Below are 60,948 nucleotides of genomic sequence, written 5' to 3'. Positions count from 1 at the left end.
GAGCTGCACCGTCGTCAAAGCAACTCACCAGTCCCGCGGCCCTCCGGCACGTCGCCGAGGCCAGGGGACATGCCCTCCGGCCCTGCACGCCTGCTTCAGTGTCGCAGGGCAGGGGGGCGTGTCCCCAGGCCTTGGCGACGTGCCAGAGGGCCAGGGACAATGTAAGTGAAGGGAGGGAGTGGGGGGGAAAGCAGCTGGAAGCCGCTGCTGTTCGCATGGCAGCGGCTCCAAGCCGGCGTTTCCAGGAAAGTGCGCTTCCAAGCGCACTCTGGAAACACCGGCTTGGCGCCGGTCAGGTGGCGCGAGGGTGGCGCGGCTGCGCAGCAGCTGCGCCCCCTGTGCGAATGGCTCCCTGGGGACGGCGTTTTTGCCATCCCCAGGGTGCCATACAATGCCCGTGCGGAAAGGGCCTCTGTCTCAGCTGCCACAGATGTGGAAATCATGGGTGCCATAATCACTGAGTCAGACTTAGGCAAGGGAGGATAAATTTTTGGCATGGGATACAGGGGCAGACACCCTTTCTCCCTCCCTTCAACCTCCTCTATCTCTCCCCGCCCTGCCCTGGAGCACACGGCTTCAAATTCTGAGCTACAATCCTGCTTTTATCATCACAATTAAACATCACACATTTTCCTACACATAGGGGGTCATTTATCAATGCATGAAAACGAGCAAGGTAATTCTGTTCCTTATACTTACATGCCTGCCGACAAAAAAACCCCATTCAGTTTAAGAATTAAATTGCAATCTAAAGAACCTTCTGCTGCCTATTGAACTCCTCCCTCCAATGCATACATGGCCAGTTCACTTGATAAAGTTTAGAAAGTTTTTCTTTGTTCGGAGAAGAACATCCCAAAACACATTGCAAAGAAGTGAGTAGTTCCTGCTGCCTTGCTGCCTGATTCCCCATGGCCCAAAAGACCTTTTTTATTTTTCAAGTGTCCTTGAAAAGAGCTTCCTGCAGATCAGCCCGCTGCTAACCTCGGGGACCTTGGGTCCCCCCACACCCCCAGATCAAAAGCTTACCTTTACAACAACCTTATTCTTCAACCAGACTTTTAGAGGCTTGGAGGGGGTGATGAAGCAATTTTTTTATAGACAAAATGCAGCAGTGGCGGAGGAGGTTAAGAGCTCATGTATCTAATCGGGAGGAACTGGGTTTGATTCCCAGCTCTGCTGCCTGAGCTGTGGAGGCTTATCTGGGGAATTCAGATTAGCCTGTGCACTCCCACACATGCCAGCTGGGTGACCTTGGGCTAGTCACAGCTTCTCGGAGCTCTCTCAGCCCCACCTTCCTCACAGGGTGTTTGTTGTGAGGGGGGAAGGGCAAGGAGATTGTCAGCCCCTTTGAGTCTCCTGCAGGAGAGAAAGGGGGGATATAAATCCAAACTCTTCTTCTTCTATGTGCGCCAGTGGCGTAGCGCCAACGGGGCCCAGTTCCCTTTTGCTCCACCTCTGCGTGCTTTTTAATTACTCCAATTTTACCTCCAGCCTTTTGAAGGTCCAAATTTCTTTAAAAGAGGCTGGACTGAAACTCAGATCAAGGTTACTTTAGTTTCAAAGGGTTCCCTCTTGGTCACCAAGAACTGTGGGACTAGAACATCTATTTAGTCCCGCTCAGTTATGTTTAGAAAGACTTTCTTTAAGAGAAAAGAAATATTTTTACTGCGTAGAATTAATATCTCCCACAGGGTGGTCTCTCTAAGAGTCACACCCAGTCAGACAAAGACCTTCATCTTTTATAGATACAAACTTAAAAAATGGAAAATTAGAAAAATCATACATTACAGTCCATCTAATCTGCAGGCTTTCCCCTCAGTGATGTAAGCCCATCGTCATAATGACCCCTTCTCTATCATGATCATATTTCTCCCATATATGCCTTCATTCCTTTACCTTAAAATCAAATTGGTTAGTCTGACCCTCCTTACACAAAAGTTGGAATGTTCCCTCCTCCTCTGCCCAAAGCTGCATGTCCCCCTGCCATAGGCAAAGGGGCAGTGAACTGAGCTCAGTGTTTCTGGCTCCTATCAAGATAGACAGTTCCCTGGATTCCCAAGGGAGGGGTGTACCAAAAAGGGACATCTTCTGTGTAAAAAAAGATTTCACAAAGATACAGTTTATTCATTTAAAAGGTATAACAATTCCTATAATATGTGATTTTACTAAAATACATTTCATGCATACTTTACATATATTTCACTATCATTTCAGTGTTCATTAAAATATAGAAAAACACAATTTCAATGATCTCATTAGCTCCATCTTTCCTCTGACTCTGTACCATGCTGTACCACACATTCTTTAGTGATGTGATCTTCCCTGCATGTAACTGATGACCGGTTGGCCTAGAGAGAGAAAACTATCTTGAATCTTTGGTCATATTGGTTATATAATAATATTTAATAATATTTAATATCAAATACAATTTTCAGGCCTAATCTCCTGTCCCACATACCCCATTACATTAAAGAATGCAACTCACAAGTCGTACCGACGACGAATCACATGCAAAGTATGGGGGTTGGGCTCTAAATGTTGCTGAATGATTTAAATAGACTGCGCTGTATTCCGCAGCTCACATTTACATGGAATCATGTCAAAATACTGCAGAATGGGTTTTTCAGACATTCTTCTGGCAAAATGGGACAGGTAATAGGGAAGTTTAGGCAGTCTTTCACTGGATTATAAGCAGCACCATGGGGTGCCGAGCCTTTGATTCAGTCAGAATGGGACTTAGAATAACCAGATATTTGGGGACTGAGACATTATTGTGAGTAGAGGTTGAAAAACTGAATCTGCCTTCCCATAGCCTCTGATGAGCCTGTTTGGTCTTCTCCTTTCTTCTCAGATCAACTTCTAACATAAACTGTCGAGATGGCATCCCGCATCGACATGGCTCTTGGTACCCTAGTTGCTGCTTTTCACGACTATGCGAAGAAACACAATGACGGGACCACCATCAACAAGAAGGAGTTGAAGGAACTGATTGAGAAGGAGGTGTCCCTTGGACAGGTGAGTATCATGAAAAGCAAATTGAGAACCATGCGAGTTCCTGCTTTTGGCTACATCTGGGGGTCCCCAACATCGTGCCCAACTGGGAACGGCAGCAGCCAACACATTTCCGGCACCTGCTGAGTGTTTTTGAAAAGTTGGTGGGGCCAGATGCGTTTTTTGGCCAGCAGACCTTCTGACGGGCCATTGGACATTTGATTGGCTTGTCAAAAATGTTGTATTGGCAACAGCTGTCTCTACAACACGAAGACGCTGCAGCAGTCATTTTGTGAATGGTTCCATTTCTTGAGCCAGCCATTTTTTGGCTGCGCTGACAGGTCAGTGTCAGATTTCCAAAGGTGCCCACAGTGCAGCCGCCATTTGAGAATCAAATCAAATGGTGGATGGAGGGGGGGGGGGATTGGATGCTTCTTGCAGCCATCATTTACACAAGCAAGAAAGAAGCATTGGAATCCTGGGATTTTGCAAAAAGATCACTCGTTAATTTTGTAAAACCTGGGTTGCAATAAATATAACAGGCTGAGCCAGTTTTGGGGAAAAAAAGCTGTGCAAAGTTCTTCCCCGAAACAGGATATTTTCGCTCCTCAGCCCCTTATATTTGTGCTGTGTGGAATCCACCCGGGTCAAAATGGTTGAGGACCTCTGGGTTACACGATAAGCCGTTGCCTGTCCCTTTCCCCCGCCTTGATTTTTCCCCCCACAGAGAATGAAAAGCATTCTTGGAAGCCTGCAACTGGGAGTGTAAAGCCATTTTTCCACGGGCCAAATACAGCGCCTTAGGGACGGTAAAAACACTGTCCCTGGGGCATTTTTCATACAGCTGCCACTGCTACAGTGCAGCAGCGCCGTGCTCATGTAACCTCAGCTTGTGGGTTCTGTGGGGCAGAACCTGGAAGGAGTTTGCAACAACAAATTTTTAAAAACAAAATGGTTTACTTTCTTAACACATAACATATAACATCAACATTTAACATCACATTTCAAGGTCCTGTTCAGGTTGCATTTTCAAGTCCTTATATTTACAGTCTACTGATACTGCCAAGTCCAATTCTTCTTGGCAAGTGGGTTGGCTCCTGAAGACTCCAAGGGCTTGGTGAACAGGATTCAACATGGTGAAGGTTTCCAGGAGAACTCTCACCCATTACAACCACAAAAAGAAACCCTGAAACAATAAACTCCAACATTTACAACATAGCAAAAATAAACAACTACCTTCCCAGTAGTTCCCAACAATATTGCAGTTTACCTTAACAAGGTGTTAAGGGCTTATAGAAATCAAGGTCCGAGTCTGGTAGCCTTGTCTCCTCCAACTACATGAGGTCTGCTGCTTCGTGCTGCTCTGAGTCTCCACCCCTTACTGGGTCAACCCATTCTGAGCATGGGGGTTACACTCACACCCCCAAACGGCAGGAAAATGCTCCTTTCCTAACTTACTCAATGAGCAAGTTATTTGGAAAGCGGCGTCTTCCCGCCGGCGCCGTGCGAAGCGTCAGAGGGCAGTGTGGCCGTGTCCCTCCCTCCCTCCCTCCCTCCCTCCCTCCCTCCCTCCCTCCCTCCCTCCCTCCCAAGCTTTGGGAAGAAAAGGTAAACACATGGAGCTGCCTCTGTGGCTTGGAGCGGCTTCCGGGCTGCCCACATGGTCCCGTGCGAACAGTCCCGTGGCTCCTGCCGGTGGCCAGCTGCTTCTGCTGCCAGTGCAGAAATTGCCTAAGATTGACTAAGTGTGGAAACTGGCAATAATTGTTTCCAAGGAGCAGCAGTTTCGGCCACAGGGGGGAGGGAGGAAGGCAGCAGCCTAGGCTTCCCCTCCTCCTATCCAAACCACTTTCTTCCAGACTGGCTGGCAGCCGTTCTTCCTCCCTCACCTGAAGGCCTGTTACCTTGTAGCCCCTCCCAGGCCTCAGAACAATAGTGGCCATTCCTCCTCATTACACCCACCTGCAGCCATCTCAACGCCTCTTTCAGGGCTACCAGTGACAGGGACCTGCCTATATTGCTTTCACATCCTGCACGGGAGCTCCCAAAGGCACCTGGTGGGCCACTGCGAGTAGCAGAGTGCTGGACTAGATGGACTCTGGTCTGATCCAGCAGGCTAGTTCTTATGTTCTTATGTTCTTATGCAGTGTTGCTGCCTTACACTGGAGAGGCAGTGATAGTGGAGTTCTGGCTCTTCTCTGCGTGCCACCCCAGCCCATCAAGGGAAGGAAGAGTAGTAGACTCTAGTAAGAGTGTAGTAGTAAGAGTGTACCACTGTGTAGTGGTAAAGAGTAGCGGACTCTAGTAAGAACATAAGAACGAGCCAGCTGGATCAGACCAGAGTCCATCTAGTCCAGCTCTCTGCTACTCGCAGTGGCCCACCAGGTGCCTTTGGGAGCTCACGTGCAGGATGTGAAAGCAATGGCCTTCTGCTGCTGCTGCTGCTCCCGAGCACCTGGTCTGCTAAGGCATTTGCAATCTCAGATCAAGAAGGATCAAGACTGGTAGCCAGAGATTGACTTCTCCTCCATCAATCTGTCCAAGCCCCCTTTAAAGCTATCCAGGTTAGTGGCCATCACCACCTCCTGTGGCAGCATAAGCATATTCCAAACACCAATCACACGTTGCGTGAAGAAGTATTTCCTTTTATTAGTCCTAATTGGAGAACCAGGTTTGATTCCCCACTCTTCCACATGAACAGGCTGCAGACTCTTACCTGGTGAACCAGATTTGTTTCCCTACTCCTACATTCTTGCTGGGTGACCTTGGGCTAGTCACAGTTCTTTCAGAACTCTCTCAGCCTCACCTACCTCACATCTCACAGGAAACCTTCCTACTTTTTATTTGGCCCAATCCTGTGGGTTTAAGTATCCGCAGATCAAGGCACAGTTGGCTATTAGGTATGTGTTGTGCACTTGGTGTTGTTTCAGCTGTATTTCTCATACACACACACAAAATGGCACTGTGGTAAGGATAGTTTTCTTTGCAGTGACTCTGCCCCCACCCCCAATGAACGTGAATTGCTGAGTTTTTAAAAGGAAAGGAATGACCCAGAATGGGACCTCCTTTTCTGAACATTGTGTCTTGCCGTTGGTATTTTTCAAAGGATGCTAATGGGTTATTTTTTTGGGGGTGTTCCTGTTTCTATCCTAGAAAGTCAATGATAAAGAGATTCAAGGTCTGATGGGTGATCTGGATCGCAACGGAGACGAGAAGCTGGACTTCAAGGAATATCTGACCCTCCTGGGTCGTTTGGCAGTGCATTACAATGAGGGACTGAAAGGCGCCCACTGAGCCCAGCCAGACCAAGGCCACGCGGAGGATCAAGAAATGCCTCTGTAAGAAATGTGATGCCTAATTAAAAAAACGATTTTAATGACGTCAGGATGGAGTCTGTAACTTGTATTTTTTTTGGGGGGGGGAGGGGGACCCAGGAAGGAATTAATGCAAAGATTTATGTGAATCTTGGTAAGACGAGATGCCCCTCCCCATTTGTCTGCACCTTCTGGTACTGAGGTACACTGCTTCTGTTCACGGAGGTTCCGTGTAGTTTTTTTTCCTGGCTAAAAGCCGTTGGTAGGTCTATCAATCATGAGCTTGGCAAATTCAGAAATAAAGGCAGGTCTAGTCGGACTTCCTGTTTCCAGCCGTGGCCACTCAGATGCTTGCGGAAAGTTCACAAACACGAGAGGAAGGCAACGGCCCTCCCTTTCTCTTGTCAGTTTGGTATTCACAGGTGCTCTGCCTCTGAAGATGGAGGTTCCACTCAGCTCTCACTGCTAATAGCCATTCAAAGTCTCCTCCATGAACTGACCTTGTGAGCAACTGACAGGACCGAATACTCGCCCACATAAAGGACGCCATCTTTGATTTGGGAAATCCCTGGAGCTCTGGAGATGGAACCAGGGGAGGGTGGGGTTTGGGAATGAGATGGAGCTCACTGGGGTTTGGCGAAGCCGGATGGCTGCTGAGGTGTTGTTAGATCTCTGCTGGCGTTTGATATGATGCGATCCGCGACCTTTTGACCCACCGCCTGGCCGCTTCCGGGGTTTGGGGCACTGTCCTTCAGTGGATTGCCTCGTTCCTCCGGGGGCGTAGTCAGCAAGTGTGGTGTGGGGACAAAGCTTCAGGTGCGAAGCTTCATTGGGTGCCTCAGAGGCATTGCTGTCCCCACTGTTATTTAACATCTATATCGACCACTTGCTCAGCTGGTACAGAGCTTTGGGCTGATCTCTGCCATCAGTTGCTAATGGCCTCCAGGACATTCTGTTGATGGAGAAGTGCGCTGCCTACAGCTCTACAGCAATATTTGGAGGCGGTGGCTGGTTGGTTACAACAAGGCAGGTTAAAACTTAATCCATCGAGAAGGCGGAGATCGCTTTGGCTTAATTAGGTAGAGGGGTGGTTAGGGGATTTCAGCCGCCCGGTGTGGGGAGGGGCCATATTGGCACCCCCCCGGTCGCAGCCTGGGGTCCCACCTGGATTCCGTCTCTTTCTCAATGGAGACCCAGGTAGTATACTCTTTCCAGGTTGCGTTTTTCCATCTTCGACAGGCCCGTCGACTGTTGCCTCTCTCAACACTGGCCTAGCCACTGTGATCCCATGCAGGTCACCTCCAGACTGGACTATTGTAGCACAAGCTCTCCCAGACCTTCCCTTAGCCTGATCCGGAAGCAGAAATTGGTCCAACATCACGGCAGCCCGGTTGCTCACAGAAGTGCCTTCGTGAACACACATCTCCCCTGTGTTAGCGCTGCATTGATTTACCTGTAGAATTCGAATCATGTTCAAGGTGGTAGATTGTTGACCTTTAAGGCCTTCTGTGACCCTAGGGACCCTAGGTATTACGCCGGGACGCATTACCCGCGTAATCGGCAAGTACTCTGCGATCAGCAGAGGCGAATCCTGGAAGATCCTGGCCCTGGTGGCTGGCCAGCCTCCCACGCGGGCCAGGGCCTTCCCACCAACCCTGGCACCAGCCTGGTGGAACACATTTACCACCAGCTATTCGGGCCCCTCGCGGGACAGGAGAAGTTCATAGGGCCTGTCAAAACCAGATTATTCCACGGGCCTTTGGAGAGTCCAGCGCGACCGGCCTGCCCCCTGCTAGTAGGGTCCCTAACATCATTGGGACCCTCCTCATTTGGACGAGGGTGGTAAATGGGTCTCGCGGGCCATATTGTAGGATGTACCTGTTTTAAGATTTTTATGTTTTTTTTGTATGACTTTATGTTGTTCACCGCCCTGAGCCCTCCGGGGATAGGGCGGTATAGCAAGTTTAATAAATAATAATAATAATAATAATAATTCCAGGACATTCCAGCATCCACTTGGAAATCAGGAAACCTATCCATGCGTGCTAGAGGCCATAACTCTATCCAGTGGTGGGATCCACAAATGTTAGTAACAGGTTCCCATGGTGGTGGGATTCAAAACTGTGGCGTAGCGCCAATGGGGCTGGGCAGGGCATGACGGGGGCGTGGTTGGGCATTCAGGGGCGGGGCATTCCTGGGCGGGGCTGTGGCAAGGATGCAGTCGCTGCGCCGGTCCTTGGGCGGGAAACAAATGCACGCAGGCGCAGGCTGCCACGGACGCCGGTGCACCTCCTGCTAAGACTGCTTCAAGTTCTGCATGCTACTGCTGAGAGGAGGGGCGTAACTAAGGCAAAAATCACGTGGCAAAATCACCCATTAGTAACCCCCTCTCGGCACACACAAACAATTAGTTATCTACTCTCGGGAACCTGTGAGAACCTGCTGGATCCCACCTTTGACTCTATCCCATCTCTGTCTCGGGCCTTCTATGCTTCTGTGTGTGGGGATTCTCTTTGCGTGCAGTCACCTGCTACCTAAAGTGGTACAGCCCTGACACTAGTTTGCTGTTCATTAGATCTGGGGCTGGTTCATGGCCTATACCAGCCAGTGGAACCTTGCTGAGCTCATCCTCCACCCTTGTGCTAGTCACAGGCCAACGTAAATGTAATCCTTGGGAATTGAGTGTGAGCAGCCGTCCGTGTGGTAACTGTTCCTTGGATTGTGGGAGATGTGGGAACTGGGTGGAGCCTCATAACACTGAAGGGAAGTTGGGGGTATTGAGGTTCTTGACGAGTAATTCCTGAAATCAACCAGTTGGTGAAAGCATTCTGAAAAGGAAAGCCCTCCAAGCCAGAGGTGGGATCCAGCAGGTTCTCACCAGTTCCCGAGAGTGGGTTACTAATTATTTATGTGTGCCGAGAGGGGGTTACTAATTGGGTCTGCTTTTCCGTTAGAAATTCCATTAGGTCCAAAAATCATAAAGTCCTGTTGTTTCCTATGTGGCTGGTTAGCGAAGGTAGAAAACGGGATAATTCTCCCCGTTGGGCTGTTTTTAAAACATGTTTTAGAAATATGGTCAAGTTCCTTGTTTCAGGAAAGTCTCCTTCTTTTGATTTCTGGAAACAAAATTAAGTATTTGAAAGTATTAAGTATTTGACAGGCAGTCCATTAGAGGAGAAGTAGTTGTTTCTGTTGGCTTGCTATAATGAGTTTAAATTATGGACAGAAAGATACCAGCTTGGAAATTAGGAACTTTTTTTTTACAGTAAGAGTTTTTTACAGTAACAGAGAAATTATTAATGCCCCGCCCCTGGAATGTCCGGCCACGCCCCCGTCGTGCCCCGCCCAGCCCCATTGGCGCTACGCCACTGTTTGAATCCCACCACCATGGGAACCTGTTATTAAATTTTTTGGATCCCACCACTACTCCAAGCACTGAGTGAGCCAGGACAGAGTTACATTGCTGGGGTGAGCTCAGATAGTCTCTGGGTGCCTGGATGCCTCAGGGGGCCAAACTGAATAGCACGTGTGGGTCAGCAGAGCCACTCTACCACAACGATGTGATTGACAGGAAGGAAGTGGTACCTCCAGTGAAGTTCACATCCTTACTCAACTGCCATGTGAGGTTCCCAGTTCCACATGGCAAACGCTGCGCAGAAGCCGGGCTGTGGCCCAGCCTCTTTTGCACTGTGAAGGTGGTCCGTTTCCAGGCGGGGCTTCAAAATGAAGGTTAATTAAGGGTTTCTGCATCAACCAACCAAAACGAGTGTCTTGGGGAAGGGCCGAAGCCCGGTGGCAGAACGTGCAAAAGGCCCACTGCCCGGGTCTCATGAAAACATCATGCAAAAATGGGCACCCACCCCCCACGACTTCAGAGAGCTGCTGATACCATCTATCCGGCGCAGCCTACAATCTTCACAGGACATCCTGTTCAAGCAGGAAAGCAGCACAAACGGTCTGAAAAACGTTAGCAGCGAGACGTTTTCATTGTCGTTCAAATTTAGTTCGCGGGGAATGAGATGCTTTTAATTGAAAAGACTTGGGCAGACGTTGCCAATAACTATCGGACGTAACCAGGCGGCACAACGCAACTCACAAACAAAACCCAATTCCGGTTGCGAATAGATAGCACATTTCTGCTCTGAAACAATCATCCTGTTTTGGTTGGCAGTGCTTTGGTTCAATGGCAGAGTGTCTGCTTGGCTTGTGTAACCCCTCTGTTCAGAATGGGTTGACCCAGAAAGGGGGTGGAGACTCAAAGCAGAAGAAGGCTGCAAAAACTGGTGAAGTTGGAGGAAGCTCTGAGGCTACCAGGCTGGGACGATTTAATTCTTTATAAGCTCTTAACGCCTTGTTTAAGGTAACTGCGAAGTTGTTGGGAACTAGTGGGAAAGGAGTCGTTTATTTTTGCTATAATTGTAAATGTTAGAATTTATTGTTTCAGGGCTTGCTATGTATGTAATTGATGGGAGTTCGTTTGGGGACCTTCATCATCTTGGATCCCGTTCACCAAGCCTCTGAAGTCTTCATAAGCCATCCACCAGCAGGAAGAATTGGACTTGGCATTTATCAGTAGATTGTCAAGATAAGGACTTGAAAGGCAACCTAGAAGGACTGTAAATTGTTAATGTTAAATGTTAATGTTAAAAGTGTTATTTGTTAAGGAAGTAAACCATTTTGTTTTAAAATTTAGTTCAATTCAATTCAATTCAATAAGCCTTTATTGGCACACAGAACATACAATATAAATACAGTTAAAATTACTAGATAAAACTTCACGCTGGATCATAAGTTCAGTTTGCAAACCTCAGCCAGAAACGTTGCCACTGCGAGACAACAGTCAAGCTCATTACAGTTTAAGAGCATATTTACTTTATCAAGCTCTGTCAGGGTTTTCATAGAGTCAATGATTTGTAATAATAAGCTGGATCTTGGATTCTGGTAAAGTGGGCAGTGGAGGAGAATGGGCGCAATGGAATCCAACTGCCCTGGACTGCAGGGGCAAAGCCTCTTATCGTTTGGTAGACCCTTGAGTCTTCCTCTGTGGAGCGGGGATGGCATAATGTTACATCTAGCCAGCATGTAGGCTCTCCTATATATAGGGTTGGCAAGCGCTGCAATATAGTAGGCTGGGTTCCCCTGCACAAATGGAATGGCCACGTTCATTGGCGAGCAGGATTTGTTGGCCAAGCTCTGCAGTTGTTGATAATCCATTGCTAGTAGCCGCTCTTTGATGAGGGCAAAGGTCTCAGTAAGGGTTAGCATGTTCAGAGAGTCACTATCATAGCCCAGTTCCGCAATCTTTGTTATAACTGTTGTGCACCATTTAGAGTGATGGAGTTCTCTCAAGGTGAGTGGCGTCAGTGAGTTGTCGGAGCTTTGATAATGAATATGCAGCCCAAATTTTATGATGTTTAACCAGATAGTGGCCTCTATAGAGTTTTAAAATTTAGTTCTTTGCAACTCCTTCCAAGTTCTGCCCCACAGAACCCACAGTTAGAGGTTGCACTTGCAGACTGGGCCAGGTTCCGTCCCCAACATCTGCAATCAAAAGAACCAGCAGAGGATGATGGGAAAGTCTTCCAGCTGTGGCCCTGGACGTTCGCCGCAATACTGATGTGGGCAATACTGACGCTGATGGACTGAGAGTCATTCAGTATAAAGCAGCTTTCGTGGGTGTTCAACCAAAGAAATATTTCCCAATATTTATTTCAGCAAAAAAACCCAGCTTCTCCGCTTTTCAGTTGCTCCTCCAGCCAAGAAAGGACCCGGGCGTAATGGAGGCCGAGATCAATTGCACTATAACAGGAGGGGCGGATCCAGCTCTAGTGAGAATAAGGGTTTTTTTTGGCAGGTGTCTGTTTTTTAATTGCCATTTGTCAGAGGGAGCGGCAACCGGCGGTGTGGGATGCTGGCTAGAATGGCCTCTTTGTGTGCGAAAGATGCTGGGAGCCTGAGCTAATGATGGAGCAGATGATATGGAATCTGGGCAGGAAGACTGGGAGCGTGGGACTGAGTAAGCGGCAGGTGGAGTGGAGAATATGCAGAGTTGGGGGCCTGGCTTGGAAGCCCCACCCAATCGACCCTCCTCCGGAGAACCGGATTCACCTCCCACCCAGGCCTATAAGAGCTGGCTGCGGGTCTGTTAGCACTTCTCTTCCATCTCCTGGCACTCAACATCTGCCTTTTGATCCTTTCTTGGTAAGTCCTTTACGCCTTCTTCCTGTCTTCTGCAGAGGAATCGACTCCTTGATGCCTGGTGGAACTTTTGAAGTTCTCAACCCCCCCACCCCTCTTCTTCCCAAGGATAGTTCTTAAGGTTGCCAACAGGCCTGGAGAAAAATGTCCTGCCTCTTTAATAGAGCCCTCGTGCTCTATTAAACAACATCTGGTTGATTGCATCCCAGTAACTTCTCTTAAGGGGGCAGGATTCCGCCCCTCCATCCAGGCCGCTGGCAATCATTTCAGAGTCTGGGCTACTGCCTCCCCGGAAAGGGTGAAAAACCCACCTCTCTTCTTGTTCCCTCTTTGACTTCTCTTCTCCCTCTAAGACTGGAGGCTGTCCAGAATCCAGCTGATCAATTACAGCGCCGCAATGAGTGGAGCATGTGCAGAGTGCTTTTCTCCCAACTAAGCCGTGCGACGGAGCGCAGAAGAAAGACTTTCCGTGGAAAAGGGCTGGGGAAACGCTGTGGCTTTCGCCTCGTCTGCCAAAGAGGGCTCATTCCAGTGGAAACTTTTGCCTCGCATCACTCCCTTGACAGATTTCTCCCCGGGTTTTCTTTCTGCAGAGTGGGGGCGGTGGGGGAGATCCGCTGGGCTTAGGAATGTCTTGTAATGGACGGTTTGGGGCAGGAAAAAAACAGGAAAAACGAGAGGAGGGCCCGAGCAGAAGTATCAGGCGATGGGACTGGAAGGGTGGGGCTCTCCTCAGGCGCCAGGCCTAATTACCCTTTCCCAGCAAAATGTGACTTTTGTAATAGCCGAGCCTTCTGCGCTCGGTGCTGACAGCTGGTGGGATTCTGTGATCCTCAGCAAAGATTTGCAGCCGGGATGAGGAGGAGGCGGCATCAAGGGAGCAGGGGCCTGTTTTCATCCTCCTCGCAGGACGTCGGAAAACCGGGTCAAAGGCTCTTCTCTCTTGCTCCCGCATCCCCGGCAAAGGGGGACAAAACTTCACCGGTGGCATTTCTGCCTGTCTGGGGCCACTGTTCCAAACCCAGCAGCTCCAAAACAAGAGAGAGCATCAAAGGGAGCGGGGGGGAGTCTGTTTCCTGCAAGGAATCGGACGGTGCACCCTGGTGCACCGTTAGGAAAGCCACAGAGCTGTTCCAAGGGATGCAACTCATTTCTCAGGCTGTTTGTTAGCTTAAGGGTGGGGCCGGGGTGATGTCGCGGGTTCCGTTGTTCGGACAACTTTTGGAGGATTGGGGATGGAGCCTGGGGAGGTCAGGGACCTCAGTGGGGTACAATTCCACATCCCCCCCCCCAAACATCCATTTTCTCCAGGGAAATTGATCTCTGTAGTCTGGAGTTGAACTGTAATTCTGGGGCATACATGCCCTGTTCCCATCTAGGTCATGTAAGCTGGAAAGGTGGGACCCCCCCCCCCCGGCTTTCCTCTTCCCGAAAGCTCCTGTTTTGGGGGCCAACCTTTTCGGGAACTGGCACCAAGTCTGTTTCCTGGGAGGAAGAAGAAGAGTTTGGATCGATACCCCGCCTTTCTCTCCTGTACGGAGACGCAATGTGTCTTACAAACTCCTTTCCCTCCCGTCCCCACGACAGACACCTTTGTGAGGTAGGTGGGGCTGAGAGAGTTCTGAGAGAACTGTGACTAGCCCAAGGTCACCCAACTGCCTTCCTTCTTGTTTGCACATAAATCTCACCCAGTATTTTTTGCAATGGGTTTGTAGCCCGAATCTTTTGTTGTCCCTTTCTTGGTGGAACAAACAGTACAAATAGTACAATACTGGAACCAGGGGGCATTCACTGAAAATGCTAGGGGGAAGAATTAGGACTAATAAAAGGAAACACTTCTTCACGCAATGCGTGATTGGTGTTTGGAATATGCTGCCACAGGAGGTGGTGATGGCCACTAATCTGGATAGCTTTAAAAGGGGCTTGGACAGATTTATGGAGGAGAAGTCGATCTATAGCAGTGATTCCCAAAGTGGGCGCCACCCCCCCCCCCCCGTGGGTGCTGCAGCGATCCTGGGGGCGGTGATGGCCACAGGTAGAAACATTAATACATATATCTTTCTGTTTATTTGCTATTAAAATTTTTAAACAATTAATTTCCAGGGGGCGCTAAGTAATATTTTTTCTGGAAAGGGGGCGGTAGGCCAAATAAGTTTGGGAACCACTGGTTTATAGCTACCAATCTTGATCCTCCTTGATCTCAGATTGCGAATGCCTTAGCAGACCAGGTGCTCGGGAGCAGCAGCAGCAGCAGAAGGCCATTGCTTTCACATCCTGAACGTGAGCTCCCAAAGGCACCTGGTGGGCCACTGCGAGTAGCAGAGTGCTGGACTAGATGGACTCTGGTCTGATCCAGCAGGCTAGTTCTTATGTTCTTATGTTCTTACAATCGCTCTAACAGAAGCCTCTCCTCAGCAATCAGCAGGGTTAATCCAGACTGCTGTTATATGTGAGGAAAAAAGAGCTTGTTGTCACTTTGAAAAGTCTGTGGAGAACAACGTATAAAATTCTTGTCAGTGTGCGTGTCTGTGCATCTCTCTCTAACCGCGAGACACCCAGCGGTGTCGTATTCAAGGGGAGAATTGCTCTCTCCAACCTGATCAGACATGATCCAACCAAATTCATTTACAGTATTTTAACAAGATGACTCTCATTTAATCCCGTATCCTGTTTCCAGCAGTGGCTAGCTGGGGAAAGGGGAATCCTTCAGGGAAACTCTTTAACCCGTGCAGGAATGTGACAGCTGTGGTTTAAAGATACATTGCCTTGGAATGGGAAGGTTCCATTTATCTATGCCTAATAGCCATTGAAAAACTTCCCAGCTCTGTGAATTTATTTTAAAGCTCTCTAAAAGTGTGCAACTATGGCCATTTTTGCATGGCGATGATGCCCCAGGGATCTTAGGTGCCGCCCTTCCTGTTTCTCCAGTTTTTGACTCTGCATGGCTCCTTGGCTCTTTCTGCGAGTTGAGGCAGAGCCGGTTTTGTAATGCCCCTGCTGTTTCTGCGGGACCCCCAGGGCATGAGGGAGAAACTGTGGATTTTCAACAAGGGGGGGGGGGGGTTGAAAGTGCCCTGAGCAGGAGGGGGACAATTCTCTCAAACACACATGGATTTTAGACGGGTGTGTGTCTGTGTGTTTGAAAAGGCCCCAAATGGGAGGAGAACGATTCCCTGAAACACACATGGATTTTAGACAGGTGTGTGTGTTTGAAAGTGTTCTGAGTGAGTGGGGGGGGGGGGTTCTCTCAAACGCACATGGATTATAGACTGGAGGGTGGGGTGGGGGTCGAAAGTGCCCCGAGAGAGAGGGGGCGATTCTCTCTCACACACATGGATTTTAGACAGGGTGTGTATGTGTATGTGTGTGTGTGTTTGAAAGTGCCCCAGATGGGAGGAGAGCGATTCTCTCAAACGCATGTGGATTTTAGACAGGAGGGTGGGGTGGGGGTCGAAAGTGCCCCAAGAGAGAGGGGGCGATTCTCTCTCACACACATGGATTTTGGACAGGGTGTGTATGTGTGTGTGTGTGAAAGTGCCCCAGATGGGAGGAGAGCGATTCTCTCAAACGCATGTGGATTTTAGACAGGAGGGTGGGGTGGGGGTTGAAAGTGCCTCGAGAGAGAGGGGGGCGATTCTCTCTCTCACACATGGATTTTAGACAGAGTGTGTGTGTGTGTGTGTGTGTGTGTGTGTTTGAAAGTGCCCGAATGGGAGGGGAGTGAGTCCCTCACGCACCCATGGATTTAAGACAAGGGGGGAGTGCGCCGATTCTGTCAAACAGCCATCACCTGTTGATTGGGGGGGGGGGGCAGAGCAGTGAGGCAGGAAAAATGGCCCCGGTTCTGCTGCCGTGGTGTTTTCACGGCAGCAGAACCGCACAGAGCCAAGTGGAGTCACACAGGAGCATTTCAAAAGAATCTTCAATTTGGTGTTTTTCGAAAGCCGTGGGGAGAAAGAAAAATGGTGGTGCTGCGCAGGGGCAGACCCAGCGCAGCTTTGAGGACTGTGAAGAATTCCCTGCAGCACTGGGATGCCCCCATTGCTAACATCAGTACAATTTCACCTTGAAAAAACAGCCTATGAATCCTTTTACAGCACTCTGTTAGAGCCTTAGTCACCCCTGCTTAAACCAAACAGATGGCTTCCCCTAGGCGTCTACGTGCTTTTGATTAAATGGAAATCAGCACCGAATGCGCGTTGTGTATGGAAATATTTGCCATTGATGTAAGTTTGGGCGTCTTGTCCAAGGAAACCAAGCCTGGGTTGGGCAGGTGGGAGGGATCCAGGAGCGGAACGAAAACCAGCGACCTGGGAGGTCTCTGGCAATTTGAATGTTGCCAGATATTAGTTGCATTGGTGTGGCTGTTCGGGCAGTGATGAGTCATGCAACCAGAAAGTGCAAAGACAGAGTCGGGCTTCAAAGCAGCCGTTATGGTTGATGGTCCAAGATAGCCCAGCCGCCCCATTCCAGAAAACCCCTCTCAGAATGCTTTTGAATGCCTTTTTCCCCGGTGGCGTAGAGCAATCACCTTAGCTAGGTGTAATGCTCTGCCTTCCTCCTTTAGCCTTGGACGCCACCTTGGAATCCCACATAAAGAAAGGAAATGCCCGTGTGGCATGGGTTCTGTGGAAACAGTATCTCATATGCTGTTGAATTGTCCTTTTTACGAGATAGGTAGGAAGAAGCACATAATCCCCTTCCTGCATGGAAGTGAAGGCACCACAGATAAACAGAAGGTTATGTATCTTTTCAACAGCCACAACTACGAGCTGTTGGAAGCGGTGGCTACATTTTTAAAGGGTGTTATTTTAACTCGTCAGAAGTTGTAAAGGCTGTTATTATCTTGCAATGTTAATGTTAAACTGTTTATATGCCATGAAAGGGATTCGAAATCGAATGCCTTTTTCTCCCTAGGATCTCTTTTGAGGAGACCGTTTCTTCTGTCAAGTTGCAGTAGATAGGATTTAATCCAGAATCCAGAGGCTTTACACAGCTTCAAAGGGGCTTTTGTTCAGCTGGATCCTTCGGCCACGTTCCTCGTGTTCAGACTGAACGCAAACAGCACACCCCAGGATCAGCTGGAATTAGAGAGTTCTGTGTGCCCCAGGCGGCCGTAGAACTGCATTTGGCTTTGGTGTGTTTCTTCTGACTCCTGCCTTTCCTCACACTTTAAGGGGTGGAGACAATGGTCTGTCACTCAATTCTGCTTTAAGATGGAACACGGAAGAGGTTCTGCGTAGCCTGCAGAGATGAAAATAGCAAGGAAGTACAAGATTTTTTTTAAAAAAGTGAGGTTAAAGGCATATTTGGCTGGATGGCTCCGGCTAGCTGGATCTCATCAGATCTTGGAACCTAACCAGGGTCAATGAAGACAGCTGACAGGAAGAAAGGAGAGTCCTTTGAAATGCGGGGATGGGGGAGAGTGTTTACAGATACCTTTGGGGAGAGATTAGAACACCGTTTGCTGGATTCTTACCAATAACTTTCCTTATTTCATTGGAGGGGTAAGGCCTGTCTTCTTCCTTTTAGGCCCCTTCCGCACATGCAGAATAATGCACTCTCAATCCACTTTCAATGCACTTTGCAACTGGATTTCACTGTGCGGAATAGCAAAATCCACTTGCAAACAATTGTAAAAGTGGATTGAAAGTGCATTATTCTGCATGTGTGGAAGCTGATGGCAGCACATTACATCTTGCAGTAGCCAAGGCTCTCCTCTGGGTGGGATTGATCAGCAGACGAAGATATGCTGCCATAATTCCACGCTCACATGGGATTAATAATGTAGTTGGAGAACAGGTTGTCTTGGCAGCAAGAGTCAAATTATGAAAATCAAGATCCAAGAGCCTATTCTTAACTAGTCTGAAGGCTTCCCCCTTTGTAAGCATAAGGAGTGAGTCCAAGGAGAAACCAATAGCTTCAACCTTTCTAAAGATCAAAGTATACCATTCTGAAATAAAGTGATCTGATAACAGAGAGGGAGTATAGCTATTGGATCCCACTAGAAAATGTATATGCAGCCAATATTTTATGGCCCTTATCCATGCCAAAGTTTCTAGAGTTGTTTGGCCAACTCCATTACACTAGAGAATCCAACGCACAAGTTGTACTAATGACGAAACACATGCAAAGTATGGGGTTGGGCTCTAAATTTACCTGAACGATTTAAATCGATTGGGCTCTATTCCGCAGCTCACATTTCTATGAAATAATGCCAAAATGCTGCAGAATGGGTTTTTCAGACATTCTTCTGGCCAAATGGAACTGGTAATAGCGACGTTTCGGCAGTATTTCGCTAGATTATAAACATCGCCATGGGGTGCTGAGCCTTTGATTCAGTCAAAACGGGACTTAGAATAACCAGATATTTGGGGACTGAAATATTATTGTGAGGTTGGGACCCCTGGCTGAAAAACTGAATCTGCCTGCCCATGGCCTCTGACGAGCCTGTTTGGTTTTCTCCCTTCTCAGATCTTCTAACATAAACTGTCGAGATGGAGCACCCCCTGGATCAAGCTCTCGGTACCCTCGTTGTCATTTTCCACAAGTATTCCTGCAAAGAAGGTGACAAGAACACCCTCAACAAGAAGGAGTTGAAGGAACTGATCCAAAAGGAGCTGACCATCGGGCCAGTGAGTATGATGAAAAGCAATTGAGAACTATGTGAGTTCCTGCTTTTGGCCCCATTTGGGTGACCCCAACATCGTGCCCAGCTGGGCACGGCAGCGGCCAACACATTTCTGGCACCTGCTGAGTGTTTTTCGAAAGTTAGTGGGGCCAGATGTGGTTTTTGCCCAGCAGGCCTTCTGACGGACCATTGGACATTTGATCGGCTTGTCAAAAATGTTGTATTGGCAACAGCTGTCTCCGCAACACAAGACGCTTCACTGTGTGACTAAAGGAAAGTTGCGGCAGCCATTTTGTAGATGGTTCCACCTCCTGCGGCAGCCATTTTGCACTGCGCTGACTGCTCTGTGTCAGAATTTCAAAGGTGTCCACAGGACAGCCACCATTTGAGTGAACTCCAGAAGCGTACCAGGGGTAAATGGCGCCCGGAGACAAATTGTCTCCAGGATGCCCCCCAGGCTCTGACGCCCCCCTCTGCCCCCCACCACCCTAGCTCCACCCCCCTCTGCCCCAGGCTTCACCTCCACTGTCCAAGTCCCCGCCCATGTCACCATGGACATGGGAAAGGTCTAGGGTACCCACCTTCCCCCCCCCACAGACTCCCCCTGCCGGCTGGGCTCCCAGCCGGCAGCCTGCAGTCTCTTCTGATCTCTCCTCTGGGCAGGCCAGAAGAGACTGCAGTTCCGGCCTCGGAGACCTTTTATAAGCACTGAGGCCAGGGGGTGGGGCTTGGGGAGCAGGAAGGGGTGGGACTTCCTGCTCCCCAAGCCCCACCCCCGGCCTCAGTGCTTAAAAAAGAAAGTCTCCGAGGCCAGAACTGCAGTCTCTTCTGGCCTGTCCAGAGGGGAGGTCAGAAGAGATTGCAGGCTGCCAGGTGGGGGCCCAGCTGGCAGGGGGGAAGGGAGGGGGGAGTCCAGGCTGGGGTAGAGGGTGCTTGGAGGGAGCAGGAAGTCCTGCTGCCTCATCATTTTTGCATGCCTCGGATGGGGTTGAGGCACACGAAAACGATGAGACAGCAGGACTTCCTGGTCACGCGGGGAGCTGATTTTGCGCCCCCCACGTGACTAGAAGAGTGGTGCCCGGGGACAAGGGGTACCCCTTGTCCCCAGGCAGATACGCCACTGGTGAACTCTCTAGAGAATCCACACAAATGGTGGATGGAACGGGGGAAATTGGACGCTTCTTGCAGCCATAATTCACACAAGCAAGAAGGAAACATTTGATTTTGTAAAAAGATTGCTAGTTTCATGATCTTTTGTAAAACCTGGGTTGCAATAAATATAACAGACTTGAGCCAGTTTGCGGGGAAGAACTTCACAAAATGGGATATTTTTGCTCCTCAGCCCGATATATTTGTGCTGCGTGGAATCCATTCAGGTCAAAAAGGGTTGGGGACCGATATGTTTCATGATAAGAAGTTGCCTGCCCCTTTCCCCCACCTTCATTTTTTCTTTTACAGACAATGAAAAGTATTCTTGGAAGCCTGCAACTGGGAGTGTAAGATTGACTAAGTAGGAAAAACAGCAATAATTGTTCCCAAACGGCCACTTTTTACATGCCAAATTGTCCCTCCAAGATCATTTTTTCTCCAGAGAATGTGTTGATCACATCCTGGTGATGCCCCAGGAATCTGTACAGCCTCTATGGTCTTTAGCATAAGAAACTGGGGAATTTACACCGACTGTTTTCCCCTCCATTTTTCTACGGTTACTCAAATAATCAAGAACAGATGACTGGGGCTGAGGACAGCTGCTAGCAGCAAACCTACGGAAGGAAAAATGTTGACATTTGAAAATGCACAACTTCCTGTCCAGATTGCTTTCTAATGTCCTCGAGTGGCGCCCTTTATAGAAAGCTGACGAGTTTTTTTTTAAAGAATGCATCAAAGATGGGGAAAGTTTAGAAAGTGAACAATGACAGGCTGTATCCCTAGTGAATGTGCCCCAATTGTGGGAAAGACAGAAAGACGCCCTACAACACAAGCCTTTATTGGCATATAAAACAGGACAAAATTTTAAAACAAAACAAGGTTAAGAAATGCAGTTAGAACTACTAATTTCCAGTATAAAATTTGCAACAGTTTCACAAAAGAGCACATCAGAGCTGTTCAGGAGATTGGGTATCTTATAACACTCTATGCCAGCCTGTAACATTGAAAGAAAATGGGAATTCTTATGTATTTCATGCATATCTTATTGTATTTCAAGTATAGAAAACAAAGAATGGTCAAGTGTTTCGACCGTAGTCATATCCCATGAACAAACTCTTTTAGAACGTTCCGATATTCTGGAAATCTTCCTCCAGCAGAGCTGATGGCAGCACATTACATCCTTGCAGTAGCCAAGGCTCTCCTCTGGGTGGGATTAATCAGCAGATCGGTGATGTTGCCATAATCTCCACGCCGCGATGGGATTAATAATGTAGTTGGAGAACAGGGTTGTCTTGGCACGGCAAGAGTCACCATGAAAAAATCAAGATCCAAGAGCCTATTCTTAACTAGTCTGAAGGCTTCCACCTTTGTGAGCATAAGGAGTAGAAAGACCCCATAGATTTTCCCCCATAGGAGGCAAAACAGCTTGCGGAGGAATCTTGAGTAGAGAAATGGCCAGAGGGGAAGGCAGAAACTCTTGCTTTATAACTGTTCTGGTTCAGAACAGAGATTTTTATTTAGAAATACAACAAAGAACTCAGAAATGATGTGTGGGTCTGTCACAGAACTTCTGTGACAGTGACGGTTCCTCCTTACCTGCCTATCTGCAGTATTGCTATCTTCACTGGAGAGGCAGTGATAGCGGAGTTATGGCTCTTCTCTGCGTGCCACCCCAGCCCATCAAGTGGAGTTGAAGAGCCAGTGAGTTGTAGTGGTTAAGAGTAGTGGATTCTAATCTGGAGAACCAGGTTTGATTCCCCACTTTTCCACACAAACAGGCAACAGACTCTTGCCTGGTAAATCAGATTTGTTTCCCTACTCCTACATTCTTGCTGGTGACCCTAAGTTAGCTTACAAGGTAATTTCAGAACTTGTCAGCCCCACCACCATTGTTGGAAGGGCTTGATTTCGGTGATGGGGCCAAAACAGCAGGAAACAGATGTGAAAATGGTGTAAAAGGGTTTAAAACGGTGTAAGAGGGTTTATACTGTGTTCACACCATTTTCACACTGCTGTTTTTGGCACATGCAGAATCAGCCAAGGTGTCTGTAGTGAGGAGGGGAAGGGAAAGGAATTTGTCAGCCCCTTTGAATCTTCTCACAGGAGCAAAAGGGAGGTATGAATCCAAAATTCTTCTCCTCCTGGGACTTGCAATGGTGGTGGGGTGTGTGAAAGCACAGAGCCATTTGCTGGGGGGGGGGGGAATTTAACCTTCTCATCCAATTTTGGTGAATGTTGAACTTTCCTGTTAACCTGGGGTACCCTCGAGTTCACAGGAATCCTTCCTACTCTTTATTTGGCCCAATCCTGTGGATTTAAGTATCCGCAGATCAAGACACAGTTGGCTGTTAGGTATGTGTTGTGCACTTGGTGTTGTTACAGCCGTGTTTCTCCTAAAAAAAAACCCGGCACTACGTTAAGGATATTTTTCTTTGCAGTGACGCATTAATTGGGTCTCCCACCCAATGTGGGAATGGCCTGCTGAGCTTTTAAAAGAAAAGGAACAACCCAGAATTGGACCTCCTTTTCTGAACTTGGTGACTTGCCATTGGTCTTATTCAAAGGTTGCTAATGTGTTATTTTTTTTGGGGGGGTGTTCTTGTTTCCACCCTAGAAATTGCATGAATCGGAGATTCAAGGTCTGATGGCTGATCTTGATCGCGACGGAGACCATTGTGTGGACTTCAAGGAATATGTGACGTTTTTGGGTGCTATGGCAATGATTTACAATGAGGCTTGACAGGTTCGGCTATGCAAGTGAGCTCCAGCCAGATCAAGGCCGCATGGAGGATCAGGAAGTGCCTCTGTAAGAAATTTGGTGTCTAATAAAAATGATTTTTGTAATGTCAGGATGGAGTATGTAACTTGCATTTTTGGGGGGGAGCAGGGAGGAATTAATGCAAATATTTATGTGAATCTCGGTAAGACAAGACGCCCCTCCCCATTTGTCTGTACCATCTGATACTGAGGTATTATTATTATTTTTATTTATTATTATTTATTTGACTTAATATACCGCCTAAATCCTCGGCTCTTGGGCTCTGGGTACACTGGCAAAATCACATAAAACATCATAAAACATCCATAAGTTGGTACCATAAACAGCAATTATAATATATCAAGGCTGAAGGCCCCAACCCAAACTCTCACCCTTTAACAAGATGGGTAACAACCCATGTAAGGGAACCATAGATCTAATAATGGATCCCTGCTGGCATTGGGATTCCAACCTAGGGGAAGGAAGGGGGCACCCCAGCTGCTGGTTTCTCTAAAAGCCCGGTGGAACAACTCGCCTTGCTACAGGCCCCATGAAATCCCTAAGGCTCCCGCGAGAGGGCCCGGACAGCTGGAGTGAAGAGTGTTCCTACCAGGCAGGCCAGAGCCGTGAAGGCCCTGGCCCGAAAGTGGGAGGCCAGCCGCATCATTGAGGGGCCAGGGGATCTCTAGTAAATTGGCCTCTGCCGAACCCCAGAGGTCGAAAGCTGGGACATATGGCGGGTAATGCGTCCCCGGCGTAACGAGGGTCCCAGGCCGCTGTAGTCTTAAAGGTCAAAACCTGACACCTTTGAAGACGTATTCGAATTCAACTGGGGAGCCAGTGCAGACGGGCGCAACACAGGTTGTGGCTGTGAATCCCGAAGGCTCTGTCCCCAGAGCAGCCGGTGCCGCGCATGCGTTGGACCAGTTTCAGTTTCCGATCAAACGCGAAGGGAAGGCCCGCTGTAGAGCGAAGTTGCTATTAGTCCAAATCTGGAGGTGACCGCTGCATTGATCACAGTGGCCAGGTCCGCGTTGAAAGCGAAGGGAGCCAGCCAGCCGGGCTCCGACGCAGATGGGAAAAAACGAACTCCGGTTATGGCATGGGCCACCTGGGTCTCCATTGAAAGAGACGTAATCCAGTGGACCCCCCCAGGTTGCGGACAGAGGGGTCGGCTCCTAATGAGGCCCTCCCCACACCAGGGCGTGGCTGGAAATCCCCAACCCTCCCCCAATGCCAAGCCAAAGGATTCTCCGCTCTCGGCATGGATTAAAGCTTTTAACCTGCTCTGTTGCAATCCAACCAGCAATCCGCCTTCCAAACAATGCTGCTGTAGAGCTGCAGGGCAGTGACGGCCTCCTCCATCAACAGAATGAGCTCGAGTGTCATCAGCCGCATTTGGTGACAGATCAACCCAAAGTTACTGCACTAAACGTTGAGCAGGTCGCGATATAGATGTTTAAAATAACAATGGGGACAGTATGCCCCCCCGAGGCACACCACATTGAAGTGGGGCACCTCCGGGAGGTTTGGTCCCCTGACTCTATGACACTTGCTGACTTCACCGAAGAAACGAAGTAATCCAATGTTGGAAGGACACTCAAATGGTTTTAATAAGCCAGGAGGTACAATGGATCCAGAGGACAGGGTCGTAGGGTTAACAGCAGCCAAGGCCCTGTCAACAGCGGCTTCGAGAGCAGGGAAAACTGGGTCAAACAAGGACCAGAAGACGGCAAGGGAGCCTCCAGTTCACTTTATTGTAGCCAGCGCGGAAGGTCTCCATGGAGCTGACATGCTGCATTTTATCTGCAAAAGCTCTGGCAAATGCCTCTACAAGCTAATAGTCACCATTGGGAATTTTGTAGTGAACCTTCTGATAAGGAGGTCAAAGTCTCACTATAATGGAATAATTGGTGCCGGCGAGAGCTAGTAGATGCGAGGAGGAGGAGAAGAAAGCCCCCTTCATTTCCTTCGCCGCTTCATCTCATAGGCTTTCATAAACGCCCTCCTATAAGATGTTCAAGCCCAGCTTCGCTTTCACGAAGATTTCCTCCACACTTCGCTTCTTAGCCGGCCTGAGTACAATTCGCTTTCATATGGCGCGAAGCTCCTCGGGTGTACCATGGAGCTTGCCGTGGAAACGGGGCTTACGAGAAAGACGCTGAAGCAACAACCTCGATGGCCTCGAGGAGAGTCGGGAGTTCCAATCCTCCACCTGCTCATCGAAAGTGTGCCGAGGCGCAGGTTCAGGGTCCCGCAGAGCATTCAGGAAACCAAGTGGGATCCATGGAGTCTCCGCTGGCTGGCATAAATCGACCGTTCACGCCTCAGACTGGGAATTGTAGCGCTGGCACGCCCATCCGAACCCCTCAGGGCATAATGGGTCCGGACCATACGGCACTCCTGTCAACAGAGGATAATGCACCAAATTCAACCTCAGGACCGAAGACCAAATCCAGCGCAGTGACCCGGCCTCAGCGAGTGGGGCCAGATTTCAATAAGGAGAGGCTCCATTAAGCGCCGCCATGGATGCCACTCAGGAGTCCAAGCAGTCGCCGTGCAGGTAATTGAGGCGACGACATGGACGCTGAAGTCACCCAGGACAATAAGCCTGGGAAACCCTCAACGCCCAGTCCGGCCACCACCCTCCAGCGCTGTCCCCCCCGGTGTGCGCTTGTATGGCCGGGTACACCAGTAGGACAATAGCTGAGGCACTCTACCCGGGCGCCAACCACTCCAGGCCGGCCACACTCCACATGCCGTGGTGATCTCTCGATCCGGGGACTGCCCTGAAAGGAATAGGAATTCCTCGAACTAACATTGCCACACCGCCCGCCCCGTGTTCGCGACTGGTGAAGGTGCACGCGAAACCAGTTGAGAGTGGCGGCTCCTCGCCTGCTAATGGCGGTCTCACCCTCACGCACCCAGGTCTCGGTGACACAAGCCAGGTCCACTTGCAGTTCCTCGAGAAAGTCCCGAAGAACTGTGGTCTTATTATTTATGGACCTGGCATTGATTAACACTGCTCTTGTTCATGGAGGTGCCATGTAGTTTTTTTCCTGGCTAAAAGGCGTTGGTAGGTCTATCAATCATGAGCTTGGCAAATTCAGAAATAAAGACAGGTCTAGTCGGGCTTCCTGTTTCCAACTGTGGCCGCTCAGATGTTTGTGGAAAGTTCACAAACACGAGAGGAAGGCAATGGCCCTCCCTTTCTCTTGTCAGTTTGGTATTCACAGGTGCCTCTGAAGATGGAGGTTCCACTCAGCTCTCACTGCTAATTGCCATTCAAAGTCTCCTCCATGAACTAACCTTGAGAGCAACTGACAGGACCGAATACTCGCCCACATAAAGGACGCCATCTTTGATTTGGGAAATCCCTGGAGCTTTGGAGGTAGTCCCAGTGTTCGGGAATGAGATGGAGCTCACTGGGGTTTAACACTATCAGTTGTAATTCCAGGACGTTCCAGCATCCACTTGGAAATCAGGAAACCTATCCATACGTGCTAGAGAGGCCATGATTCTATCCCATCTCTCTCTCTCGGGCCTTCTATCCTTCTGTGTGTGGAAATTCTCTTTGCATGGAGTCAACACCTGCTACCTAAAGTGGTACAGTCCTGACACTAGTTTGCTGTCTATTAGATCTGGAGCTGGTTCATGGCCTATACCAGCCAGTGTGGAACATTGCTGCGCTCATCCTCAACCCTTGTGCTAGTCACAGGCAAGTCAACCCTTGTGCTAGTCAATGTAATCCTTGGGAATTGAGTGTGGAGCAAGCTGCATCCAGGTGTGTGGGAGCTCTGTTCCTTTGGATTGTGGGAGATGTGGGGACTGGGTGGAGCCTTATAACATTGAAGGGAAGTTGGGGTATTGAGCTTCTTGTGATCGAAAAATTCCTAAGAAATCAAACCAGTTGGTGGCGGCGATTCTTGGAAGGAGAAATGAAAAGGGAAAGTCCCTCCAAGCTTGTATCCAGAGCATAGAGGCTAACGCATTTGGCGAGGAAACTCACGCTCAGGGTGCACACGCTCCTCGTGCCTCCTGCCGCATGGCGCTGCTCTGTCCCCGCTGGCCCTGCCCCAGCATGCCCTTGTGTAATGCCCCCCCCCCCGCCATCCCCCCACGCCACTCTCCTCGATGGCTCAGCCAGCAGCTTCGCCTACTGCTGCACTCCGGCCATCACCCCAGCCTCATGGGCGCGTAAGCACCACTGGAGCATTGGTGAGTGGCATTTGCCATGGTGACTCCTAGCTAGTCTCTGGGTGCCTAGATACCTCAGAGGGCCAAACTGAGTAGCACTTGTGGGTCAGCAGAGCCATTCTACCACAACTTAGTGATTGACAGGAAGGAAGTGGTACCTCCAGTGGTGTTACATAGATACTCAACTTCTCTGTAGTTTCTTCACTGAATCCACATGATGCGAATCAGGTGGGTGGGATTCAGCCAGTGTCGTTGTAATTCAATTGGTAGAACCGGATACTTCGGTACTCTTTTGTTGTTGAGTTCGGAGAACCAGTTGTTAAAAGTGGCTTTTAGAACCCTGGAGCAACAGGGGCCTCTCAGCAGGTCAGTGAGAGGGGCACACGGTGAAGGGGGGGCGTGTGGCGGGGGTCGCATGGTGGAGGGGGAAACCAGTTGATAAATTGTTAGAATCCCACCGCTGACATTAATCGCTGCCCAGAAGCCAGGCTACGGCCAGGCTCTTTTGCCCTGTGAAGGTGGTCCGTTTCCAGGCGGGGCTTCAAAATGAAGGACCACCAATGGCTTTTCATAAACCAACCAAAACGTGTGTCTCAGGGAAGGGCCACAGCTCGGTGGCAGAACATACGAAAGGCTCCAATCGCTCCCAGGTCTCATAAAAACATCATGCAAAAATATGGACCCGCCCCCAAGACATCAGAGAGCTGCTGGTACCAGTTTACAAGCTTCACAGGACGTCCTGTTCCTGTAAGAAAGAAGCCTGATCTGTCTGGAAAAAAATTAGCATCGAGATGTTTTCATTGTCGTTCAAATTTAGTTTGTGGGGAATAAGATGCTTTTAATGGAAAGGACTTGGGCAGGCGTCGCAAATAAATATCGTACGTAACCTGGCGGCACAAGGCAACTTGCGAAAACCCAATTCCGGTTGTGAATAGATAGCAAATTTCTGCTCTGAAACGGTCTTCCTGTTTTGGTTTGCGGCGCTTTGGCTCAGTGGCAGAGTGTCTGCTCAGCTTGCAGACTGGGCCAGGTGTAGTCCCCGACATTTGCAATCAAAAGAACCAGCCACGGATAATGTGAAAAAGACCTCCAACTGTGGCCCTGGACATTTGTTGTAAATCAGAGAAATGCTGACATTGTATTGTCGAGAAGGCTTTCTACTGGGGTCAGATCATCATGGTTATCCAGGAGCCTAGTTGTAATGCGGCACGGTTACCGCATTGTCTCCTAGTAGGCTTTCCGCCTGCATCTGTGGCTGGCATCTTCAGAGGATCCTTCAGAAGATGCCAGCCACAGATGCAGGCGAAACGTCAGGAGAGAATGCTGCTCGAACACGGCCTTACAGCCCGGAAACCACACAGCACCCCGATGCTGACATTGAGTGGACCGATAGTCATTTGGTATAAAGCAGTTTTGATGGGTGTTCAACAAAAGAAATATTTTCCAATATTTACACACACACACACACACACACACACACACACACACACACACACACACACACACGCACACACAGAGCAACAGCTTCTCTGCTTTTCAGTTGCTACTCCAGCCCGGGAAGGCCATGTGTGTAGTGGAGGCCAAGATTGATCATGTGTTGTGACGGGAGTGGTGGATCCAGCCCTTGAGTGGGAATAAGGGCGCGTTTTTGCAATCCTTAATTGCAATTCGTCTGAGGGCACGGCAACCAGTGGCGTGGGATGCTGGCAAGAATGGCCTCTTTGTGTGCAAAAGGGGCCGGGAGCCAGCGCCGATGATGGAGCAGATTATATCGAATCTGGGCAGGACGACAGGGAGCGTGAGACTGAGTCAACAGCAGCCAACTAAGGTGGAGTGGAGTGTATGCAGAGTTGGGGGGGCCTGGCTTGGAAGCCCCACCCAATCGACCCTCCTCCAGGGAGCCAACTTTAGTCTCCACCCCACCTATAAGAATTGGCTGCAAGTCTGTTAGCTCTTCTCTTCCTTCTCCCGGCACTCAACATCTGCCCCTTGTTCCCTTCTTGGTAAGTCCTTTACGCCTTCTTTCTGTCTTTGCAGAGGAATCGACTCCCTTGATGCCTGCCGTAACTTTGGAAGTTCTCACCCCGCTTTTCCCCCCTCAGGGATGTTTGTGCTGCCTCTTTAATAGAGCCCTGTGCATGACAAATTGGGCAGCTGATGATTTTCTCAGGGTGGAGGTAAACAAAAAACTGGTTGATTGTGTCCCAGCAACTCTCTAAAAGGGGCAGGATTTCCTCCCCGCCCCCCCAGGCAGCTGGCAATCATTTCAGAGTCTGGGCCCAGAAAGGGTGACAAACAAATCTTCCCTCTTTGACGTTTCCTCTTCCTCTAGAGCTGGAGGCTTTCCAGAATTCAGCCGATAAATTACCACACAGCAATTTGTAATGAGTGGAGCATGTGCAGAGTGCTTTTCTCCCAACTAGGCATGGGACGGAGCGCAGAGGAAAGACTTTCCACGGGAAAGTGCTGTGGCTTCCACCTCGTCTGCCAAAGAGGGTTCATTTCAGTGGAAACTTTTGCTCCGCAGCAGGGTTTTCTTAACTTCCTGGACTGATTTCTCCCGAGGCTTACTTTCTGCAGAGTGGGGCTGGCGGTGGGGAGACGGGCGTTGCTTAAGAATGTCTTGTAACAGATGGTTCGGGGCAGTGAAAAACCCCAGGAAAAAGGAAAGGCAGCCCCGAGCAAAAGTTTTAGGGTGTAGGGAGGAGGAAACGAGACTCCGAAAGGGTGGGGCTCTCCCGAGGCGCGAGGCTTAGCTACTCTTTCCCAGCAAAAGTGTGTTGTGTAACAGCCGAGCCTTTTGCGCTCTCTGCTGACACCTGGTGGGACTCTCTGATCCTCAGCAAAGATTTGCAGCTGGCGAGGAGGAGGAGGCGGCATCAAGGGCGCGGCTGCCTGTTTTCATTCTCCTGGCTGGATTGCTGCGCTTTGGAGGACAGTGTCAACGGAGCAGCAGTGGCGTAGGAGGTTAAGAGCTCGTGTATCTAATCTGGAGGAACCGAGTTTGATTCCCCGCTCTGCCGCTTGAGCTGTGGAGGCTTATCTGGGGAATTCAGATTAACCTGTGCACTCCCACACACGCCAGCTGGGTGACCTTGGGCTAGTCACAGTTCTTCGGAGCTCTCTCAGCCCCACCTACCTCACAGGGTGTTTGTTGTGAGTGGGGAAGGGCAAGGAGATTGTAAACCCCTTTGAGTCTCCTACAGGAGAGAAGGGGGGGATATAAATCCAAACTTCTTCTTCTTCTTCTTCTTCTTCTTCTTCTTCTTCTTCTTCTTCTTCTTCTTCTTCTTCTTCTTCTTCTTCTTCTTCTTCTTCTTCTTCTTCTCCTTCTTCTCCTTCTTCTTCTCCTCCTCCTCCTCCTCCTCCTCCTCCTCCTCCTCCTCCTCCTCCTCCTCCGCCTCCTCCTCCTCCTCCTCCTCCTCCTCCTCCTCCTCCTCCTCCTCCTCCTGCATCTTCGGCAAAGGGGGACAGAACTTCACCAATGGCATTTCTGCCTGTCTGGGCTCGACTTTTCCAAACTCAGCAGCTCCAAAACAAGAGAGGGCATCAAAAGAAGGGGGGAGCCTGTTTCCTGCAGGGAATCGGATGGTGCGCCCAGGGGTGCTACTAGGAAAGCAGTAGGGTGGTTCTGCAGGACCCAACTCATTTCAGAGGCAGTTTCTTAGCTTAAGGGTGGGGCCAGGGTGGGGTCGCTAGTGCCGTTGTTTGGACAACCCTTGGAGGTTTGGGGAGCCTGGGGAGATAAGGGACCTTTGAGTGGTACAATTCCACATAGCCCCCCCACCCCTCTAAAGCATCCGTTTGCTCTAGGAGAACTGATCTCTGTAGACTGGGGAGGAGCTGTAATTCTGGGGCACACCCAGTGGTGGGATCCAAAAATGTTAGTAACAGGTTCCCATGGTGGTGGGATTCAAACTGTGGCGTAGCGCCAGTGGGGCTGGGCGGGGCACGACGGGGGTGTGGCCGGGCATTCCGGGGGCGGGGCATTGCTGGGCGGGGCTGTGGCAAGGACAATCACGGGGCAAAATCACCAATTAGTAACCCCCCTCTAGGCACACACAAATAATGAGTAACCTACTCTCGGGAACCTGTGAGAACCTGCTGGATCCCACCTCTGGGCACACCCCATTCCCATCTAGGCCATGTAAACTGGAAGGGTGGACGGGCCTCCCACTTTCTGTCATCCTCCAGGGCTGGAGAGGTGGACCAATTTGATCTGAGGACTAGGTGGACCTTTTAGGCGACTCTGTAAAGCGAGATCCCCATCCTTTTCTGTAGTACATTGTTCTCATTCGGAAACTCAGTTCAGAGGGCTGGGTTTGGAGGAAGGTTGGCAGCCGCCAGTTGGGTCCAGCATCCTCCCAAATCATAACTGGAAAAATACCCCCCCCCCCCGGAAAAAATGGCCACTTTGGTGTGTGGACTTTATGGCATTTCACCCCACTGAATATACATCCCCTGGGACTGCCCCCAAATCTCCAGAAATTCCCTAAACCGAAATCAACCCTAGTTTCCAGTGACTGACATGAAGGTTTCTCAACCCAAGAGGTGTAGCTGTAAGGGGGAGGGGTGGGGATCGGCCCACCAAAATTGCCCCCCACACCCGTCCCCCTTCCCCCCGTGCCCTGCCCTGCCAGAAGATCTTCATTGGGCTACAAAGAGCAGTGGCTACTCTTTGTAGCTGACTGACCTAAGGTAAGTGGGTGGGATGGGGGGCAGATTGCCCCACACCCCTTCCCCTTCCCCTTCCCCCTTGCCCTGCCCCACCAGAAGCGTTTCACGCTGCTGCAAAAAGCAGCCGGCTGCTCTGTGAAGCTGGCTGGACTAAAGCAAGTGGGTGGGGTGGGGCACTCCCGCCCAGTGGTGGGATCCCAATTTTTTTTTTTGAGTTTCAAATAGTTTATTTATAATCAACAGTTTATATGGTTACATTGATAAAAGTACATAGTAAACCAAACCAAACCAGGTAAACCATAATATACATGAGTTGTCATAAAGGCCAATAGTGGTCTTCTTGACCTGGCTATTTACCTTTATCTTGGGTGTATATCCACCCCGTAGTAGTCTCTATTCTTAAATCTTAATAAGTAAAAACTTCTTCACCTAGGGTCGGTCACAAGGTTGACAGACAAAAGAAAAACAAAATTGTGTACTAGTAAGTGAGCTAACATTGTAGTTAATACATTCTAGTTTTACTTGTATTTAAGTAACTATTTACATCCTTATCAGTTGCTTTATCAGATCATACCATTACTGTAACAGATCATATCTATTTACCTCCTTATCCGACATTCAAACATATTGTGAGATAGTTTCCGATCATGCAGGAGAAGGAAAATACATGCAATTCTAATCATCAAACTAGTTAATTAAAACATGACCGGGTAAAATTTCGCACCGGTTTCCTTGTTTAGATAGTCTGTCCATAGTTGCCAATTTTCTAAATATAGTTCAGCTGGTTGGCCTTTAATTTGAAATCCAAAAAATTTAGTAACAGGTTCCCATGGTGGTGGGATTCAAACTGTGGCGTAGCCCCAATGGGGCTGGGCGGGGCACGACGGGGGCGTGGCTGAACATTCCGGGGGCGGGGCGTTAATAATTTCTCTGTTACTGTAAAAAACTCTTACTGTAAAAAAAAGTTCCTAATTTCCAGCTGGTATCTTTCTGTCCATAACTTAAACTCATTACAGCAAGTCCTATCGTCTACTGCCAACAGAAACAACTACTTCTCCTCTAATTGACTGCCTGTCAAATACTTAATACTTTCAAATACTCAATTTTGTTTCTAGAAATCAAAAGAAGGATACTTGCCTCAAACAAGGAACTTGACCATATTTCTAAAACATGTTTTTAAAACAGCCCAACAACAGGGAGAATTATCCCGTTTTCTACCTTCGCTAACCAGCCACATAGGAAACAACAGGACGTTAGGATTTTTGGACCTAATGGAATTTTGAACGGAAAAGCGGACCCAATTATTAACCCCCTCTCGGCACACACAAATAATTAGTAACCCACTCTCGGGAACTGGTGAGAACCTGCTGGATCCCACCTCTGGTTCCATGGGGCCATGGGGGCAGCATCCAGGCACCATTTTCCCCTTGCGCCATTCCCCCCCAGTAGGCCTCTGATCTTGTGCCAACTCAGGGGAGTGGCTAAATTAGGTACATGACAATAAAAAGCCTATTTTCTCTTTGTGCACATTCCACGTTTCCTTCTCTTTGAATGGGCTTGTTCTGGACGAAACTTCCAAGGCTGCCTTCCTAAATGAGTGAGAACCTGCCGCAGAAAACCACGCGGGAGCACAGAGGAGTGTCGTCGGCGTGTCCCCTCCCTGCCCTGTCCAATACTGCAGCTGCTCTCCGTCCTCCCCTCAGTCAAGTGCACATGGCCCAATTTTGGAGATCTGGGATTGACGTTTGAGGAAGGCGGGGTTTGGGGAGGGACCGTAGTGGAATATAACGTCATGAAACGCACTCTCCAAAGCAGCCGTTTCCTTTAGAGGCATCGATGTCTGGAAGTCGGTGCAATTCTGGGCGAGCTCCAGAAGCCGCCTGGAGATTGGCAACCCACTTTTCCGCCTCTCCCCTCCCCTTTCTTAGGCGACCTATCTTGCAAAGCTACATCACGGCTCAGCAGGGAGGAGGAACAAAAAATCCCCATAAAAGTCTACGAGTGGTTGGGGAGAAGAAAGGCAGAGCGTAGCTTGGCCTGTTAGAAGGTGGAGCCTAGCTCCCTCCTCCTGGTGACAGCAGACAGGGTGTCCTCTTGCCTGCATTCCTCCCTCCATTTTGTCCTTTGACCTAAATCCGAGGAGGTCCTTCTTCATTCTGGTTTAAAGCGGAGAGTTGACGAGTCAGAGCTTAGTTCTACCCAGGCATCTCCCCGTGGACGCTCCCACCCGTGGCTACCCTGCAGTTCACCCTTTGCCCCGAGAGAAGGGAGATGTCTCTCTAATCCAGTTTGAAGGGAGAAACTCCCAGGAAGCCAGTGACTAGTGACATCACTGGGTGTTTCCCCACTTACCACGGCCCCCCCAAGCCAGCGCGCGTCATTTCTGGCGCGCGTCCGGGCGTCCCCACGACCCCGAGCTCTGCGTGGGGTCATCAAAAGGCACCGTTTACAAGAGCGCCAGGGATGCCGCGCACTGAGGGGGCGCGACCGCGGCAGTGTCGGGGCGGCTGCGTTGTCGCCGCCCCAGTAGTAGGGAGTGCCAGGGGACCCCACGCTACTTGAGGAGAGTAGCACGGGGCTTAAGGTAAGTGGGGAAAGGCCCACTGTTAAATCAGGGTTTGTCCTGTGTCCCTTTGGGAGGGGCCGGACCTCTGGGTGGAAGGGGCTCAAGATTACTTTCTTCCAAACGTGAACCCTGTAGAAGTTTGGCCTTAATTTGAGAACCTTCAGGGGGCAGAAATCTCCTCTTGTCGACTGTAGAAGTCACTGGACTTATGGCAGAGGAAAGTGGAAAGTTCTGATACCGTTCTTGGGGGAAGGGATTGAGAAAGCAACATTGGAGAGATGTTTTCTTCTGGGTACTCTCCAGCTCTCTCAGGGAAACAGGAGAGTCCCAGAGCAAGCTGGGAAGAGACGTCAGGGCGGGATTGATTTTATATTCCTTTCCCTTCGTTCTTGTTTGCACATAAATCCCACCCAGCATTGTTTGCAATGAGTTTGGCACCTGAATCTTCTATTGACCCTTTCTTGGCAGAACAAACAGTTCAGTCCCACTAACAGAAGCCTCTCCTAAGCAACCAACCGGGACTAGACAGACTGCTGTTATATGCGGGGGGAAAAGAGCTTGTCCTCACTTTGAAAAGTTTGCCGAGAACAACAAATAAAAATTCTTTTCAGCGTGTGTGTTTGTGCATTTCTCTCTAACCATGGGATGCCCAACCGTGTCCTGGGGGAGAATTGCTCTCTCCAACCTGATCAGACATGATCCAACCAGATTCATTTACAATATTTTAAAAAGCTGACACTCCTTTAATCTGGCATCCTGTTTCCAGCGGCGGCTAGCTGGGGAAAGGGGATCCTTCGGGGAAACTCTTTAACCCGTGCAGGAATGCGAGAGCTGTGGTTTAAAAGTACACTGCCTTTGAATGTGAAAGTTCCATTTAGCTGTATCTAACAGCCGTTGAAAAACTTCCCAGCTCTGTGAATTTAGTTTTGCCCTCTAAATTAGAGTCCAACTCTGAACCCTTTTATAGCACTCTGTTAGATCCTTAGTCACCCCTGCTTAAACCAAACAGATGACTAGGCATATACATGCTTTTGATTAAATGGAAATCAGCACCCAGTGGAGCAGCAGTGGCGTAGGAGGTTAAGAGCTCGTGTATCTAATCTGGAGAAACCGGGTTTGATTCCCAGCTCTGCCGCCTGAGCTGTGGAGGCTTATCTGGGGAATTCAGATTAGCCTGTACACTCCCACACACGCCAGCTGGGTGACCTTGGGCTAGTCACAGCTTCTCGGAGCTCTCTCAGCCCCACCTACCTCACAGGGTGTTTGTTGTGAGGGGTGAAGGGCAAGGAGATTGTCAGCCCCTTTGAGTCTCCTGCAGGAGAGAAAGGGGGGATATAAATCCAAAACTCTTCTTCTTCAGTGTGCTTTGTGTATAGAAATATTTGCCATTGATGTAAGTTTGGGCATCTGGTCCAAGGAAACCAAGCCTGCATTGGGCAGGTGGGAGGGACCCAAAAGCGGAACGAAAGCCAGCGTCCTGGGAGGTCTCTGGCAATTTGAATGTTGCCAGATGTTCGTTGCATTGGTGTGGCTGTTCAGGCAGCGATGAGTCATGCAACCACAAAGTGCAAAGGCAGAGCTAGGCTTCAAAGCAACCGTTACGGTTGATGGTCCAAGATAGCCCAGCCGCCCCGTTCCAGAAAACCCCTATCGGAATGCTTTTGAATGCCTTTTTCTCCCTAGGACCTCTTTTGAGGAGAACGTTTCTCCTGTAAGGTTGCAGCAGATAGGATTTAATCCAGAATCTTAACGTAACTTCAAAGGGGCTTTTGTTCAGCTGTGTCCGTCGGCCATGTTCCTCGTGTACAGACTGGATGCAAACAGCACACCCCAGGATCAGCTGGAATTAGAGAGCTTTTTTGTCCCAGGGGGCCGTAGAACTACATTTGGCTTTGGTGTGTTTCTTAAGAACATAAGAACTAGCCTGCTGGATCAGACCAGAGTCCACCTAGTCCAGCACTCTGCTACTCGCAGTGGCCCACCAGGTGCCTTTGGGAGCTCACGTGCAGGAGGTGAAAGCAATGGCCTTCTGCTGCTGCTCCTGAGCACCTGGTCTGCTAAGGCCTTTGCAATCTGAGATCAAGGAGGATCAAGATTGGTAGCCATAGATCGGCTTCTCCTCCATAAATCTGTCCAAGCCCCTTTTAAAGCTATCCAGGTTAGTGGCTATCCAGGTTAGTTAGGAGTCTTCTGACTCCTGCCTTTCCTTAAACGTTTAGGGGTTAATAATATTGTTGTGTGGAGTGGAGGTTGGGACCCCCGGCTGAAAAACTGGATCTGCCTGCCCATAGCCTCTGTGAGCCTGTTTGGTTTTCTCCCCTCTCAGATCCACTTCTAACGTCAACTGTGGAGATGACGCGCCCCTTGGACCAAGCGATCTGTTTGCTGGTGGCGTCTTTTCACAAGTATTCCGGCAAGGAAGGTGACAAGAACACCCTCAGCAAGAAGGAATTGAAGGAGCTGATCCAGAAGGAGCTGACCATTGGACCAGTGAGTGTGATGAAAAGCCATGGAGAACCAAGCGAGTTCCTGCTCTTGTTCCTCTGGGGGTCCCCAAAATCGTGCCCAACTGGGCACGGCAGCAGCCAAGTGTTTTGGGGAAGTTGATGGGGCCAGGTGTGGTTTTTGCCCAGCAGGCCTTCTGATGGGTCACTGGACGTTTGATTGGCTTGTCAAAAAAGAAGCTTAACTGTGGCAGCCATTTTGTGGATGATTCCACCTCTTGCGGCGGCCATTTTGTGGCTGCGCTGACGACTCTGTGTCAGAATTCCAAAGATGTCCACAAGGCAGCCGCCATTTGAGTGGACTGTCTAGAGCAGGGGTCTTCAAACTATGGCCCTCCAGATGTGTATAGAAATATTTGACACTATTTTATGCTGTTGATTTGCTGTTGATGTAACAGCCATGTTGGAAGCCGCCTTGAGCCCTCCGGGGATAGGCGGCCTATAAGTTTAATAAAATAAAATAAAATAAATAAAATGTTCATGGACTGCAATTCCCATCAGCCCCTGCCAGCATGGCCAAGTGGCTGGGGCTGATGGGATGTGTAGTACACGAACAGCATGGCCAATTGGCTGGGGCTGATGGGATGTGTAGTACACGAACATCTGGAGAGCTGCAGGTTGCAAGAATGTAGGAGTGGGGGAAACAAATCTGGTTCACTGTATAAGAGTTCGACAGTCATGTGCAGGAGTGGGGAATCAAACACACTGGCTCTCAAAGAGGTGGTGTTGCCTAATAGCCTGTATACTCCCACACATGCCAGCTGGGTGACCTTGGGCTAGTCACAGCTTCTCGGAGCCCTCTCAGCCAAGTGGTAGGACTCATGGGAATTGTAGTCTATGAACATCTGGAGGGCCATAGTTTGAAGACCCCTGGTCTAGAGAACTCTTATCAGCGAAAGACTCTGAGTCAGCGAAAGACAAACGGAAGGCAGAGATGGGAGCGGGCAACTCTTAACAGAGAGCCAATATACCCATTAGAAGCCTCAAAGAACTGGTGGAAGTTGTTTGAACATACTGGCATACTGAGGAAGACGCACGAAAAGCGTTCTATATGCGCGAGATGTTTCTATGTAGAACCTACAGAATTGATACATGGACTATATGGAACTGAAGTTTTGTTTCTGAATAGAGAATTGAATGGACTAAGTGATTATTTATGTTTAGTGATAAGAGTTGGAAGACTTATGCTGTATTTTTAAGAACCTTGTCAGAGAAATAAGGAAATGTAAATACAAATAGAAGTGTTGAGTTGTTCAATTATATACAAGATTAATATATAAGATTAGACACAGCCAGAGTGCAACGAAAGACAGAGAGACCCCATAGATTTTCCCCCATAGGAGGCAAAACAGCTTGCGGAGGAGTCTTGAGTAGAGAAACGGCCAGAGGGGAAGGTGGAACCTTCTGCTTTATAACTGTTCTGGTTCTGATCAGAGATGTTCATTTAGAAATGCACAAAAAGCTCAGGAACGATGTGTGGATCTGTCATCAGAACTTCTGATAGCCTAGGCTCTTTAGGGTAACCCCCAACCCAGAATCACCTGGTTCCAGATCATTTGGTAATCCTCATCTCCCACATCTGAGAGGCTCTTGGTGGCTAGTGTTGCTCTCACGGGTGGTTTCTGTAGAGGCCAAATATAAAAGGTGTAGGACATTATATAAAGTGTTTAGGGGGGAATGCTGAGCTTTTAAAAGGAATGGAATGACCCAGAATTGGACCTCCTTTTCTGAACATTGTATCTTACCATTGGTATTTTTCAAAGGTTGCTAATGCGTTATTTTTTTGGGGGGGTGTTCCTGTTTCCATCCTAGAAATTGCATGAAGACGAGATTCAAAAACTGATGGCTGATCTGGATCGCAATAAAGACCAGGAAGTGGACTTCAAGGAATATGTGACGTTCCTGGGTTGTCTGGCAATGATTTTCAATGAGGCACTGACAAGCTCGTCATAAGTGAGCCCAGCCAGATCAAGGCCGCATGGAGGATCAAGAAGTGCCTCTGTAAGAAATTTGGTGTCCAATAAAAATGATTTTTGTAACGTCATGATGGAGTATGTAACTTTTATTTTGGGGGGGACCAGGGAGGAATTAATGCAAAGATTAATGTGAATCTCAGTAATACAAGATGCCCCTCACCATTTTTCTACACCATCTGGTATTGAGGCACACTGCTTCTGTTCATGGAGGTTCCATATAGGTTTTTTTCAGCTAAAAGCCGTTGGTAGGCCTATCAACCATGAACTTGACAAATTCAGAAATAAAGGCAGGTCTAGTTGAGCTTCCTGTTTTCGACTGTGGCCACTCAGATGCTTGGGGAAAGTTCACAAACACATCAGGGAGGCAGCGGAGGCTCCCTCCCTTTTGTTGTCAATTTGGTATTCACAGGTGCACTGCCTCTGAAGATGGAGGTTCCACTCTGCTCTTACTGCTAATAGCCATCAATGTCTCCTCCATAAACTAACTGAAGGTCAACAGATATATTTATATTTTAAAATTCAGTCTTATTTCAGCTTTATATTTCTGTCAAAATTTCTGTTAAAACCTGTTTATCATGATTACTGATTATTTAATATCTGAACTGCACTGGCTGGGTTACGATAGTCTTGTTAGACTGGGCTACACTGATCACCACTGGCACCATTAGCACAACTTGAACTGGTGGGCTGCACTGGCACAGCTGGCATTGGGGGGCTAAAATGGGGGGCTGGGCCAATAACCTGAAGGTCAACAGGTATATTTATATATAATCCTGTCTGCACAGTTATGAGCAGAATGTAGCTTGTACACCACTTTAAGATAAGAAAGGTTATCTTGGTAAAGACCAGCCTTTTTACCTGAAAACATAAACAAAAGAACTTTAATTATACTGAGAGAGAAAGAGACTATATACATATACAAAGTAGCACTTGTACATCAATACATTCACAGTTCATCATTTTGTTACAATTTGATTACCATAACAAATATCGTTTACAATATTTAACTTTCAGTCAGAGGCTTTCTCATGGCTTTGGTTAACAGAACACTTAACAACATCTTTCCTCAGCTTTCTCATGGCTTTGTTTAACAGAACACTTAACAACATCTTTCCTCAGCTTTCTCATGGCTTTGGTTAACAGAACACTTAACAACATCTTTCCTCAGCTAACTATTTCCAACTGACACTTTTAGAATGTTCGTTGAGATCTCCCAGAATGCCATATGGCTGCATGCAAGGCTGTAAAATCCAACACTAACCTTGTGAGCAACTCACAGGACTGAATACTCACCAGGTAACACTAGTGCTGATCTAAGAGGGTGTTAGGATTTTACAAGTGCCTGCTTCATTCAGTCAAGCAAGGGTTAACTGTTGTAGTATGTAGAGAGTACTGAAGTTACATGTCCAGAAACGCATCTGGAAAAATCTCTCGTTTCTTTTTCCACCAAAAGAGGAGAGGCCAACACACAGGCACAGATAGACTGCACAGGCACCCAGACTGAGCAATTGCATAGTACAGATAGTCTGCTGTTGCTATATTTAGTGTAACTTTATGTGTTATCTAGTAATGCTCTGCAAAACAGCACACTCACATCTCTACCCTATTATTTAATAGCCCACTGCAGTAGCAACAGAGTGGCAGTCCTCAAACAAAGAAATTTCAAAGGGAAACTATAATCCGAGAGTCCTTAACTCAAATTAATTCACATGTCCAGAACAATGGAACCTGCAGTACAGGATTCTTATCTCCTTGCAAATGCTATTTTTCTTCCCTCGAGCATTCAGCATTAATCAAGTTAATTGCATTTTGCACAGTAGCAAAAGTCTTCTTGGTCTCTAAGGTGCTCATGGACCCAGTCCTAACTGTTCTACTACAGACCAACATGGCAAACTGTTCATATAACTACGTGACTGTGATGGAATAGTACTGTAAAACTAGCAAAATCACACATGACTGTGAAAAGCATCTTTGCCTTTCGATCTCCTGGAGGGAGGACAGGAAGCCCTACAAAGGTGCCAGGATGAAACTTCAAAGGCCTAAGTTACCTCGTGGCCTGAACAGATTTTTTCCTGAGAAGGGGAAAACCAAAGGTTTTGGAATTCCATCTTGAGACGTGGTCAGAGAAGCATCTCTGGGCCATGGGTTCCCGGAATAGGGACAAAGAACCAAAAGGAATGTAACCAGCTAAGCAATCCCTAACTGCATTTATGTTTTCTTTGTTTTGAACTTTTACAATAAATCCTTGAACGATCAGCTGGTCTGGAGTCATTAGGAGGGAAAAGAACCCAGGTTTTACTGAAACAAGCGTGGCTCTCCCAGGCTGGAGTCATTAGGAGGGAAAAGAACCCAAGACAGAGGTGAGATAAGAGTGGCTCCCCCAAGCTTAATCTCAGCCTCAGTCGTCATAGTGACCAACATTAAACACTCCTGCAATGCACGCTGAGTGGTGAAAGAGGGCGCTTCATTGCTCAAAGGAATAGCCACTTAAATTTTTTGTTAAATACTACCATATGGATTCAGAAATCAACTACTGAGTTTTCAGACACGGACAAAGTGTGTAACACATTTCTCTTTGTGACACACCTCCAAAGATGCCAGCCACAGATGCAGGCGAGATGTTAGGAACAACATCGACCAGACCACGGCCACGCAGCCCGGAAAGGCCACAACAACCAAGCACTCTACATTCATATTTATCCCCCCAGTTTTGCTCCCCATCAGTCCCCCTCCCATTCTCCCAGAGAATGTGTGAAAGTAGAATGTGAACATGGGCCCCTCCGCACATGCAAAATAATGCAGTTTCAATCCACTTTCACAATTGTTTGCAAGTGGATTTTGCTATTTCACACAGCAAAATCCAGCTGCAAAGTGCATTGAAAGTGGATTGAAAGTGCATTATTCTGCATGTGTGGGAGGTGCCCAAGAATGTTTTTGAAAGTGCCAAGGTAGAGATAGTCAGATAGGTCAATTGGCCATGCTGTCAGGAGCTGATGGGAATTGTAGTCCATAACATCTGAAGTGCCAAAGGTTCGCCACCACTGGCATAGATCAATCCCCATACAGCAGAACCCATACTCCCCATCGCAGGTGTGAAACCCATTGCCTTGGTGGCTTACAAACTCATTTCCCTTCCTCTCCCCGCAACAGACACCTTGTGAGGTAGGTGGGGCTGAGAGGATTTTGAAGAACTGTGACTAGCCCAGGGGTCTGCAACCTGCGGCTCTCCAGATGTTAATGGACTACAATTCCCATCATCCCCTGCCAGCATGGCCAATTGTTTAGTACATGAACATCTGGAGAGCTGCAGGTTGCAGACCCCTGGACTAGCCTAAGGTCACCCAGCAAGAATGTAGGAGTGGGGGAAACAAATCTGGTTCACAAGATAAGAGTTCGCCAGTCATGTGCAGGAGTGGGGAATCAAACACACTGGCTCTCAAAGAGAACATAAGAACATAAGAACATAAGAACTAGCCTGCTGGATCAGACCAGAGTCCATCTAGTCCAGCACTCTGCTACTCGCAGTGGCCCACCAGGTGCCTTTGGGAGCTCACGTGCAGGATGTGAAAGCAATGGCCTTCTGCTGCTGCTGCTGCTGCTGCTCCCGAGCACCTGGTCTGCTAAGGCATTTGCAATCTGAGATCAAGGAGGATCAAGATTGGTAGCCATAGATCGACTTCTCCTCCATAAATCTGTCCAAGCCTCTTTTAAAGCTATCCAGGCTAGTGGCCATCACCACCTCCTGTGGCAGCATATTCCAAACACGCGAAGAAGTGTTTCCTTTTATTAGTCCTAATTCTTCCCCCCAGCATTTTCAATGTATGCCCCCTGGTTCTAGTATTGTGAGAAAGAGAGAAAAATTTCTCTCTGTCCACATTTTCTACCCCATCCATAATTTTATAGACTTCAATCATATCCCCCCTCAGACGCCTCCTCTCCAAACGAAAGAGTCCCAAACGCTGCAGCCTCTCCTCATAAGGAAGGTGCTCCAAGAGGTGGGGTGGCCTAATATATCAGTAACTCAAATTAATTAATTAATTTAAAGAATGAAAAAGAGAAAAGGCCTGTTCTTGGAGATACTACTATTGGTCCGTGACGTTCTTCCCAAGAGAAAAAAAACAACCTCTTTGTACTCTTTAAGGCAGAATACATCTTTGTTGACGCATTACTGCTACGGAACACCAGGTGGCGAGAGAGGACTGACTTTCAGGCAGCTGCGGCACATTTTGACAATTCCACTCTGCAAAGGCCAGTAGGTGGCGCAAGTAGCTGTCTGGGAAGGAAGAATGTTTGGGCTTGGCGCCTTCTCTTCTATAGGGCCAGGGCATCCTTTTTCCCTGGTGCTTGTTTCCCAAGGTGACATTTTCCAAAAGACTGGCTCAATGGGCGAGTCAAGAAAATGCTGGTGTGTGTGTGTGTGTGTGTGTGTGTGTGTGTGTGTGTGTGTGTGTGGCATTCACTGCTGCAGCTGCGCTTCAGTGGTGTGAACACTTCCCTCACACTGGTGTTTTTACCAGCCCCCACACCGCTCTAAATGGCCCGTGTGAAGGGGCCATATACAAATGTGCCCACATATACAAATACACGCACACAGACAGAAACACTGACACAGTCACACACACACACAGACATACCTACCCACACACCCCTATATAAATATATGTATACCTAGAAAAGATGTTAGTATGGTCAACTGAGGTGCAACTGTAACCCCCATGCCCAGAATGGGTTGGCCCAGAATGGGTTGACCCAGTAAGGGGTGGAGACTTGGAGCAGCAGAGAGGCTGAAAGAGCTCTTTTGCAGAAGAACAAGGCTACCAGACTCGGACCTTGATTTCTGTAAGCCCTTAACACCTTGTTAAGGGTTTTCTTTTGTGGTTGTAATGGGTGAGAGTTCTCCTGGAGACCTTCATCATGTTGCAACCTGTTCATCAAGCCCTTGGAGTCTTCAGGAGCCAGCCAACTTGCAAAGAAGATTTGGACTTGGCAATATCAGTAGACTGTAAATAGAAGGACTTGAAATGCAACCTGAACAGGACCTTGAATTGTAACGTTAAATGTTGATGTTTTAAAAGTGTAAATTGTAAAGAAAAGTAAACCATTTTGTTGTTTAAAAATTGTTGTTGCAACTCATTCCAAGTACTGCCCCACAGAACCCACAGCTAGAGGTTACACAACGACCGAGAAAACTGCATGCTTCGGCATTAGAATATAGTCCTGAATGAATATGAGAATTATTCATTTTTACACACTTGGAAACTGAGTTGGTTGCCAATGTTTATTTATTTATTTATATTTATTTATAATCAAATTTATATACCGCCCCTCCCCCGAAGGGCTCTGGGCGGTAAACAACACAATAATCACAACAATAACATTAAAATCCCAATTAAAACAGCGAATTAAATAAGTTACAGCGGCATCCAACAAAACTTCATAAAACGTAATACATCCACCCTGGAAACAGACCCGAAAAGCTGAGGGTCCAATTAAGGGCCCAGAGCATAAAAAGAAGGGGAGGAGGGGGGGCGCACTTCAGCGGTCAGCGGTCAGCCCCTCCAAACGCCCGGTGGAACAATTCGGTCTTACAGGCCCTGCGGAACTCTCCAAGATCCCGCAGGGCCCGGATAGCTGGTGGTAAGGTGTTCCACCAGGCAGGGGCCAGGGCTGTAAAGGCCCTGGCCCGGGTAGAGGCCAACCGCATCATCGAGGGGCCAGGGACAACCAGCAAGTTGACCTCTGCCGAACGCAGAGGCCGCAAAGGGACATATGGGGTAAGACGGTCCCGAAGGTACGAAATGTTGTGAAATGTTCTATAATTAAACCGAATGCCAAAATGTATTTTTTACTTCCAAATGAACGACAGGGGTGGGAGTAGGGGAGGAGAGAGCAGGGCTAGGTAGGTAGTAGGACCCACCCAGACGGAGCATTCTACAACAAAGAAGGTCCAGCATGTTGAGTTATGTGGTGGAGGAATTATACCTCCCTACTAACATCTTTTTCCGAGACAAACTATGTATAAATATATACAGGTTCAAATATGTTATTGGTTTCATGGAGATCTGTAGGGCATTCAAGGAAAGAAATGTTCAGAGGCGCCTGACTTTGCATCATAACTTAGGACACACACACACACACACACACAAACACACACAAACACTTCGGTCCCTTCCGCACACGCAAAATAATGTGTTTTCAAACCACTTTCACAACTGTTTGCAGGTAGATTTTGCCATTCCGCACAGCTTCAAAGAGCACTGAAAACAGTTTGAAAGTGCATTATTTTGCATGTGCGGAATGAGCCAGAGAGAGAGAGAGAGAGAGAGAGAGAGAGAGAGAGAGAGAGAGGGGAAAAAGAGCACTGGTATATCAGAAAGAGTTATTAATATACCCTTCAAAGCAAGGTTGTCTGGTGAATTAATGTTAGAAAGGAAAAAAGCCTTTAAAATCATAACCTACAACATATCTTTTCCCCCCTATATCTTTTTAAAAGTTTGTAACATTCAGGCTGAGGAAGAGTTCTGGAGGACTCTGGTACCATTTTGTACAATCTTTGTACAATTTTTGGTTGGTCCTAGTCAAACGTTTTCGTGGGGATTGGGGCGTATATTTGCATGACTCTGTACCAATTGTGCCCAGTGGGTTTGTCAGTCTGAAGGGGTAACTAACTCCTTTCCTGAAGCAAGGTTAAATTTATTCCAACTCCGCTAATCAAGAAATCTTGTCCAGACACTACCCATTCCATGAGCTATGACTTCTTACGGAGGTGTAGGCCTGCGTTCGGATTGTCAGCACGGAGTCAGACTGCTGGCCTCAGAGGCAATTCGAAAAGATGCAAAAATTCAGGTGCAGGAAAGGCACGTAGAGGTGTGGGGATTTTCCCGTCCACGGCGTGATCAAGATTTAGACAAGATTTAGACATGCCATGAATCAATACGTTAATCTTCTCCTTGCAAAGAAACTCCCATCTCTTGTGCAAGGGTAGCTCTGTTGACAGCAAATAGTTACTGGAAGCTTCGTGTTGTTCCTGTTGTTCCTTGACCAACACTTTGATCTGAAGTGAGCTAAGAAATAAGGAAGGTGGTGACCACAGATTTCACTACCTCTCATGAATCATGGAGTTGGAAGAGACCAGAAGGGCCATCAAACCTAACCCCCCTGCCCTGCAGGAACACATCATCGTAGTTCTCCCGACAGGTGGCCATACAGCCTCTCCTTAAAAACTTCCAAAGAAGGAGACTCCACCACACTCCAAGGCAGTGTATTCTGCGGTCGAACAGCCATTACCATCAGGAAGTTCTTCCCGATGTTTAGGTGGAATATCTTTCCTTGCACTTTGAATCCGTCACTCCTTGCCCTAGTCTCTGAAGCAGCAGAAAACAAGTTTGCTCCCTCCTTGACATAAGAACATAAGAACGAGCCAGCTGGATCAGACCAGAGTCCATCTAGTCCAGCTTTCTGCTACTCGCAGTGGCCCACCAGGTGCCTTTGGGAGCTCACAGGCAGGAGGTGAAAGCAATGGTCTTCTGCGGCTGTTGCTCCCGATCACCTAGTCTGTTAAGGCATTTGCAATCGCAGATCAAAGAGGATCAAGATTGGTAGCCATAAATCAACTTCTCCTCCATAAATCTATCCAAGGCCCTTTTAAAGCTATCCAGGTGAGTGGCCATCCCCACCTCCTGTGGCAGCATATTCCAAACACCATTCACACGTTGCGTGAAGAAGTGTTTCCTTTGATTAGTCCTAATTCTTCCCCCCAGCATTTTCAATGGATGCCCCCTGGTTCTAGTATTGTGAGAAAGAGAGAAAAATGTCTCTCTGTCAACCTTTTCTACCCCATGCATAATTTGATAGACTTCAATCCTATCCCCCCTCAGCCGTCTCCTCTCCAAACTAAAGAGTCCCAAACGCTGCAGCCTCTCCTCATAGGGAAGGTGCTCCAGTCCCTCAATCATCCTTGTTGCCCTTCTCTGCACTTTTTCTATCTCTTCGATATCCTTTTTGAGATGCGGCGACCAGAACTGGACACAGTGCTCCACGTGCCGTCGCACCACCGCTTTATATAAGGGCATGACAATCCTTGCAGTTTTATTCTCAATTCCATTGCCAACCCTTTGAATATTTAAGCATGGCTTTCATGTTACCTGTTAACCTTCTCTTCTCCAGACTTAACATACCTAGCTTCCTAAGCTTCTCCTTGTAGGGCAGTGATGGCGAACTTTTTCGAGACCGAGTGCCCAAACTGCAACCCCAAACCCACTTATTTATCGCAAAGTGCCAACACGGCCATTTAACCTGAATACTGAGGTTTTAGTTAAGGAAAAATGGTTGGCTCTGAGGCGTGCGTTACTCGGGAGTAAGCTTGGTGGTAGTTGTTGGCTTTGCTTTGAAGCCGGTAACCGAGCTTACTCCCAGGTAAAGGTTCGCGCTTTAGTTCTTTGCATGAAAATCAGTGGGGTTTAACAGCGCTTAACAAGGTTACCTACACTGCTTCCCCAAAACTAGGTCTTAGGTTTAATGCTAATAATCGAGCCCAGCGGCCCAGGCCAGCCTAGATGTGTGTGTGTGTGTGTGTGTGTGTGTGTGGGCAATTCCCCCCCACATGATGAACTCTGTTTGTGCGTGCCCACCGAGAGCCTCTGAGTGCCACCTCTGGCACCCGTGTCATAGGTTCGCCATCACTGTTGTAGGGCAATGGATTCCAGACCTTTGACCATATTGGTTGCCCTCCTCTGGACCCGTTCCAGCTTGTCAATATCCATCTTGAATGGTGGTGCCCAGAACTGGACACACTATTCCAGGTGAGGTAAATATTATTCCAGTCATGAGAAAGAGACCACACTTGTTGGTGACAATTTTTTATATGTCAGATTGCACTGGCTGTTGTGGGTTTTCCAGGTTGTGTGGCAGTGGCCTGGTAGTTGTCGCTCCTAATATTTCACCCGGCCGCATCTATGGTGGTCTAGACCAGCGGTCTGCAAACGATGGCTCTCCAGATGTTCATGGACCACAATTCCCATCAGCCCCTGCCAGCAGGGCCAATTGGTAGCTATTGGCCATGCTGGCAGGTTCTGATGGGAATTGTAGTCCATGAACATCTGGAGAGCCACAGTTTGCAGACCCCTGGTCTAGATCATAACCACGCAGCAGCCGGTTGATTCTGGCCATGAAAGTCTTCGACAATATATATTAAGTTGCACCTTTGAAGGGTTAGTCGTGGAGCTAGGTAGAGGGAGGGAGGTCCTGGATTCAGTGCTGAGCATGGTTGCCAACTCCACCCTGAGAAATTCCTGGAGATTTGGGGTAACGCCTGGGCATGGAGGGAGTTGGCGAGGGAAGGCAGCTCAGCAGCAGCATAGAGTCTACCTGTCAAAGCTGCCATTTCCTTGAAGAGAGCTGATCTCTTCAGTCCAGAGACCAGTTGCAATTCTAGCAGTTCGAGTCCCAGCTTCCCAGCACTTCAAGTGCCAATCCTGGCCCTGATAAGTGCTGAGAACCAACTGTGACACAGAAGAATGGTTGTATGACTGGGAACAAAATAATCACCAGCTGGGTGGCCTTGGGCTAGTCACAGCTTCTCGGAGCTCTCTCAGCCCCACCTACCTCACAGGGTGTTTGTTGTGAGGGGGGAAGGGCAAGGAGATTGTAAGGCCCTTTGAGTGAAAGGGGGGATATAAATCCAAACTCCTCCTCCTCCTCCTCCTGCTCCTGCTCCTGCTCCTGCTCCTGCTCCTGCTCCTCCTCCTCCTCCTCCTCCTCCTCCTCCTCCTCTTCTTCTTCTTCTTCTTCTTCTTCTTCTTCTTCTTCTTCTTCTTCTTCTTCTTCTTCTTCTTCTTCTTCTTCTTCTTCTTCTTCTTCTTCTTCTTCTTCTTCTTCTTCTTCTTCTTCTTCTTCTTCTTGATGAGGTCATCGATTCCACTGAATGCAAACAATTGTTTCCTGGCAGTTGTGAAATCCTTCTAGTGCCAAGAGAAGGATGGTCTTCTGGCAGGAGAGAAAATTTCATAGTATCCTAAGATGATGAATCTTCATAACTGGTTTGATCAGTGACTGTAGTGTTTTTTTTCTCTTTTTCCTAGAACTGGCACAAGGATAACACTGTTGCTACTTTCTAGTAACGCCTTGAAGGGTGTGACCCGTAATCAGATGCAACCTCACAGGTTCTTCAGTTCTAGGCCTGGCAGGAATTACTTGATAGAGGCAGGGAACATTGCCAAAGCTACCACTGAAAAAAGGGCGTTTGACGGCAATGCCTCATTTTCTGAGCATCCCCCCATGCCTTGCAACACTGTCAATCTTCCTAGTTCTCACCTGGAGGGAAGGCAGCATGGTATACCTTGACTTTATCCGATCTGTCAAGCTGGGCAGGGTTGGTATTTGCATGGGTGACAATCAAGACTCTACAGAAGAAGGTAATGGCAAACTACCTCTGCTTCTCATCTGCTTGGAAAGCCCCTTGTGGGTGGGTGGGTAGGGGTCACCATAAATCAGCTGTGACGATGGCACTTTATCTCACCCACAGTTCTTGTTCTTCTCCATCCATCCATCCATCCATCCATCCATCCATCCATCCATCCATCCATCCATCCATCCATCCATCCATCCATCCATCCATCCATCCATCCATCCATCCATCCATCCACCCATCCACCCATCCACCCATCCACCCATCCACCCATCCACCCATCCATCCATCCATCCATCCATCCATCCATCCATCCATCCATCCATCCATCCATCCATCCATCCATCCATCCATCCATCCATCCATCCATCCATCCATCCATCCATCCATCCATCCATCCATCCATCCATCCATCCATCCATCCATCCATCCATCCATCCATCCATCCATCTAGTATACCGCCCCAACCCCGGAGGGGATTTGCAGCTGGGTGGGAGAAATGGACACCATCTATCCGACCCACCTGGCTGTATAATTCACACTCAGAGCCTAAGCATATGAGACATGTGACACAAAGCTTACAGTCACACTTACATCATGAGACTCACATTAAAAACCCACTCTGCTTATTGTGGCTTGGAGCACGGTGGGGATGGAAGGAAGGGTTTTGTGCCTTCACTCCCATGCCATTTTCCCCTAGCAGAAATTTGTGGCTGTTTCCAGTATGGAAAATGGCCCAAGGAGGAAAGCACAAAGTCCCTCCTTCCCCCTTCACAACACTTTGAGCTGCACCAGCCATGGAATGGTTTTTAAGTAGAATCCTCTAATACGTGTGAGTGTAAATTGGGTTGTGGAATCCCTGACCCAATTCGTGTCCCAACTCATGTACAGTTGTGCCCTCATATACCCAAGACAATATGAGCAAGAAGAATAGCACTCACCCAATCAGTTTGTGTAATGGTTGAGAGCAGTGGACTCTAATCTGGAAAACAGTCCTGATGTCTTGTCAGGGCCAGAATCATTAGGGTGTGGTGGGTTTTCCGGGTTTTATGGCCGCGTTCCAGTAGCATTTTCTCCCGATGTTTCGCCTGCATCTGTGGCTGGCATCTTCAGATAGAGATGCCAGCCACAGATGCAGGCGAAACATCAAGAGAAAATGCTACTGGAACGTGGCCATACAACCCGGAAAACTTACAACATCCTAGTACTGATGTCTGTTTAAGATTCCCATCATCCCTTCCCCTCTACATTGTTTATTAGATATCTCTATTGACTATGTTGCCTTACACCACGTGACCTTGTGTTTCAGTGAGATTGTGCCCATCACCAAAGGAAATCTTCCTCATCGGAGAAACTATCATTATTCTAAGAGGCAATGAAATGACGAACACATTTCCAGCTATGAGTCTCCTTCCTTCATGTGATGGAGATGACATTCTCCGGAACTGGAGCATTCAACCAGGGGATTTCCCCCAGCCCAGCAAACTGCAGAACAAGGAACATGCTTCATGGTAAATGTTGCACAAGTACACATCAGTGGGGCCCTAGGTTCATTAGGAGCAGCAGTGGCGTAGGAGGTTAAGAGCTCATGTATCTAATCTGGAGGAACTGGGTTTGATTCCCAGCTCTGCCGCCTGAGCTGTGGAGGCTTATCTGGGGAATTCAGATTAGCCTGTACACTCCCACACACGCCAGCTGGGTGACCTTGGGCTAGTCACAGCTTCTTGGAGCTCTCTCAGCCCCACCTACCATACAGGGTGTTTGTTGTGAGGGAGGAAGGGCAAGGAGATTGCAAGCCCCTTTGAGTCTCTTACAGGAGAGAAAGGGGGATATAAATCCAAACTGCTCCTGCTCCTGCTCCTGCTCCTGCTCCTGCTCCTGCTCCTGCTCCTGCTCCTGCTCCTGCTCCTGCTCCTGCTCCTCTTCTTCCTCCTCCTCCTCTTCTTCTTCTTCTTCTTCTTCTTCTTCTTCTTCTTCTTCTTCTTCTTCTTCTTCTTCTTCTTCTTCTTCTTCTTCTTCTTCTTCTTCTTCTTCTTCTTCTTCTTCTTCTAATGTAAATTACTTCCCTGAGAGCCGAAGAAACCATCTGTGGAGTTAGGAGAAAAATTAATAATTCAAACTGTTGAGCACAGTAAGAGAAGGGATTTTGGGGGGTGTCGCCTCCCTTTTCTCACATGCGCTATTTTTTCAAAAAATAAAATAAAAATACATCTATTTCAAACCCTTGATTTGACTGTGAGTGGGAAGTCTGCTGTTAGATGAGAAAAATCTAATTCTTCTTTTAGCTTCACCTTGTGAATGTGCCTTTTTTAACTTTTGGGAGTGCAGAAACTTCAGCTGCTTCCTTGAAAAACAAATGAGCTGTGTGTTGTGACAACGGGGGAGGGAAAGAATAGAGGACAAGAAGGCTGGATTCCACCTCTTTGGCTGTCTCAGTGGCGTAGGAGGTTAAGAGCTCGTGTATCTAATCTGGAGGAACCGGGTTTGATTCCCAGCTCTGCCTCCTGAGCTGCGGAGGCTCATCTGGGGAATTCAGATTAGCCTGTGCACTCCCACACACGCCAGCTGGGTGGCCTTGGGCTAGTCACAGCTTTCTGGAGCTCTCTCAGCCCCACCCACATGTTTGTTTGTGAGGGGGGAAGGGCAAGGAGATTGTAAGCCCCTTTGCGTCTCCTACAGGAGAGAAAGGGGGGATATAAATCCAAACTCTTCTTCTTCGTGTCATGTCATGGTTAAGTCCTTCTGCTTTAGTTCATAGAAAGACTTTTATCTAATGATCAAACTCGAGCTGGGCAGAATTGGACAAGGTTGCAGAAGCCACTACCCAAGGTGTTGGCCAGCTCCTATAATCAGACAAATATCCAATAACTGCAACAGATTTAAAAAAAGAGATTCCCATCGCTTATATCGAGTGAAATCCTCCCCACATTTCAAGTACCAGCAAGTAAATCCCAATGCACAAAAACATCAATCAGGGATGATGCTGTAAGGCATCAACATGGACTACATATGTTGGTGGGATCATGTCTATATCAGGCACATGTATGCAGAGTTATTGTCTCCCTCAGAGGCAAGCAGCACGCAGAATGGGAAACCGGAAGCGCAATACTGCCATAGACATAACAGCACCACCAGAAAAAGATCACATCTGCCATAGTCAGTTTTGGTCTGAAAGTGGGATGAAATCGTGGAAGGCTTTCACGGCTGGATTCAACTGGTTGAGATAGGGCAAGTGCATCAGCTCAGGTGGCAGAGCGGGGAATCAAACCCGGTTCCTCCAGATTAGATTCACGAGCTCTTAACCTCCTACGCCACTGCTGCTCCTAGTTTATTACTAGGGATCTACCTTGTTCCCGGAAAACTCACCACAACCAGTGGGATGAAATCGCATTTAGATTCACATGCGATGTTTGGGTCGGTTTTTGCCAAGTGATTTACCCAGCACTGAGAGATAGGGCAAGTTCATCAGCCAAGGACCAGAAGACTTCTTAATGGATCACATACCAACTGATACATGGCTGATAGATTGAAAGAAGAAGAAGAGTTTGGATTTATATTCCCCTTTCTCTCCTTGCAGGGACTCAAAGGGGCTTACAATCTCCTTTCCCCCCCCCCCCCCCCCCACAAAGGGATCTGCTTTAAAGGATCTGTGGTTGGTGCCTGATTACCTATAGAAGAAGAAGAAGAAGAAGAAGAAGAAGAAGAAGAAGAAGAAGAAGAAGAAGAAGAAGAAGAAGAAGAAGAAGAAGAAGAAGAAGAGGAGGAGGAGGAGGAGGAGGAGGAGTCTGGATTTATATCCCCCCTTTCTCTCCTGCAGGAGACTCAAAGGGGCTTACAATCTCCTTGCCCTTCCCCCCTCACAACAAACACCCTGTGAGGTAGGTGGGGCTGAGAGAGCTCCGAGAAGCTGTGACCAGCCCAAGGTCACCCAGCTGGTGTGTGCGGAAGTGCACAGGCCAATCTGAATTCCCCAGATAAGCCTCCACAGCTCAGGCGGCAGAGTGGGAAACCAAACCCGGTTCCTCCAGATTAGATACACGAGCTCTTAACCTCCTACGCCACTGCTGCTCCTAGTTTATTACTAGGGATCTACCTTGTTTGCTTCCAATCGGTTGGTAAAACCCCCATACTTTCAAAAGGCATCCTAACCCTCCACCTTTTCCCAAAGGTGCTCAATTGGGTGCAGCTGTTCCTGGAACTTCTCCCCACTCCTGGATGAGCAGAGTGGTCGGGGTTTCTGGCAGGGGAATCGGGGTGGGGCTGGGGGACTAGAATCCACCTGCCAGCATAAGTTCTCTCCTTTCCATCTCTTCAATCTGGCGTCCGGAATGTCTCGGCAGTTCCACGGCTGTGCGATAAAACAGGCTTTTAGTAAACCCTCTGGCAAACCGTCCGGCTGAGTCCTGCAGGCCCGAGGGCAAGGACCCACCATGCGGAAACTACCGTAGCGACATATGGAACACACATGTCGCAATCCACGACAATCTGAACCACGAAAGCCTCAAAGCTGGCTTGCATCCGGCGCTTGAAACTCTGGGTGTGTCGGGTGGTGTCTGCCCTTGCTCAAGAGGGAGATCATTGGAGAGGGTGGGTGCTGACAGGGAGACACACCTACACGGGGGAGAGTATAAAACCTCCCTCCTTGCCTTGACTTCTTCATTCGCAGCAAAGCTTCCCTGATCCTCTTGCCTATAGAACTGTGGGTAAGTCTCTTTCTCTCCTCGTAGCTTCAAACTGTCATAACCTGACTTGGCAACCTTCTTGCCAAGGTGTTTAGAGATCAGGATGGCTTTAGGGCCATTCTTCCAAGGAGGTCTCCCCTTCTTGCTATAGTTCTTGGGGCAGTCTGGGAAGACATTCTGTGGGTTATACCCTCCAGTGCAGCCGCCAGACCAGGGGTCTTCAAACTATGGCCCTCCAGATGTTCATAGACTACAATCCCCATGAGCCCTACCACTTGTCCATGCTGGCAGGGGCTGATGGGAACTGTAGTCCATGAACATCTGGAGGGCCATTGTTTGAAGACCCCTGCTCCAGACCAAGCCCTCTGACCTGTAGTACACCACCCTCCTAATTCTGGGAGTATGATGTGACTGTATTGAGCTCACAGCTGGATCTGGATCTAGGCTTGATGTAAGGAGGGTGGGGGAAACCACCCAATCTCAGGCTCATTCCGCACATGCAGAATAATGCACTTTCAAACTGCTTTCAGTGCTCTTTGAAGCTGTGCGGAATAGCAAAATCCACTTGCAAACAGTTGTGAAAGTGTATTGTCGAAGGCTTTCACGGCCGGAATCACTTGGGTGCTGTGTGGTTTCTGGGCTGTATGGCCGTGTTCTAGCAGCATTCTCTCCTGACGTTTCGCCTGCATCTGTGGCTGGCATCTGATCCTCTGAAGATGCCAGCCACAGATGCAGGCGAAACGTCAGGAGAGAATGCTGCTAGAACACGGCCATACAGCCCGGAAACCACACAGCACCCAAGTTGTGAAAGTGGTTTGAAAACGCATTATTTTGCGTGTGCGGAAGGGGCCTCAGTGTCTTCCTCACTGTTTGGACAACAAACTCCTTTGGGTGTTGGCCTACCCCTCACTCCTCAGGATCTATTTGGACTACCAAGCACACTTTCTCAGTGGTGGTGGTGGTGGGTTTAGTGTTCTGCCCTAGTTGGTCCCCTCATCCATTTTGACAGAAATCAAAACTGGGACCCAGGGAAGTTCTGCCTCTCTCGAGCCCACGTGAATGGGAAAGCAAGACCTGAATATCAGGGTGACCCAGGCATTTTGCTATTTGCCTCCTCCAATATTGCTCCCTGTCTAACCCAGCACCTCAGAGATGCCGATCCACAGATGGCTTTGTGGATGAAGAAGCAAGTCTTTGCAGGGTGTGTCGTGGAAGCCAATATTTTATTATGACTGGCTTGGGAAGTCTGAGACGTGTCAGTGGGGGTGCCGTGGGATGCGTGTTGTAGAGCAGGGGTCTTCAAACTATGGCCCTCCAGATGTTCATGGACTACAGTTCCCATCAGCCCCTGCCAGCATGCCAAGTGCTCTGCTCATGGGAATTGTAGTCTATGAACATCTGGAGGGCCATAGTTTGAAGACCACTGTTGTGGAGGAACTTGCACGCAACCCAAATGTGCCTGATGATTCAAACTCAGCTGGATCGGACCGACGATCACAGATGAACCTGCCTTAGATTGAATCAACCTGATTGTCTACTCAGAGTTGTTGCAACTGCCCAGAACAGGGATCTTTTAAAATACAAATACAAAACCTTTAATGGCATATAAAAAGGGTAAAATACAAATTATGTTAAAACCAATTGACTAAAATTTACACAAAGGTTTCACTCTTGATCCAAGTGCCTTTGTTAAAAACCTGGCAACTGATTCAGTAGTGTGGGGATGATGGTCACTAAGCAGGTATGAAACTATTTCCTTGTCTGATCTCACTGCAAATTTCTTCAAGATGGCCTCGAGAAAAAGCAACCGATAGACTGCCAAATCTTTACAATGAAGGAGCACGTGTTCAGTTGTTTCGGAGAACAGGGATCTTCAAACGATGGCCCTCCAGATGTTCATAGACTGCAATTCCCATGAGCCCTACCACTTCGCCATGCTGGCAGGGGCTGATGGGAATTGTAGTCCATGAACATCTGGAGGGCCATAGTTTGAAGACCCCTGGTCCAGAATCTCAGGCAAAGACCTTTCACCTCACCTACTCCGCATTCCTTTTAACTGGAGATGTCAGGGACCAAACCTGGAATCTTCTGCATGCCAAGTAGAGACTCTTCCACTGAGCCAACGCCCCTACTCAGACTGGCAGTGGCTCTCCCAGGTCTCCGGCAGAGGTTTTCCTCATCACACCTCTACCTAATCTTTTTAATTGGAGATGCCGGGCATTGAACCGGAAACCTTCTCCAGACTAAGCAGATGCTCTATCTCTGTGCCAGTGTTAAGTCCCATTTAGGCCATTGTTTGGTAGCTGCTTCCAGAAGCCCAAAGCCCAGAAGAAGATGTTCACCCTCCGTTGCTTTTCTATCTGCTACTGAGAGATAGTCTATGAACCTGGAGATCCTGTTTAGCTATGAAGGCTAATGTCTATTCTCAAAGATTTGGCATCTCCATATTAAAAATCCATCTTTAGCCAGTTGCTAGTTGCTTCTGCCCATAAATCTCTTCCTTCCTTTCTGCTTTATCTAGGAGCAGCAGTGGCGTAGTGGTTAAGAGCAGGTGTACTCTAATCTGGGGGAACCGGGTTTGATTTCCCACTCTGCCATCTGAGTTGTGGAGGCTTATCTGGGGAATTCAGATTAGCTTGTACACTCCCACACACGCCAGCTGGGTGACCTTGGGCTAGTCACAGTTCCTCTGAGCTCTCTCAGCCCCTCCTACCTCACAGGATGTTTGTTGTGAGGGGGGAAGGGAAAGAAGTTTGTTAGCCCCTTTGAGTCTCTTTACAGGGAAGAAAGGGAGAATATAAATCCAACTCTTCTTCTTCTTCTTCTTCTTCTTCTTCTTCTTCTTCTTCTTCTTCTTCTTCTTCTTCTTCTTCTTCTTCTTCTTCTTCTTCTTCTTCTTCTTCTTCTTCTTCTTCTTCTTCTTCTTCTTCTTCTTCTTCTTCTTCTTCTTCTTCTTCTTCTTCTTCTTCCAGACTTTGTTTGTAATAGCTTCTTTATCCCTTCTTCTATTTCACCCAGCCGGAGGAATGTACATTCCCATGTATTCAAGGAACTGAATTGTGACTCAAGAAGGCTCACTGATATACATTTTCATAGTCTTCAAAGTGTCATTGGACAACTCAAGTAGACTGACAGGGCTATGCCTTCTGTCCCTTTTCCTGACTGATTCCCTTCCCCCCAAATCTCACCTCATTTCAGGTTCTTCTAAACATTTGGAGAGATGAAAACTAAACTGGAACAGGCCCTGGAGTGTGTGGTCAACATCTACCACCAGTATTGCATTTTGGACCCTGTTGATGACTACCTACATCTGAAAGAGTTCCAGAAGCTAATGAAAGAACAGGCAAAGCCCTTCCTGAAAAACACCGCTCCAGTAAGTTACTGATGAAAAAATGGCAAGCCATGACTAGTGATGGGCGTGGCTCAAAACTGTTGGGCAAATGAACATTTGATTTCTTAAACCACAATGCTCAGGGAATGACAGTAGACAATTAAAAAAAATACGAAGAAGCATGGTAGCACACTGATAGCCAGTGGCTCGGGAGCCATATCTGTGGCTCTTCCGAGCCACATGCTTTGGGAAAGGGAGAAAAACCCTTTCCTGGTGGGTCTTGTGGTAGGCAGGTGGTTTCTACCTTGAAATGCCTACTACTGAAGGAACAGGAAAGCTGTGAGTCTCCCCTAGGTACTGTCATGTAAAGGTGGGTGTTTTGCTTGAGGACTATTATGAACATGGCTCTCCATAAGACATGAAACGAGTCCCGCTATCTGCAGTCTGAAGAGGTACAATCCAGACACTGGTATCTAGCTCCCTGAAAACTAGGCCTTTGCATGTAACCCGGACATAGACCTATTTGTTAACATGATCCACAGACACAAACGTCTAATGAAACTCACATTGACGCCATGTCAGTAAGACTGATTTGGACTCTTGAAACATGATTTTACTTGGCTCTCCCTCCTTGGTCAGATAAGAACATAAGAACTAGCCTGCTGAATCAGACCAGAGTCCATCTAGTCCAGCTCTCTGCTACTCACAGTGGCCCACCAGGTGCCCTTGGGAGCTCACATGCAGGAGGTGAAAGCAATGGCCTTCTGCTGCTCCTGCTCCTGAGCACCTGGTCTGCTAAGGCATTTGCAATCTGAGATCAAGGAGGATCAAGATTGGTGGCCAATCTTGTGTGTGAAGCTGCCTTATTGGTCCACCAAGGCCAGTCTTGTCTTCTCAGACTGTCCTCTCAGACAGTTCTTCAGGGTCTCAGAGAAGAGGTCCTTCACATTACCTACTCCCTGGTCCTATGAACTGGAGATGCCGGTGGTTGAACCTATGGCATGCAAAGCGGAGACTCTTCCACTGAGCCACACACCCTGATTAGACTGGCGGTGGTACAGGCTGAGGTCTTTCACTTTACCTACTGCCTGGCCCTTTTTAATTGGACACGCCAAGAACTGGACTTGTGACCTTGGACTTGTGACTGGGTCTCAGGCAGAGGTCTTTTAAAACTGGCAACACCAGGGTTTGAACATGGAACCTTCTGCATGGCAACCAGAGGCTCTTCCACTGACCCACAGCCCCTCTGCTTGATCGGCAGATATTTATTCATTCAAAGTTTGGACCTTGTCAAGTCATGAATGGTGCTGCTACAAATATAATGTTCTGGGTGTTACAATAATGTCCGGTTAAAAAAAAAGAAAAGAAAACCGTATCCCACCTGAGCCAAGCTTGTCGTATGGGGATTATTAAAAATTAACAGTAAATTGCTTTGCAACCTTGAGTTTTGTTAATTGTAAATTATTGGGCTAATTTAGATATTGTTGTTGCTTTTCTGTGTGTGACTATTATGCTGTCAACCGCCCCGAGGTCTAGAAATTTGAATCACAACAACAACAATAAAGATTGCTTGGGTGCTGTGTGGTTTCCGGGCTGTATGGCCGTGTTCTAGCAGCATTCTCTCCTGACGTTTCGCCTGCGTCTGTGGCTGGCATCCTCAGAGGAGATCCTCTGAAGATGCCAGCCACAGACGCAGGCGAAACGTCAGGAGAGAATGCTGCCAGAACACGGCCATACAGCCCGGAAACCACACAGCACCCAAGTGATTCCGGCCGTGAAAGCCTTCGACAATACAATAAAGATTGCATTGCAAGTTGCTAATTCCACGACACTAAAGCCAATACCTCTTTCTGCTTCTCCTTTTTACAATCTGCAGCCCAACGTCAGCGAAGACGCTTATATCCAGCAAATGTTTCAAGAAGCCGACAGAGACCGAAGTGGTTACCTCAAATTCACCGAATTCCTGATTGTGGCAGCGGAGGCTCTAGATGAAGCCCATGAAAGATCCCATGACCTTGACGGGGACAGCAAAAAACCCGGTTGTGGACACAGTCATTGATTCTCCAAGCCACCAAATACTCAATTACGGCCCCCCACCGGCTCACTCCAAAAATAACAGCGTCATCTGTAATAATACGAACCTAAGTGGGCATTATCAGGTGGCCTTCACTGTCTGATATTTTTTTTCTTTGTGGGTGATATGAAACAATAAACAATCCTTCTGAAAAATCGCAGTAATCTCCTCTGGTGTTTGTAATAGAATCATAAGGCAGGGAAGAAACAAAGGATCTAATTATGGCAGCTGTTTATGTAACCTCTATCTGTGGGTTCTGTGGGGCAGAACTTGGAATGAGTTTGCAACAACAAATTTTTAAAACAAAATGGTTTACTTTCTTAACAAATAGCATATAACGTCAACATTTAACATCACATTTCAAGGTCCTGTTCGGGTTGCATTTTCAAGTCCCTATATTTACAGTCTACTGATACTGCCAAGTCCAATTCTTCTTTGCAAGTGGGTTGGCTCCTGAAGACTCCAAGGGCTTGATGAACAGGATTCCACATGATGAAGGTTTCCAGGAGAACTCTCACCCATTACAACCACAAAAAGAAACCCCGAAACAATAAACTCCAACATTTACAACATAGCAAAAAACAAACAACTACCTTCCCAGTAGTTCCCAACAACATTGCAGTTACCTTAACAAGGTGTTAAGGGCTTATATAAATCAAGGTCCGAGTCTGGTAGCCTCGTCTCCTCCAAACTACATGAGCTCTGCAGCCTTCTGCTGCTTTGAGTCTCCACCCCTTTCTGGGTCAACCCATTCTGAGCATGGGGGTTACATTTAGACAGAAGGTTGGGGGCTGTAGCCTAGGCTGCTACTGGTTTATCATTTCCTGAAGGGTTTTCCTGTATCAAACGACAATTTCCTCTCCCCCCCCCCCCCAGACTTGGTCTCTGTCTATAGACACTGAAAAGGCTTCCCTAGTTGCACAAACCAGTCAGCGAACCTCTCCAGGAAACTTTTAACGAAGCTCAAGCAGCACCACAAGACTTTCTCAGGCCTGGTGTAGTGGCTGAGAGTGGTGTACTCTAATTAAGAACATAAGAACAAGCCAGCTGGATCAGACCAGAGTCCATCCAGTCCAGCACTCTGCTACTCGCAGTGGCCCACCAGGTGCCTTTGGGAGCAGACGTGCAGGATGTGAGCAGCAGACTTTAAGCTAGTGAACCCGGTTTGTTTCCCCTCTGCTCCACATGAGCGCTTCTGGGTGGCCTTGGGCCAGTCATAGTTCTCTCCAAACTCTCTCAGCCTCTCCTACCTCACAAGGGAAGAGGAAGGAGTTTTAGATTCCTTGCCGTTGAGAACAGCAGGGCATAAACCCAAACTCCTTCTCCTCTTCCAAGTTCTCCTCCTCTTCCTCCTCCTCCTTCACAAGCACATCCAGCTGGTCCTCTTCTGTCAGTCTAGCTGCAGGACTCTCTGGTAGCCAAGCCGTGGTGACAGGTTGCAGAGCCTTCCAATAACGTTCTCCGGGTCACAGGTTCTGAAACATTTGTGTGCTGG

The 60,948-nt window shown here is 48.3% G+C and overlaps 4 protein-coding genes across 5 annotated transcripts; all 4 read left to right on the top strand.

The window, feature by feature from the left end:
* Positions 1 to 2,877: 2,877 nt before the first annotated feature.
* On the top strand, positions 2,878 to 6,285 carry LOC125436387 (protein S100-A6-like). Its single transcript, XM_048503348.1, has 2 exons — positions 2,878 to 3,015; positions 6,145 to 6,285. Exons 1-2 carry the CDS (start codon positions 2,878 to 2,880, stop codon positions 6,283 to 6,285), a joined length of 279 nt encoding a protein of 92 aa, XP_048359305.1.
* A 6,079-nt stretch (positions 6,286 to 12,364) lies between these two features.
* On the top strand, positions 12,365 to 23,023 carry LOC125440360 (protein S100-A6-like). Its single transcript, XM_048510145.1, has 3 exons — positions 12,365 to 12,506; positions 18,978 to 19,138; positions 22,898 to 23,023. Exons 2-3 carry the CDS (start codon positions 19,001 to 19,003, stop codon positions 23,021 to 23,023), a joined length of 264 nt encoding a protein of 87 aa, XP_048366102.1. The 5' UTR covers positions 12,365 to 12,506; positions 18,978 to 19,000.
* A 6,059-nt stretch (positions 23,024 to 29,082) lies between these two features.
* Positions 29,083 to 39,029, top strand: LOC125440350 (protein S100-A6-like). Its single transcript, XM_048510133.1, has 3 exons — positions 29,083 to 29,241; positions 36,808 to 36,971; positions 38,798 to 39,029. The coding sequence occupies exons 2-3, from the start codon at positions 36,834 to 36,836 to the stop codon at positions 38,936 to 38,938; spliced, it is 279 nt and encodes a 92-aa protein (XP_048366090.1). The 5' UTR covers positions 29,083 to 29,241; positions 36,808 to 36,833; the 3' UTR covers positions 38,939 to 39,029.
* Positions 39,030 to 53,993: 14,964 nt separating this feature from the next.
* Positions 53,994 to 59,608, top strand: LOC125440295 (protein S100-A12-like). Of its 2 annotated transcripts, none has more exons than XM_048510045.1 (3): positions 53,994 to 54,069; positions 57,247 to 57,421; positions 59,256 to 59,608. In XM_048510045.1, the coding sequence occupies exons 2-3, from the start codon at positions 57,269 to 57,271 to the stop codon at positions 59,436 to 59,438; spliced, it is 336 nt and encodes a 111-aa protein (XP_048366002.1). In that variant the 5' UTR covers positions 53,994 to 54,069; positions 57,247 to 57,268; the 3' UTR covers positions 59,439 to 59,608. The 2 variants fall into 2 exon arrangements, with proteins under 2 accessions (XP_048366002.1, XP_048366010.1); XM_048510053.1 differs by having other exon boundaries at positions 54,047 to 54,065.
* Positions 59,609 to 60,948: the final 1,340 nt, after the last annotated feature.

Source organism: Sphaerodactylus townsendi, linkage group LG01 (assembly GCF_021028975.2).
Source record: "Sphaerodactylus townsendi isolate TG3544 linkage group LG01, MPM_Stown_v2.3, whole genome shotgun sequence".
NCBI lineage: Eukaryota > Metazoa > Chordata > Lepidosauria > Squamata > Sphaerodactylidae > Sphaerodactylus > Sphaerodactylus townsendi.
Note: the sequence above shows the minus strand (reverse complement) of the source record. Positions and strands in the feature narration are given on the sequence as shown.

What these genes read in the sequence shown, in the direction of transcription:
- LOC125436387 (XM_048503348.1), top strand. Translation starts at nt 2,878, where the DNA reads ATGGCATCCCGCATCGACATGGCTCTTGGTACCCTAGTTGCTGCTTTT. An exon ending in AGGAGGTGTCCCTTGGACAG is followed by an intron (nt 3,016 to 6,144) that starts GTGAGTATCATG and finishes TTTCTATCCTAG; the next exon opens with AAAGTCAATGATAAAGAGAT.
- LOC125440360 (XM_048510145.1), top strand. Translation starts at nt 19,001, where the DNA reads ATGGAGCACCCCCTGGATCAAGCTCTCGGTACCCTCGTTGTCATTTTC. An exon ending in AGGAGCTGACCATCGGGCCA is followed by an intron (nt 19,139 to 22,897) that starts GTGAGTATGATG and finishes TTTCCACCCTAG; the next exon opens with AAATTGCATGAATCGGAGAT.
- LOC125440350 (XM_048510133.1), top strand. Translation starts at nt 36,834, where the DNA reads ATGACGCGCCCCTTGGACCAAGCGATCTGTTTGCTGGTGGCGTCTTTT. An exon ending in AGGAGCTGACCATTGGACCA is followed by an intron (nt 36,972 to 38,797) that starts GTGAGTGTGATG and finishes TTTCCATCCTAG; the next exon opens with AAATTGCATGAAGACGAGAT.
- LOC125440295 (XM_048510045.1), top strand. Translation starts at nt 57,269, where the DNA reads ATGAAAACTAAACTGGAACAGGCCCTGGAGTGTGTGGTCAACATCTAC. An exon ending in TCCTGAAAAACACCGCTCCA is followed by an intron (nt 57,422 to 59,255) that starts GTAAGTTACTGA and finishes TACAATCTGCAG; the next exon opens with CCCAACGTCAGCGAAGACGC.